This window comes from Procambarus clarkii, chromosome 24, assembly GCF_040958095.1.
Source record: "Procambarus clarkii isolate CNS0578487 chromosome 24, FALCON_Pclarkii_2.0, whole genome shotgun sequence".
Classification (NCBI taxonomy): Eukaryota; Metazoa; Arthropoda; class Malacostraca; order Decapoda; family Cambaridae; genus Procambarus; species Procambarus clarkii.
In genome coordinates, this window is record NC_091173.1 from 35,880,738 (window position 1) to 35,933,308 (window position 52,571).

The 52,571-nt window shown below is 49.4% G+C and overlaps 1 protein-coding gene across 1 annotated transcript; it reads left to right on the top strand.

The window, feature by feature from the left end:
* The first annotated feature begins 30,056 nt into the window (after window positions 1–30,056).
* Window positions 30,057–42,640, top strand: LOC138368249 (uncharacterized). Its single transcript, XM_069330800.1, has 3 exons — window positions 30,057–30,163; window positions 31,947–31,981; window positions 39,403–42,640. The coding sequence occupies exons 2-3, from the start codon at window positions 31,957–31,959 to the stop codon at window positions 42,273–42,275; spliced, it is 2,898 nt and encodes a 965-aa protein (XP_069186901.1). The 5' UTR covers window positions 30,057–30,163; window positions 31,947–31,956; the 3' UTR covers window positions 42,276–42,640.
* Window positions 42,641–52,571: the final 9,931 nt, after the last annotated feature.

Consider the following 52,571-nt stretch of genomic DNA (forward strand, 5'->3'; position numbering starts at 1 on the left):
AGGTTGTTTTTTCGCTTTGATTGCAATATCGTTCTCATAGTCCCTTTCCGATGTTCGTTTTATGTTAACGTAATCGTTCCTAGCTCTGTTGTATCTGATCCTGTTGTCCTCTGCCGTTTGTCTTCTGTATTTCCTCCACTCCCGCCTGCTGGAAATTTTTGCTTCCTGACACTGTCTATTAAACCATGGGTTATTATATTCCTTCTTATTTTTTCCCTTTACTGTTGGTATAAATCTCTCTTCGGCCTCCTGGCATTTCTGTATGACTAGGTCCATCATATCTTGGACTGTTTTTCCTCTAATTTCTTCCTCCCACTGCACTTCACCCAGATAGTCCCTTATCCTCTTATAGTCCCCTTTCCTGTAGTCAACTCTCCTTTCCCAGACCTCTTGTCCCATGGTCATAAGTTTGAATTCCATCATGTAGTCAAAGACTAGGACACAATGATCACTGGCCCCTAGAGGAATTTCATGCTCTAAATTCTTGATAGCTTCTACGTTCTGGGTGAAAATCAGGTCTAATATGCTCGGTGCATCTCCTCCTCTTTCCCTTGTGTCTTCCTTCACATGTTGTGTTAGGAAATTCCTGTCTATAACATCTACTAATTTTGCTCCCCACGTTATGTCCCCTCCATGGGGATTCCTTGATTCCCAATTTATCTCTCCATGATTTAGGTCCCTCATGATCAGCAGCTTTGCTCTCATTCTGTGGGCTAGTGTTGCTGCCTTCTGCAGTTCATCTATACATGCCTTGTTGTTGTCATTATACTCCTGCCTGGGTCTTCTACTGTTGTGGTGGGGGATTGTAGATTACCAAGATCACAATCTTCCTCCCATCTACTGTCAGAGTTCCATGTATGAAGCTTGTGCACTCATTGGTAACTCGATTTCCCAGGTCTTCAAACTTCCATTTCCGCTTTATTAGGAGTGCTACTCCCCCTCCCTGTCTCTGTGTCCTCTCTTTTCGTACCCTGGTACCCTTCAGGAAAGATTGCATATGAGATCATGTCATTAATTTTAGTTTCCACTATTGCAACTATGTAAGGATCTGCTTCACTCACTCTTTCTTTTATCTCTTCTGCTTTATTAGATACCCCATCAGCATTGGTGTACCAAACCTTGAGATTCTTCATGGAAACTCTTGTACCAGAGTTCTCCCTTTCTCTGGGGGTCTGGGGGGATCTGGGTGGTGTCTGGGGAGTGACTGGGGGCAGGGGGGATCTGGGGGATGTCTGGGGGATGATTTGGGGCGGGGAGGATCCGGGGGATGTCCGGGGGGATCCGGGGGGTGTCTGGGGGGGTCCGGGGGTGTATGGGGGGTGAAAGAGGTCAGGAGGGGTGCTTGGGGGGCTGGGCTTCTAGGAAGGTAGGTAGGAGGGTCTGGGGTAGGGCCTGGGTAGGTAGGTCTGGAGTAGGAAGGGCATACTGGGTCTGAAGATTAGGGAGGGTCTGATAGGCAAAGAGGGGTTGGGAGTCAGATAGAGGTTGAGAGGTTGTGAGGGGGAAGGATAGAGGAGGTGGGGGGAACCTCCCACCCCCCTTGCAAGGGTGGGGGGGTCACATGTGTGTGTGTGTGTGTGTGTGTGTGTGTGTGTGTGTGTGTGTGTGTGTGTGTGTGTGTGTGTGTGTGTGTGTGTGTGTGTGTGTGTGTGTGTGTGTGTGTGTGTGTGTGTGTGTGTGTGCGCGTGTGTGTGTGTGTGTGTGTGTGTGTGTGTGTGTGTACTCACCTAGTTGTACTCACCTAGTTGTACTCACCTAGTTGTGCTTGCGGGGGTTGAGCTCTGGCTCTTTGGTCCCGCCTCTCAACTGTCAATCAACAGGTGTAAAGGTTCCTGAGCCTATCGGGCTCTATCATATCTACACTTGAAACTGTGTATGGAGTCAGCCTCCACCACATCACTTCCTAATGCATTCCATTTGTCAACCACCCTGACACTAAAAAAGTTCTTTCTAATATCTCTGTGGCTCATTTGGGCACTCAGTTTCCACCTGTGTCCCCTAGTGCGTGTGCCCCTTGTGTTAAACAGCCTGTCTTTATCAACCCTGTCAATTCCCTTGAGGATCTTGAATGTGGTGATCATGTCCCCCCCTTACTCTTCTGTCTTCCAACGAAGTGAGGTTTAATTCCCGTAGTCTCTCCTCGTAGCTCATACCTCTCAGCTCGGGTACTAGTCTGGTGGCAAACCTTTGAACATTTTTCATTTTAGTCTTATGCTTGACTAGATATGGACTCCATGCTGGTGCCGCATACTCCAGGATTGGTCTGACATATGTGGTATATAATGTTCTGAAAGATTCCTTACACAAGTTTCTAAAGGCCGTTCTTATGTTAGCCAACCTGGCATATGCTGCTGCTGTTATCCTCTTGATGTGAGCATCAGGGGACAGGTCTGGCGTGATATCAACCCCCAGGTCTTTCTCTCTCTCGGACTCTTGAAGTATTTCATCTCCCAAGTGATACCTTGTATCTGGTCTCCTGCTTCCTACCCCTATCTTCAGTACATTACATTTGCTTAGATTAAACTCTAACAGCCATTTGTTCGACCATTCCTGCAGCTTGTCCAGGTCTTCTTGAAGCCTCAAGCTGTCCTCCTCTGTCTTAATCCTTCTCATAATTTTGGCGTCGTCGGCAAACATTGAGAGAAATGAGTCTATACCCTCTGGGAGATCATTTACGTATATCAGAAACAGGATAGGTCCAAGTACAGAGACCTGTGGGACTCCACTGGTGACTTCACGCCAGTCTGAGGTCTCACCCCTCACTGTAACTCTCTGCTTCCTATTGTTTAGGTACTCCCTTATCCACTGGAGCGCCCTACCAGTTACTCCTGCCTGTTTCTCTAGCTTATGCATCAACCTTTTATGGGGTACTGTGTCAAAGGCTTTCCGACAGTCCAAAAAAATGCAGTCCGCCCACCCTTCTCTTTCTTGTTTAATCTTTGTCACCTGATCGTAGAATTCTATCAATCCTGTAAGGCAAGATTTACCCTCCCTGAACCCATGTTCATGGATTGTCACGAAGTCTTTTCTCTCCAGATGTGTTACTAGGTTTTTTCTCACAATCTTCTCCATCACCTTGCATGGTATACAAGTTAAGGACACTGGCCTGTAGTTCAGTGCCTCTTGTCTGTCACCCTTTTTGTATATTGGTACTACATTAGCAGTCTTCCATATTTCTGGTAGGTCCCCCGTTTCCAGTGACCTACTATACACTATGGAGAGTGGTAGGCAAAGTGCTCCTGCACACTCTTTCAATACCCATGGCGAGATTCCATCCGGCCCAACAGCTTTTCTCACATCCAGCTCCAATAGGTGCTTCTTGACCTCATCTCTTGTAATTTCGAACCTTCCAAGGTCACCTGGTTTGCTGCCACCTCTTCTAGCGCCGCGACATCTCCCTGTTCTATTGTAAAGACCTCCTGGAACCTTTTGTTGAGTTCTTCATACACCTCTTTGTCATTCTCTGTGTACCTGTCCTCGCCCACCCTAAGTTTCATCACCTGTTCCTTCACTGTTGTCTTCCTCCTGATGTGACTGTGTAGTTGCTTTGGTTCGGTCTTTACTTTATTAGCTAGTTCATTTTCATACCTTTTCTCAGCTGGTCTTCTCACACTGACATACTCGTTCCTGGTTCTCTGGTATCTCTCTCTACTTTCTGGTGTTCTAATATTACGGAAGTTCCTCCATGCCCTTTTGTTCAGCGCCTTTGCTTTCATTCATTCCTTATTAAACCACGGATTCTTCCTTTGCTTCTCTGTTTTTTCCTGTGGGGCTGGGACAAACCTGCTTACAGCCTCCTGACATTTTTGGGTGACATAGTCCATCATGTCTTGTACGGACTTGGTTCCGAGTTCTGTGTCCCAATGTATATCCCATAGGAATTTATTCATTTCCTCATAGTTTCCCTTTCGGTACGCCAGCCCTTTGGTTCCCAGTTCTTTTTTGGGGGTGATAATTCCCAGCTCAACCAGGTACTCAAAGCTCAATACACTGTGATCACTCATTCCCAAGGGGGCTTCCAACTTAACTTCCCTTATATCCGACTCATTTAGGGTAAATATCAGATCAAGCAAGGCTGGTTCATCCCCTCCTCTCATTCTTGCCGGTCCCTTGACGTGTTGACTTAGAAAGTTTCTTGTTGCCACATCCAGCAGCTTAGCTCTCCATGTGTCTGGGCCTCCATGTGGGTCTCTGTTTCCCCAGAGACCCACATGGGTCTGTTGTGTGTGTGTGTGTGTGTGTGTGTGTGTGTGTGTGTGTGTGTGTGTGTGTGTGTGTGTGTGTGTGTGTGTGTGTGTGTGTGTGTGTGTGTCTGTGTGTGTGTGTGTGTGTACTCACCTAATTGTGATGACAGCCTCTCAACTGTCAATCAACTGGTGTACAGATTCCTGAGCCTACTGGGCTCTATCATATCTACACTTGAAACTGTGTATGGAGTCAGCCTCCACCACATCACTTCCTAGTGCATTCCATTTATTAACTACTCTGACACTGAAAAAATTCTTTCTAACGTCTCTGTGGCTCATCTGGGTACTAAGTTTCCACCTGTGTCCCCTTGTTCGTGTCCCACCCGTGCTGAAGAGTTTGTCTTTGTCCACCCCTGTCAATTCCCCTGAGAATTTTGTAGGTGGTCCCAGTCCTCGACCAGGCCTCTACCACACCTTTTACTACACCTTTTTAGACCTTCACCTACACCTTACACACACCCTACACCTTTTTAAAAGGGAAGGAGCACCTTCCCTTTTCTCCTGCCTTTTGCTCCAACTTTATTAACAGCCTTTTATGGGGTACTGTGTCAAAGGCTTTTTGGCAATTCAGGAAAATGCAGTCGGCCCACCCTTCTCTTTCCTGTCTAATTTTCGTTGCCTGGTCATAAAATTCTATTAAACCTGTGAGGCACGATTTACTATCTCTGAACCCATGTTGGTGGTGCGTTACAAAGTTATTTCCCTCCAGATGCTCTACGAACCTTTTCTTCACGATCTTCTCCATCACCTTGCATGGTATACAAGTTAAGGAAACTAGCCTGTAATTCAGTCCCTCTTGCCTGTCACCCTTTTTGTATATTGGGACCACGTTAGCTGTCTTCCAACTTTCTGGTAAGTCTCCTGTTTCCAGTGACCTGTTATACACCATAGAGAGTGACACACTTAGTGCTTCTGCACCTTCCTTTAGTATCCATGGTGAGATTCTATCTGGCCCAACAGCCTTTGTCACATCCAGCTCCAGCAGACACCTTTTGACCTCATCACTGGTGAGGTCAAATTCCTCCAAGGTTGCTTGGTTTGCCGCCTCCTCATTTAGTGCAGGGGCTTCTCCTTGTTCTATTGTGAAGACCTCCTGGAATCTCTTGTTGAGTTCTTCACACACCTCCTTGTCATTCTCTGTGTATCTGCTCTCCCCTTTCCGCAGCTTCATCACTTGTTCCTTCACTGCTGTTTCCCTCCTGATGTGGCTGTGGAGCAGCTTTGGTTGGGTGTTGGCTTTACTCACGATGTCATTTTCAAACTGTCTCTCTGCTTCTCTCCTCACTCTGAGGTACTCATTTCTGGCCCTCTGGTATCTCTCCCTGCTCTCTGGTGTTCTGTTATTTCTGTAGTTTCTCCATGTTCTTTTACTCAGTTGCTTTGCTACCTTACATTCCTGGTTGAACCATGGGTTTTTCTGTTGTTTTTCGTTTTTCTCCTTTTGGACGGGGATAAACCTGTCTGCAGCTTCCTGGCACTTCTGGGTGACAATATCGATCATGACCTGCACATTCTGGTCTCTAAGTTCTGTTTCTCATGATATTCCTCTGAGGAAGTTCCTCATCTCGTCATATTTTCCTCTTCAGTAATTCAGTCTTTTTCCCTCTGTTCCCATCCTTGGATAGGTTATCCCTACTTCCACCAAGTACTCAAAGGTCAGTACACTGTGATCACTCATTCCTATGGGGGCTTCAACTTTGACTTCCCTTATTTCTGACTCATTTAGGGTGAATATCAAGTCGAGTCTAGCTGGTTCATCATTGCCTCTCACTCTTGTGGGTTCCTTGACATGCTGGCTCAGAAAATTCCTTGTTGCCACTTCCAAGAGTTTAGCTCTCCACGTATCTGCATCACCATGTGGGTCCCCATTTTCCCAGTCAATCGTTCCATGGTTGAAATCGCCCATGATTAAGAGTCTTGAGCCATTCTTGCAGGCAACCGAAGCTGCTCTCTCTATTATATTAATGGTTGCCATGTTGTTCCCTATCAAACTCCTGTCTAGGTCTTCTGTCATTTAGGGGAGGGTTGTAAATGACGGCCACTATTATCTTAGGTCCACCCACTGTTATAGTTCCTGTTATGTAAAACAGGAACAGCCCGGAATTTCCATCTCATCAAAACTCCAGTCCTTCCTTATCAGCAGGGCCACTCCTCCACCTCCTCTCCCTTCCCTCTCTTTCCTTACTATATAGTAGTCCTTTGGAAACACAGCATCTGTTATGACTCCTGACAATTTTGTTTCCGTTAGTCCTATTACATCTGGGTTTTCTTCTTGCACCCTTTCTGCCAGTTCACTTGCTTTATTGGTAATCCCATCAATGTTTGAGTACATTACCTTGAAGCTCACTTTCTTATATCCAATTTCACCCTCACTCCCCACAAGTGTAGGAGGTTGTTCTATGGTCATTGCTACTTGGGTAGGCTCATCCTCCTGTGAGGTAGTTTCCAGGGGTTCAGGGGGAGGTGGAGTGGGGGATGGAAGGCTTAGGTCTTCCTCAGGCCTGCTTGGGGCAAGAAGAAGTCCTGGGGGTGAGGGGGCAGGTATTGCTTGGGGAAAGGGCACGCCCTCCTGCGGTGTAGTTGACAGGGGTATGGAGGGAGGTGGAGTGGGGGATAGAGGGCTTTGGTCTTGCTCAGGCCTTGCTGTGTGTGTGTGTGTGTGTGTGTGTGTGTGTGTGTGTGTTTACTAGTTGTGTATTTGCGGGGGTTGAGCTTTGCTCTTTCGGCCCGCCTCTCAACTGTCAATCAACTGTTTACTAACTACTATTTTTTTTCCCCACACCACACACACACACACCCCAGGAAGCAGCCCGTGACAGCTGACTAACTCCCAGGTACCTATTTACTGCTAGGTAACAGGGGCACTTAGGGTGAAAGAAACTTTGCCCATTTGTTTTTGCCTAGTGCGGGAATCGAACCCGCGCCACAGAATTACGAGTCCTGCGCGCTATCCACCAGGCTACGAGGCCCCTCCACCAGGCTACGAGGCCCCTGGTGTGTGTGTGTGTGTGTGTGTGTGTGTGTGTGTGTGTGTGTGTGTGTGTGTACAAGTGTTCATAGCCTAGTCTAATGCAGTCACCTTTTGTTTTAAAAACAAAGGTAATTTATAATTCATTAGCATGTTTCAGTTTATTATATTAGAATTTTTTTAATAGGGTATGGGATTAGGATAAGGATTATATACTTAATTTAAAGACCGTTATCTTTTCCACTTTATTATCAGATAATGTTCTGCAAAGGCAATAAATCACCATCCATCCATTCATCCACCTTAAACATATCTACTTTGACAAACATAACTTATAATTTATCAGAGATTGTTCTGCACACATCGTACATAGAATGACAGGACCAGACAAACATAACTTATAATTAACATAGATTAGTCTGCACACAGCATACATAGAATGACAGGAGCAGTGGAACAGTCAATCTCGGATCATTCTCCTCCTCCTATTCCTCTCCATAGTCACAGATTCCCGTTATATGCAATAGAAGCTTACATTTCGCTCTTCTTCTTCCTCTTCCTGTTATTACCAATAGCATTCCCGCTGCAATTACCAACAGCGTTGTCGTTACAATTACTATTTTTTTTTTTACTGTCTGGAATGGAAACACAATAGTCTGGCAATTTCCATTTTAAAGGTTTTTACATTCTACCACTACCTTCTCCTTCTATAAACCCGCTTTCACTGCTAATGGACTTAATCACTGTCCCCGTGGCGCAGTGGTAAGACACTCTACCCGCGCTTCGAGAGTGATTTGGCCTGGATTCGTATCCCAGCCCGTCCTCCTAAGGAATCCTAACGTCAAGAAACTACCGTACTAAAGTGCCCTTACCCTAACCAATCAGAGGACACAAAACAAAAAACTGAACAGTATGTCAATTTCGCGAGCCGCTACTATTTTCCAGTAAGACAATTTTTGTCCTTAGGTAGAGTATACGTCAAAATGCTTCGTTGTATTAGAAGGATTGGTTGAGGAGGATTGACTAGCCGTCAAACCTTAACTGTAAGTGCCTGTTCACCCGTCAGTGAATGAGTACCTGTTTGGTAAACGATTTGGCCGGTCGTATTCCAGGGAAAATTAAGATTAAGGACCCGTCCGAAACTCTATGCGTGTAAGTGGCTTTACAAAATTGTAAGAACTTTTGTATATATAAACAAAAAGCCAACTCTGTGTGCCACTCAATTTCTCACATATCACTTTCACAACATATTTTTCCTCCTACAAACTATTTCTGTCAAGCGTTGAGAAATTTAGTTATAACATGTCACAGTTGTGTATCTAGTCCGCGACCACCACACATAGCTATTAAGTCCATTAACAAATGTTTGTAAAGGAATTCATATCTCCATTGAATATTACATTTAAACCTGAAGGTCGTGAAGTATGAATATCATGACGGGAACGTTTTCTTACATGAAAGATGACGTAGTAGAGAAAAGATAAGATGACAAGTAGAAGATGACATGATATGGAGAAGATAAGATGTCACCGAGAAGATGACATGATAGAGACGACATATTTTCCGAACAGTGCAAAGGAGAGGTCAAGGCTGGCTGAGCCATTGGTCACCTCCAGGTGATATCATTATGGGGGAAATCAAGGATCTTAAGTTCTCTACAGTGAAAATTAATAAAACTCAGGTCCGAGATGTATTTAGCTTCCCATCAATTATTGCTTTCCAACACAATTATGTATCATTACAGACAAACACACAAGGTCCCTCCCTGCTCTGCTTCCCCTGACACCATTATAATCTTAGTTTTGCTTTTATTGTTCACAATCAACATCGTCAACTTCACCATAAACAACATCAACTTCACCATCAATAACATAAACTTCATCACAAACAACACCAACTTAATCATAAACAACATTAACTTCACCATAAACACATCAACTTCACTATCAACAACATCAACTTAACTATCAACATAAACTTCACTATCAACTTCACCATCAACAACATAAACTTCACCTTCAACGAATTCAAATTCAGCATCAACAACATAAACTTCAGCATCACTATCAACATCACCATCAATAACATGAAGTTCACCATCAATAGCATCAACTTCACCATCATCATTATCAACTTCACCATCAACAACATCAACAACACCATCAACTTAACTATCAACAACATCAACTTCATCATCAACTTAACCATCAACTTCACCATAAACAACATCAACATCACAATCAACAACATGAACTTCACCATTAACTTAACTATCAACACCATCAACTTCACAATCAACAACACAAACTTCACCATCAATTTCACAATGAACAATATCAACTTCACCATCAACAACATCAACTTCATCATCAACAACATCAAATTCACTATCAACTTCACTATCAACAACACCAACTTCACCACACCAACTTCACCATGAACTTCACAACACCAACTTCACCATCAACAACATTGTTACAGACTCGTCACCCTTGTCAGAGGGTAGAGTGGCAGTTCCAGCGTCATCTACGAGTCCGCACCCAAACTACCCAGGAATCCTACGTAATATGGACGATGCCATCTGGTGGTGGTTATCTAAAACTTGCAAGTGGCTAAAGATTCCTGCCTTGGTCAGCCAGAGGGAGCGTTGTGAGTGACCTCTGGTGAGGTGACGCATCATGACCAGCGCTACCTAGTGTGTGCTACAGAGCACAGTGCCAACTTCCCAGTGGGTTAGTGGTATTTCCTAGTTTCGCCAGTACCGACTAGGTCATTGATGACGTTTTTGTGTCCACAGAGGTGACGTCTGGAGGCGGCGGTACTGGAGGCGGCAGTTCATCTCAGGCAATCCAGAGTCTCTCTACATGGTCCTGGAAACGATCAAGTAAGACGCCGCCGATGAAGCAGTGTGGTAGCTGCTAATGCTTTAGTGTTGAAAAGGTCGGAGTACCTTTAGGACTGGCTTATGGGAGACTGACAACAGGGAGGTGCCTGTTGAGTAATGCTGCTAGCTGGTCGCTAGAGACTGCTGCCTGGGGATCGCTACCCCTGTATTGGTTTGTGACCCCGATCAGCGTGTGGCTGAAGTACTCTGCCAGCAAGTAGCTGGAGAGCGGTCATTGGGGTACAGGCACCTCATGACACTGTCAGTGGGCTGGCCCACGTATAGGTGAACTCGCCGGTGTTCTTCCCAGTAAGGTTGGATACACTACTGGACAGTGAAGAAATACTGTGGATTAATGAACTCTGCACATGAGCACGTTTGATATCCTGAGCAAAAGGTTTGTACATCTTGGTCCTGTTAGACGGTGAGGTGGTTTATGGGATATTCACGCCCGTGCTACCTCTTGGTCCTGTTAGACGGTGAGGTGGTTTATGGGATATTCACGCCCGTGCTACCTCTTGGGTGGGTTAATCTTCATCAATCGGTAGAGTGATATTATATAGTTTTCCGCCATAGTTGATGGGATTCTCTTCTCCAGCAACATTATCATAAGATATCTTAGTAGGGGATCTTAAGGCAAGAATATCACTGAACAGATGATATATATGTGTAAAGTAGAGGTCTGTGATTCATGTCAGGCTTTTAGGATAATGTATCATCTAATGTTAATATTCTGCCTTTTTGTTTTGCCTTTGTTAGTCCCCATTTCACTTATGGAGTTGCGATATGGGAACAATTTTATAGGAAGAACATAAATTCCCTAAATGGGGGCAGATATTGAAGACTGATAACTCCAGGCATGAGGAACATTTGTAATGAAGAGATAAAAAAATCCAAATTTATTATATTATCTTCAAAACTTAACAGTAAAGGAGAAGCTGGCTGCAATATACATATTGATCAATGGCAACAGGCTGCACATATATTTGAGTAGTTGTGTTTATATGTAAACGTGACCAACCCGCAGGGACCAATATGTATTCTCTTGTTATACAATTCTTATGTTCTTGTGTCTCAAATTAAGTGGAGTTGAAGTTTACTAGACAAACTGCATCAAATTGGCTTTTGGAGTAGTTTGTGATATCTATGTTGGTGGTGATAAAGACAGGTTTACTGTTTAGTGGCTACCAGGATTAAGCCTCTAAACAATTTATGTGGATAAGCACCTCTATAGACTGGTTTGAGCCATTATTCTGTTGTATTGGGCTCGCTGATGCCTGATCTTCCTGTTCCTGTGCACTGCTTTTATTGTTTTCTGCTTGACTTGGGTTGTCGGAAATTCCGACTCGAAACTACGAACCCTTAACATTCCAATGCAAAATGGTTATGTTAGGAACATACTATTTATACTAACTCACTAATAATCATAAGATAATCATTAAACGAACATTGTTTAGTGGCTTTTCAGAGAAAATGGGATGTTGCCACTTAAGCAACTCCGCTATTTATGCACAATATATATGTTGTGAACATATAAAACTTACAGTCTAAAGGTTTTATATATATGTTAAAAAGTTCTCTTTAGAATTGGACATAACTAAATAACAAATTTAAGGTCTCCTTCTCTAAATCGATAATGACGAAATGTGAACCATGCTGATGGTTGCACCCGCAGCAGAGTCGGTGGAGGCAGACGCCATACGACGCCATTGTGTGCATGGACGTCCAGGCGCTAACACGTACCAGCTTGGGAAGTAGTGTACCCGGTCTACTAGTATAATATAACAATTATCTTGGCCAAGTATTTTTGTGTATTTTGTAGTCCAGTTATAATATGTGCAAACCACCCGGAATGGGTAAGCTCTTGTTCCCTAATATGTATTTCTTCCCTTGATAAATGCTGTGTGTAGTCCGTGTGTAGTAACTCGGCAGATGGAGTTCGAGGGAGGAAGTAGTAACATCGACTCTACCTATGGCAACACGAGACATTCATGGTGGCCATTAGGGGCCCATCTTAACGAGGTTCCATCTACGTGACTTACTGATGCCTTATCAACTCCTTAGATAAGAAATTATATTTAACTAACTCATTTAACGATGGAATTAATATCCAGTAGTTTATTACCACTTCCCTCTGACGGTGTGATAGACCACATACATATATCCCCCAAACTTGTGAGTAGGATAACACCAAGCAGGATCATCTTTAATTACACTCCAATTTGCAAAATCCAGTCCACTCTTAAATATACAGTCCATTCTAATTAATAACAATAAGTTAAATAAATTAATAATTTAATTGTAAATTAATAAATTCCTGCGGGGGAAAATTCCCCACACATGTGTTGCTTTCTGGTCTCCTTGAAGCATTTTCTTGTTTTGCTTTGCTCATTTTCTTTACTTCGTCTTTATCCTTCTTTGACATGTAATTACTAATGAATACCATATGGTAAGTCCCTCGGTCCAACCAGTATACACTTCACTCATGCATTATTCTGAAAGACTGCTTTCACTGGTCGATTGCTTCCTTTTCGGAACCTACCAAGCCTATAGTAATGCTCTATTTCCTTCCTTGCTCTCTAGCCTGATTCTCGAGAGGATTCTTGTAATTTCGTTCTGGTTACCTCTTCTCCTTTGCCATATGTCCCACTGTAGCTTTGTCAGTATATTGATTATCACTGACTTCTCCCTCTCCAGCTCCTGTCTTGCACTTCTTGCAACATTTTACAGTATCTATTACTGTTGCTTTAATGGTATGTTTACCCTTCTGATTCCTTAGCTCCCTCAACAAATGTTTTGTCAGGTCTCATTCCCCATTTATCTGTTATATTCACAATGTTCTTTATTCGTTGTTCTGTTTCCCCTCTTGCCTTCTCTGCTGCCTTCCTCCCCTTTTCCACTGACTTTATTCAAGCCTGAAGCCCACTTGCACATTTTCCTCTCTTTTGAGGTTTATTTCCCTCATCTCCTCTAAATCCTTTAAGGTAACAACTCTGAGTTCCGCACTCATGTTAAGGTCTTCAATAAGGTCCACAATGACCTTCTCCTGCCCCTATGCCTTCTCTCTCTCGATCCCTTAATGGGATTTCCTGTGACTGTTCTCCAAGTGAAGCTGTCCATAATTGTAGCTCTCCTCTCACCATCTCACTTGACTTTCTCTCCTCCTCCACAGCATCGTGGGTACACAATTGGCCCCGAGGGACGACATCCCCGAGGGTACACTATTGACCCCGAGGGACGCCATCCCCGAGGGTACACTCTTGGCCCCGAGGGACGACATCCCCGAGGGTACAGTATTGGCCCCGAGGGTACACTATAGGCCCCGAGGGACGACATCCCCGGGGGAACACTATTGGCCCCGAGGGACGACATCCCCGAGGGTACACTATTGACCCCGAGGGACAACATCCCCGAGGGTACACTATTGGCCCCGAGGGACGACATCCCCGAGGGTACACTATTGGCCCTGAAGGACAACATTCTTGAGGGTACAGAAGGTTACAGAGCTGAAGATGATCATATATAATTCAACAAACATATTATAATGTACCGAGCAAAACCTTTGTGACCAGTTGAGTGGGAGGTTTCTGGGGCGTGTTGAGGCAGGTCAGACATGATATAATTGAAGGAAATTCTTGCGTGTGGTCACTTTCTTTTGTCGTGTATTACAGTAAATGGTTTGTTTGCTTCTTCATATTGTTGCGGGCAGTAACACCTAGTTCACTCTCAGAGTGATCCGAGGTAATAAATACCTGAGTTGTGATTGTTTCATATGCATATTATTTTGATATATTTATATCTCAAACTTCTAATTGTACTGCATTCATATTAATTGTAATTGGAGTAGTTTTGCTTAATGACATCAACCATTTTCCAGTTATACCACTGTTGAAGTCAGCAGTGTGTGTGCTGGAGCAGTGTGTGTGCTGGAGCAGTGTGTGTGCTGGAGCAGTGTGTGTGCTGGAGCAGTGGGTGTGCTGGAGCAGTGGGTGTGCTGGAGCAGTGGGTGTGCTGGAGCAGTGGGTGTGCTGGAGCAGTGGGTGTGCTGGAGCAGTGGGTGTGTTGTAGCAGTGGGTGTGCTGGAGCAGTGGGTGTGCTGGAACAGAGAGTGTGCTGGTGCAGTGGGTGTGCTAGAACAGTGTGTGCTGGAGCAGTGGGTGTGCTGGAACAGAGAGTGTGCTGGAGCAGTGGGTGTGCTGGAACAGAGAGTGTGCTGGAGCAGTGGGTGTGCTGGAGCAGTGAGTGTGTTGTAGCAGTGGGTGTGCTGGAGCAGTGGGTGTGCTGGAACAGAGAGTGTGCTGGTGCAGTGGGTGTGCTAGAACAGTGTGTGCTGGAGCAGTGGGTGTGCTGGAACAGAGAGTGTGCTGGAGCAGTGGGTGTGCTGGAACAGAGAGTGTGCTGGAGCAGTGGGTGTGCTGGAACAGAGAGTGTGCTGGAGCAGTGGGTGTGCTGGAACAGAGAGTGTGCTGGAGCAGTGGGTGTGCTGGAGCAGTGAGTGTGCTAGAACAGAGAGTGTGCTGGAGCAGTGGGTGTGCTGGAACAGAGAGTGTGCTGGAGCAGTGGGTGTGCTGGAGCAGTGGGTGTGCTGGTGCAGTGGGTGTGCTGGAACAGAGAGTGTGCTGGAGCAGTGGGTGTGCTGGAGCAGTGAGTGTGCTAGAACATAGAGTGTGCTGGAGCAGAGGGTGTGCTGGAACAGAGAGTGTGCTGGAGCAGAGAGTGTGCTGGAGCAGTGGGTGTGCTGGAGCAGTGGGTGTGCTGGAGCAGTGGGTGTGCTGGAGCAGTGGGTGTGCTGGAGCAGTGGGTGTGCTGGAGCAGTGGGTGTGCTGGAGCAGTGGGTGTGCTGGAGCAGTGGGTGTGCTGGAGCAGTGGGTGTGCTGGAGCAGTGGGTGTGCTGGAGCAGTGGGTTTGCTGGAGCAGTGGGTGTACTGGTGCAGTGAGTGTGCTGGAGCAGTGGGTGTGCTGGAGCATTGGGTGTGCTGGAGCAGTGTGTGTGCTGGAGCAGTGGGTGTGCTGGAACAGAGAGTGTGCTGGAGCAGTGGGTGTGCTGGAACAGAGAGTGTGCTGGAGCAGTGGGTGTGCTGGAACAGAGAGTGTGCTGGAGCAGTGGGTGTGCTGGAACAGAGAGTGTGCTGGAGCAGTGGGTGTGCTGGAGCAGTGGGTGTGCTGGAACAGAGAGTGTGCTGGAGCAGTGGGTGTGCTGGAGCAGTGGGTGTGCTGGAGCAGTGGGTGTGCTAGAACAGAGAGTGTGCTGGAGCAGTGGGTGTGCTGGAACAGAGAGTGTGCTGGAACAGAGAGTGTGCTGGAGCAGTGGGTGTGCTGGAACAGTGGGTGTGCTGGAGCAGTGGGTGTGCTGGAGCAGTGGGTGTGCTGGAGCAGTGGGTGTGCTGGAGCAGTGGGTGTGCTAGAACAGAGAGTGTGCTGGAGCAGTGGGTGTGCTGGAGCAGTGAGTGTGCTGGAACAGAGAGTGTGCTGGAGCAGTGTGTGTGCTGGAGCATTGTGTGTGCTGGAGCAGTGTGTGTGCTGGAGCAGTGTGTGTGCTGGAGCAGTGTGTGTGCTGGAGCAGTGGGTGTGCTGGAGCAGTGTGTGTGCTGGAGCAGTGTGTGTGCTGGAGCAGTGTGTGTGCTGGAGCAGTGGGTGTGCTGGAGCAGTGGGTGTGCTGGAGCAGTGTGTGTGCTGGAGCAGTGTGTGTGCTGGAGCAGTGTGTGTGCTGGAGCAGTGTGTGTGCTGGAGCAGTGTGTGTGCTGGAGCAGTGTGTGTGCTGGAGCAGTGTGTGTGCTGGAGCAGTGGGTGTGCTGGAGCAGTGGGTGTGCTGGAGCAGTGGGTGTGCTGGAACAGTGGGTGTGCTGGAGCAGTGGGTGTACTGGAGCAGTGATTGTGCTGGAGCAGTGGGTGTGCTGGAACAGAGAGTGTGCTGGAGCAGTGGGTGTGCTGGAGCAGTGAGTGTGCTGGAGCAGTGGGTGTGCTGGAGCAGTGGGTGTGCTGGAGCAGTGGGTGTGCTGGAGCAGTGGGTGTGCTGGAGCAGAGTGTGTGCAGGAGCAGTGGGTGTGCTGGAGCAGTGGGTGTGCTGGAGCAGAGAGTGTGCAGGAGCAGTGGGTGTGCTGGAGCAGTGGGTGTGCTGGAGGAGTGGGTGTGCTGGAACATAGTGTGTGCTGGAGCAGTATGTGTGCTGGAGCAGTGGGTGTGCTGGAGCAGTGGGTGTGCTGTAGCAGTGGGTGTGCTGGAGCAGTGGGTGTGCTGGAACATAGAGTGTGCTGGAGCAGTGGGTGTGCTGGAGCAGTGGGTGTGCTGGAGCAGTGGGTGTGCTGGAGCAGTGGGTGTGCAGAAGCAGTGGGTGTGCTGGAGCAGAGAGTGTGCTGGAGCAGTGGGTGTGCTGGAGCAGAGAGTGTGCTGGAGCAGTGGGTGTGCTGGAGCAGAGAGTGTGCTGGAGCAGTGGGTGTGCTGGAACAGTGGGTGTGCTGGAGCAGTGAGTGTGCTGGTGCAGAGAGTGTGCTGGAGCAGTGGGTGTGCTGGAGCAGTGGGTGTGCTGGAGCAGTGGGTGTGCTGGTGCAGAGAGTGTGCTGGAGAAGTGGGTGTGCTGGAGCAGTGGGTGTGCTGGAGCAGTGAGTGTGCTGGTGCAGAGACTGTGCAAGAGCAGTGGGTGTACTGGATCAGTGGGTGTGCTGGAGCAGAGAGTGTGCTGGAGCAGTGGGTGTGCTGGAGCAGAGAGTGTGCTGGAGCAGAGAGTGTGCTGGAGCAGAGAGTGTGCTGGAGCAGTGGGTGTGCTGGAGCAGTGAGTCTGCTGGATCAGTGGGTGTGCTGGAGCAGTGGGTGTGCTGGAGCAGTGGGTGTGCTGGAGCAGAGAGTGTGCTGGAGCAGTATGTGTGCTGGAGCAGTGGGTGTGCTGGAGCAGTGGGTGTGCTGGAGCAGTGGGTGTGCTGAAGCAGTGGGAGTGCTGGAGCAGTGGGTGTGCTGGAGCAGTGGGTGTGCTGTAGCAGTGGGTGTGCTGAAGCAGTGGGTGTGCTGGAGCAGAGAGTGTGCTGGAGCAGTATGTGTGCTGGAGCAGTGGGTGTGCTGGAGCAGTGGGTGTGCTGGAGCAGTGGGTGTGTTGGAGCAGTGGGTGTGCTGGAACAGTGGGTGTGCTGGAGCAGTGGGTGTGCTGGTGCAGAGAGCGTGCTGGAGCAGTGGGTGTGCTGGAGCAGTGGGTGTGCTGGAGCAGTGGGTGTGCTGGTGCAGAGAGTGTGCTGGAGCAGTGGGTGTGCTGGAGCAGTGGGTGTGCTGGAGCAGTGAGTGTGCTGGTGCAGAGACTGTGCAAGAGCAGTGGGTGTACTGGATCAGTGGGTGTGCTGGAGCAGAGAGTGTGCTGGAGCAGTGGGTGTGCTGGTGCAGAGAGTGTGCTGGAGCAGTGGGTGTGCTGGAGCAGTGAGTGTGCTGGATCAGTGGGTGTGCTGGAGCAGAGAGTGTGCTGGAGCAGAGAGTGTGCTGGAGCAGTGAGTGTGCTGGATCAGTGGGTGTGCTGGAGCAAAGAGTGTGCTGGAGCAGTGGGTGTGCTGGAGCAGTGGGTGTGCTGGAGCAGTGGGTGTGCTGGAGCAGTGTGTGTGCTGGATCAGTGGGTGTGCTGGAGCAGAGAGTGTGCTGGAGCAGAGAGTGTGCTGGAGCAGTGGGTGTGCTGGAGCAGTGGGTGTGCTGGTGCAGAGAGTGTGCTGGAGCAGAGGGTGTGCTGGAGCAGTGGGTGTGCTGGAGCAGTGGGTGTGCTGGAGCAGTGGGTGTGCTGGAACAGTGGGTGTGCTGGTGCAGAGAGTGTGCTGGAGCAGAGAGTGTGCTGGAGCAGAGAGTGTGCTGGAGCAGTGGGTGTGCTGGAGCAGTGGGTGTGCTGGAGCAGTGGGTGTGCTGGATCAGTGGGTGTGCTGGAGCAGTGGGTGTGCTGGAGCAGTGGGTGTGCTGGAGCAGTGTGTGTGCTGGAGCAGTGTGTGTGCTGGAGCAGAGAGTGTGCTGGAGCAGAGAGTGTGCTGGAGCAGTGGGTGTGCTGGAGCAGTGGGTGTGCTGGAGCAGTGGGTATGCTGGAGCAGTGGGTGTGCTGGAGCAGTGGGTGTGCTGGAGCAGTGGGTGTGCTGGAGCAGTGGGTGTGCTGGAGCAGTGGGTGTGCTGGATCAGTGGGTGTGCTGTAGCAGTGGGTGTGCTGGTGCAGAGAGTGTGCTGGAGCAGTGGGTGTGCAGGAGCAGTGGGTGTGCAGGAGCAGTGGGTGTGCTGGAGCAGAGAGTGTGCTGGAGCAGTGGGTGTGCTGGAGCAGTGGGTGTGCTGGTGCAGAGAGTGTGCTGGAGCAGAGGGTGTGCTGGAGCAGTGGGTGTGCTGGAGCAGTGGGTGTGCTGGAGCAGTGGGTGTGCTGGAGCAGTGGGTGTGCTGGAACAGTGGGTGTGCTGGTGCAGAGAGTGTGCTGGAGCAGAGAGTGTGCTGGAGAAGAGAGTGTGCTGGAGCAGAGAGTGTGCTGGAGCAGTGGGTGTGCTGGAGCAGTGGGTGTGCTGGAGCAGTGGGTGTGCTGGAGCAGTGGGTGTGCTGGAGCAGTGGGTGTGCTGGATCAGTGGGTGTGCTGGATCAGTGGGTGTGCTGTTGCAGTGGGTGTGCTGGTGCAGAGAGTGTGCTGGAGCAGTGGGTGTGCAGGAGCAGTGGGTGTGCAGGAGCAGTGGGTGTGCTGGAGCAGTGGGTGTGCTGGAGCAGTGGGTGTGCTGGAGCAGTGGGTGTGCTGGTGCAGAGAGTGTGCTGGAGCAGAGAGTGTGCTGGAGCAGTGGGTGTGCTGGAGCAGAGAGCGTGCTGGAGCAGTGAGTGTGCTGGAGCAGTGGGTGTGCTGGAGCAGAGAGTGTGCTGGAGCAGAGAGTGTGCTGGAGCAGTGGATGTGCTGGAGCAGTGAGTGTGCTGGATCAGTGGGTGTGCTGGAGCAGAGATTGTGCTGGAGCAGTGGGTGTGCTGGAGCAGTGGGTGTGCTGGAGCAGTGTGTGTGCTGGATCAGTGGGTGTGCTGGAGCAGAGATTGTGCTGGAGCAGTGGGTGTGCTGGAGCAGTGGGTGTGCTGGAACATAGAGTGTGCTGGAGCAGTGGGTGTGCTGGAGCAGAGAGTGTGCTGGAACATAGAGTGTGCTGGAGCAGTATGTGTGCTGGAGCAGTGGGTGTGCTGGAGCAGTGGGTGTGCTGGAGCAGTGGGTGTGCTGGAGCAGTGGGTGTGCTGGAGCAGTGGGTGTGCTGGAGCAGTGGGTGTGCTGGAGCAGTGGGTGTGCTGGAGCAGTGGGTGTGCTGGAGCAGTGGGTGTGCTGGAGCAGTGGGTGTGCTGGAGCAGTGGGTGTGCTGGAGCAGTGGGTGTGCTGGAGCAGTGGGTGTGCTGGAGCAGTGGGTGTGCTGGTGCAGAGAGTGTGCTGGAGCAGAGAGTGTGCTGGAGCAGTGGGTGTGCTGGAGCAGTGGGTGTGCTGGAGCAGTGGGTGTGCTGGAGCAGTGGGAGTGCTGGAGCAGTGGGTGTGCTGTAGCAGTGGGTGTGCTGAAGCAGTGGATGTGCTGGAGCAGTGGGTGTGCTGGAGCAGTGGGTGTGCTGGAGCAGTGGGTGTGCTGAAGCAGTGGGTGTGCTGGAGCAGTGGGTGTGCTGGAGCAGTGGGTGTGCTGGATCAGTGGGTGTGCTGGAGCAGTGAGTGTGCTGGTGCAGAGACTGTGCAAGAGCAGTGGGTGTGCTGGATCAGTGGGTGTGCTGGAGCAGAGAGTGTGCAGGAGCAGTGGGTGTGCTGGAGCAGTGGGTGTGCTGGAGGAGTGGGTGTGCTGGAACATAGTGTGTGCTGGAGCAGTATGTGTGCTGGAGCAGTGGGTGTGCTGGAGCAGTGGGTGTGCTGGAGCAGTGGGTGTGCTGGAGCAGTGGGTGTGCTGGAGCAGTGGGTGTGCTGGAGCAGAGTGTGCTGGAGCAGTGGGTGTGCTGGAGCAGTGGGTGTGCTGGAGCAGTGGGTGTGCTGGAGCAGTGGGTGTGCTGGAGCAGTGGGTGTGCTGGAGCAGTGGGTGTGCTGGAGCAGTGGGTGTGCTGGAGCAGTGGGTGTGCTGGAGCAGTGGGTGTGCTGGAGCAGTGGGTGTGCTGGAGCAGTGGGTGTGCTGGAACATAGAGTGTGCTGGAGCAGTGGGTGTGCTGGAGCAGTGGGTGTGCTGGAGCAGAGAGTGTGCTGGAACATAGAGTGTGCTGGAGCAGTGGGTGTGCTGGAGCAGTGGGTGTGCTGGAGCAGTGGGTGTGCTGGAGCAGTGGGTGTGCTGGAGCAGTGGGTGTGCTGGAGCAGTGGGTGTGCTGGAGCAGTGGGTGTGCTGGAGCAGTGGGTGTGCTGGAGCAGTGGGTGTGCTGGAGCAGAGAGTGTGCTGGAGCAGTGGGTGTGCTGGAGCAGTGGGTGTGCTGGAGCAGTGGGTGTGCTGGAGCAGTGGGTGTGCTGGAGCAGTGGGTGTGCTGGAGCAGTGGGTGTGCTGGTGCAGAGAGTGTGCTGGAGCAGAGAGTGTGCTGGAGCAGTGGGTGTGCTGGAGCAGTGGGTGTGCTGGAGCAGTGGGTGTGCTGGAGCAGTGGGAGTGCTGGAGCAGTGGGAGTGCTGGAGCAGTGGGTGTGCTGTAGCAGTGAGTGTGCTGGAGCAGTGGGCGTGCTGGAGCAGTGGGTGTGCTGGAGCAGTGGGTGTGCTGGAGCAGTGGGTGTGCTGAAGCAGTGGGTGTGCTGGAGCAGTGGGTGTGCTGGATCAGTGGGTGTGCTGGATCAGTGGGTGTGCTGGAGCAGTGAGTGTGCTGGTGCAGAGACTGTGCAAGAGCAGTGGGTGTGCTGGATCAGTGGGTGTGCTGGAGCAGAGAGTGTGCAGGAGCAGTGGGTGTGCTGGAGCAGTGGGTGTGCTGGAGCAGTGGGTGTGCTGGAGCAGTGGGTGTGCTGGAACATAGAGTGTGCTGGAGCAGTGGGTGTGCTGGAGCAGTGGGTGTGCTGGTGCAGAGAGTGTGCTGGAGCAGTGGGTGTGCTGGAGCAGTGGGTGTGCTGGAGCAGTGGGTGTGCTGGAGCAGTGGGTGTGCTGGTGCAGAGAGTGTGCTGGAGCAGAGAGTGTGCTGGAGCAGTGGGTGTGCTGGAGCAGTGGGTGTGCTGGAGCAGTGGGTGTGCTGGTGCAGAGAGTGTGCTGGAGCAGAGAGTGTGCTGGAGCAGTGGGTGTGCTGGAGCAGTGGGTGTGCTGGAGCAGTGGGTGTGCTGGAGCAGTGGGTGTGCTGGAGCAGTGGGTGTGCCCTAGCAGTGGGTGTGCTGGAGCAGTGGGTGTGCTGTAGCAGTGGGTGTGCTGAAGCAGTGGGTGTGCTGGAGCAGAGAGTGTGCTGGAGCAGTGGGTGTGCTGGAGCAGAGAGTGTGCTGGAGCAGTGGGTGTGTTGGAGCAGTGGGTGTGCTGGAACAGTGGGTGTGCTGGAGCAGTGGGTGTGCTGGTGCAGAGAGTGTGCTGGAGCAGTGGGTGTGCTGGAGCAGTGGGTGTGCTGGAGCAGTGGGTGTGCTGGAGCAGTGGGTGTGCTGGTGCAGAGAGTGTGCTGGAGGAGTGGGTGTGCTGGAGCAGTGGGTGTGCTGGAGCAGTGAGTGTGCTGGTGCAGAGACTGTGCAAGAGCAGTGGGTGTACTGGATCAGTGGGTGTGCTGGAGCAGAGAGTGTGCTGGAGCAGTGGGTGTGCTGGAGCAGTGAGTGTGCTGGAGCAGAGAGTGTGCTGGTGCAGAGAGTGTGCTGGAGCAGTGGGTGTGCTGGAGCAGTGGGTGTGCTGGAGCAGTGGGTGTGCTGGAGCAGTGGGTGTGCTGGAGCAGTGGGTGTGCTGGAACATAGTGTGCTGGAGCAGTGGGTGTGCTGGAGCAGTGGGTGTGCTGGAGCAGTAGGTGTGCTGGAACATAGAGTGTGCTGGAGCAGTGGGTGTGCTGGAGCAGTGGGTGTGCTGGAACATAGAGTGTGCTGGAGCAGTGGGTGTGCTGGAGCAGTGGGTGTGCTGGTGCAGAGTGTGCTGGTGCAGAGAGTGTGCTGGAGCAGAGAGTGTGCTGGAGCAGTGGGTGTGCTGGAGCAGTGGGTGTGCTGGAGCAGTGGGTGTGCTGGAGCAGTGGGTGTGCTGGAGCAGTGGGTGTGCTGGAGCAGTGGGTGTGCTGGAGCAGTGGGTGTGCTGGAGCAGTGGGTGTGCTGGAGCAGTGGGTGTGCTGGTGCAGAGAGTGTGCTGAAGCAGAGAGTGTGCTGGAGCAGTGGGTGTGCTGGAGCAGTGGGTGTGCTGGAGCAGTGGGTGTGCTGGAGCAGTGGGTGTGCTGGAGCAGTGGGTGTGCTGGAGCAGTGGGTGTGCTGAAGCAGTGGGTGTGCTGGAGCAGTGGGTGTGCTGTAGCAGTGGGTGTGCTGTAGCAGTGGGTGTGCTGAAGCAGTGGGTGTGCTGGAGCAGAGAGTGTGCTGGAGCAGTGGGTGTGCTGGAGCAGAGAGTGTGCTGGAGCAGAGAGTGTGCTGGAGCAGTGGGTGTGCTGGAGCAGAGAGTGTGCTGGAGCAGAGAGTGTGCTGGAGCAGTGAGTGTGCTGGAGCAGTGGGTGTGCTGGAGCAGTGGGTGTGCTGGAGCAGAGAGTGTGCTGGAGCAGTGAGTGTGCTGAAGCAGTGGGTGTGCTGGAGCAGAGAGTGTGCTGGAGCAGTGGGTGTGCTGGAGCAGAGAGTGTGCTGGAGCAGTGAGTGTGCTGGAGCAGTGGGTGTGCTGGAGCAGAGAGTGTGCTGGAGCAGTGGGTGTGCTGGAGCAGTGGGTGTGCTGGAGCAGTGAGTGTGCTGGATCAGTGGGTGTGCTGGAGCAGAGATTGTGCTGGAGCAGTGGGTGTGCTGGAGCAGTGTGTGTGCTGGATCAGTGGGTGTGCTGGAGCAGAGAGTGTGTTGGAGCAGAGAGTGTGCTGGAGCAGTGGGTGTGCTGGAGCAGTGAGTGTGCTGGATCAATGGGTGTGCTGGAGCAGAGAGTGTGCTGGAGCAGTGGGTGTGCTGGAGCAGTGGGTGTGCTGGAGCAGTGAGTGTGCTGGAGCAGAGAGTGTGCTGGAGCAGTGGGTGTGCTGGAGCAGAGAGTGTGCTGGAGCAGTGGGTGTGCTGGAGCAGAGAGTGTGCTGGAGCAGTGGGTGTGTTGGAGCAGTGGGTGTGCTGGAACAGTGGGTGTGCTGGAACAGTGGGTGTGCTGGAGCAGTGGGTGTGCTGGTGCAGTGGGTGTGCTGGAGCAGTGGGTGTGCTGGAGCAGTGGGTGTGCTGGAGCAGTGAGTGTGCTGGTGCAGAGACTGTGCAAGAGCAGTGGGTGTACTGGATCAGTGGGTGTGCTGGAGCAGAGAGTGTGCTAGAGCAGTGGGTGTGCTGGAACAGAGAGTGTGCTGGAGCAGTGGGTGTGTTGGAGCAGTGGGAGTGATGGAGCAGTGGGTGTGCTGGAGCAGTGGGTGTGCTGGAGCAGTGGGTGTGCTGGTGCAGAGAGTGTGCTGGAGCAGAGAGTGTGCTGGAGCAGTGGGTGTGCTGGAGCAGTGAGTGTGCTGGATCAGTGGGTGTGCTGGAGCAAAGAGTGTGCTGGAGCAGAGAGTGTGCTGGAGCAGTGAGAGTGCTGGAGCAGTGAGTGTGCTGGAGCAGTGAGTGTGCTGGATCAGTGGGTGTGCTGGAGCAAAGAGTGTGCTGGAGCAGTGGGTGTGCTGGAGCAGTGGGTGTGCTGGTGCAGTGGGTGTGCTGGAGCAGTGTGTGTGCTGGATCAGTGGGTGTGCTGGTGCAGAGAGTGTGCTGGAGCAGAGGGTGTGCTGGAGCAGTGGGTGTGCTGGAGCAGTGGGTGTGCTGGAGCAGTGGGTGTGCTGGAACAGTGGGTGTGCTGGAGCAGAGAGTGTGCTGGAGCAGAGAGTGTGCCGGAGCAAAGAGTGTGCTGGAGCAGTGGGTGTGCTGGAGCAGTGGGTGTGCTGGAACAGAGAGTGTGCTGGAGCAGTGGGTGTGCTGGAGCAGTGGGTGTGCTGGAGCAGTGAGTGTGCTGGTGCAGAGACTGTGCAAGAGCAGTGGGTGTGCTGGATCAGTGGGTGTGCTGGAGCAGAGTGTGTGCTGCAGCAGTGGGTGTGCTGCAGCAGTGGGTGTGTTGGAGCAGTGGGTGTGCTGGAGCAGTGGGTGTGCTGGAGCAGTGGGTGTGCTGGAGCAGTGGGTGTGCTGGAGCAGTGGGTGTGCTGGAGCAGTGGGTGTGCTGGAGCAGAGTGTGTGCTGGAGCAGTGGGTGTGCTGGAGCAGTGGGTGTGCTGGAGCAGTGGGTGTGCTGGAGCAGTGGGTGTGCTGGAGCAGTGGGTGTGCTGGAGCAGAGATTGTGCTGGAGCAGTGGGTGTGCTGGAGCAGTGGGTGTGCTGGAGCAGTGTGTGTGTGCTGGATCAGTGGGTGTGCTGGAGCAGAGAGTGTGCTGGAGCAGAGAGTGTGCTGGAGCAGTGGGTGTGCTGGAGCAGAGAGTGTGCTGGAGCAGTGGGTGTGCTGGAGCAGTGGGTGTGCTGGAGCAGTGGGTGTGCTGGAGCAGTGAGTGTGCTGGAGCAGTGGGTGTGCTGGAGCAGAGAGTGTGCTGGAGCAGTGGGTGTGCTGGAGCAGTGGGTGTGCTGGAGCAGTGAGTGTGCTGGAGCAGTGGGTGTGCTGGAGCAGTGGGTGTGCTGGAGCAGTGGGGGTGCTGGAGCAGTGGGTGTGCTGGAGCAGAGATTGTGCTGGAGCAGTGGGTGTGCTGGAGCAGTGGGTGTGCTGGAGCAGTGTGTGTGTGTGCTGGATCAGTGGGTGTGCTGGAGCAGAGAGTGTGCTGGAGCAGAGAGTGTGCTGGAGCAGTGGGTGTGCTGGAGCAGTGGGTGTGCTGGAGCAGTGGGTGTGCTGGAGCAGTGGGTGTGCTGGAGCAGTGGGTGTGCTGGAGCAGTGAGTGTGCTGGAGCAGTGGGTGTGCTGGAGCAGAGAGTGTGCTGGAGCAGTGGGTGTGCTGGAGCAGTGGGTGTGCTGGAGCAGTGAGTGTGCTGGAGCAGTGGGTGTGCTGGAGCAGTGGGTGTGCTGGAGCAGTGGGGGTGCTGGAGCAGTGGGTGTGCTGGAGCAGTGGGTGTGCTGGAACATAGTGTGCTGCAGCAGTGGGTGTGCTGGAGCAGTGGGTGTGCTGGAGGAGTGGGGGTGCTGGAGCAGTGGGTGTGCTGGAGCAGTGGGTGTGCTGGAACATAGTGTGCTGCAGCAGTGGGTGTGCTGGAGCAGTATGTGTGCTGGAGCAGTGGGTGTGCTGGAGCAGTGGGTGTGCTGGAGCAGTGGGTGTGCTGGAGCAGTGGGTGTGCTGGAACAGTGGGTGTGCTGGTGCAGAGAGTGTGTTGGAGCAGAGTGTGCAGGAGCAGTGGGTGTGCTGGAGCAGTGGGTGTGCTGGAGGAGTGGGTGTGCTGGAACATAGTGTGTGCTGGAGCAGTATGTGTGCTGGAGCAGTGGGTGTGCTGGAGCAGTGGGTGTGCTGGAGCAGTGGGTGTGCTGGAACATAGAGTGTGCTGGAGCAGTGGGTGTGCTGGAGCGTGTGCTGGAGCAGTGGGTGTGCTGGAGCAGTGGGTGTGCTGGAGCAGTGGGTGTGCTGGAGCAGTGGGTGTGCTGGAGCAGTGGGTGTGCTGGAGCAGTGGGTGTGCTGGAGCAGTGGGTGTGCTGGAGCAGTGGGAGTGCTGGAGCAGTGGGTGTGCTGGAGCAGTGGGTGTGCTGTAGCAGTGGGTGTGCTGAAGCAGTGGGTGTGCTGGAGCAGAGAGTGTGCTGGAGCAGTGGGTGTGCTGGAGCAGAGAGTGTGCTGGAGAAGTGGGTGTGTTGGAGCAGTGGGTGTGCTGGAACAGTGGGTGTGCTGGAGCAGTGGGTGTGCTGGTGCAGAGAGTGTGCTGGAGCAGTGGGTGTGCTGGAGCAGTGGATGTGCTGGAGCAGTGGGTGTGCTGGTGCAGAGAGTGTGCTGGAGCAGTGGGTGTGCTGGAGCAGTGGGTGTGCTGGAGCAGTGGGTGTGCTGGAGCAGTGGGTGTGCTGGAGCAGTGAGTGTGCTGGTGCAGAGACTGTGCAAGAGCAGTGGGTGTACTGGATCAGTGGGTGTGCTGGAGCAGAGAGTCTGCTGGAGCAGTGGGTGTGCTGGAACAGAGAGTGTGCTGGAGCAGTGGGTGTGTTGGAGCACTGGGAGTGATGGAGCAGTGGGTGTGCTGGAGCAGTGGGTGTGCTGGAGCAGTGGGTGTGCTGGTGCAGAGAGTGTGCTGGAGCAGAGAGTGTGCTGGAGCAGTGGGTGTGCTGGAGCAGTGAGTGTGCTGGATCAGTGGGTGTGCTGGAGCAGAGAGTGTGCTGGAGCAGTGGGTATGCTGGAGCAGTGAGTGTGCTGGATCAGTGGGTGTGCTGGAGCAAAGAGTGTGCTGGAGCAGTGGGTGTGCTGGAGCAGTGGGTGTGCTGGAGCAGTGTGTGTGCTGGAGCAGTGTGTGTGCTGGATCAGTGGGTGTGCTGGAGCAGAGAGTGTGCTGGAGCAGAGAGTGTGCTGGAGCAGTGGGTGTGCTGGAGCAGTGGGTGTGCTGGTGCAGAGAGTGTGCTGGAGCAGAGGGTGTGCTGGAGCAGAGGGTGAGCTGGAGCAGAGGGTGTGCTGGAGCAGTGGGTGTGCTGGAGCAGTGGGTGTGCTGGAGAAGTGGGTGTGCTGGAACAGTGGGTGTGCTGGAGCAGTGAGTGTGCTGGATCAGTGGCTGTGCTGGAGCAGAGAGTGTGCTGGAGCAGTGGGTGTGCTGGAGCAGTGTGTGTGCTGGATCAGTGGGTGTGCTGGAGCAGAGAGTGTGCTGGAGCAGTGGGTGTGCTGGAGCAGTGAGTGTGCTGGAGCAGTGAGTGTGCTGGAGCAGTGGGTGTGCTGGAGCAGTGGGTGTGCTGGAGCAGTGTGTGTGCTGGAGGAGTGGGTGTGCTGGAGGAGTGGGTGTGCTGGAGCAGTGGGTGTGCTGGAGCAGTGGGTGTGCTGGAGGAGTGGGTGTGCTGGAACATAGAGTGTGCTGGAGCAATATGTGTGCTGGAGCAGTGGGTGTGCTGGAGCAGTGGGTGTGCTGGAGCAGTGGGTGTGCTGGAACATAGTGTGCTGGAGCAGTGGGTGTGCTGGTGCAGTGGGTGTGCTGGAGCAGTGGGTGTGCTGGAGCAGTGGGTGTGCTGGAGCAGTGGGTGTGCTGGAACATAGAGTGTGCTGGAGCAGTGGGTGTGCTGGAGCAGTGGGTGTGCTGGAGCAGTGGGTGTGCTGGAGCAGTGGGTGTGCTGGAACATAGAGTGTGCTGGAGCAGTGGGTGTGCTGGAGCAGTGGGTGTGCTGGTGCAGAGAGTGTGCTGGAGCAGAGAGTGTGCAGGAGCAGTGGGTGTGCTGGAGCAGTGGGTGTGCTGGAACAGTGGGTGTGCTGGAGCAGTGGGTGTGCTGGAGCAGTGGGTGTACTGGAACAGAGTGTGTGCTGGAGCAGTGGGTGTGCTGGAACAGAGAGTGTGATGGAGCAGTGTGTGTGCTGGAGCAGTGGGTTTGCTGGAGCAGTGGGTGTGCTGAAGCAGTGGGAGTGCTGGAGCAGTGAGTGTGCTGGAACAGTGGGTTTGCTGGAGCAGAGGGTGTGCTGGAGCAGTGGGTGTGCTGTAGCATTGGGTGTGCTGGAGCAGAGAGTGTGCTGGAACAGTGGGTGTGCTGGAACAGTGGGTGTGCTGGAGCAGTGGGTGTACTGGAACAGAGAGTGTGCTGGAGCAGTGGGTGTGATAGAGCAGTGGGTGTGCTGTAGGGTGTGCTAGAGCAGAGAGTGTGCTGGAGCAGTGGGTGTGCTGGAGCAGTGGGTGTGCTGGAGCAGTGGGTGTGCTGGAGCAGTGGGTGTGCTGGAGCAGTGGGTGTGCTGGAGCAGTGAGTGTGCTGGAGCAGTGGGTGTGCTGGAGCTGGTGGTGTACAATTTAGTGACAAAATTGTTCAATATTGTTCATTTTGGGGTAACGTCTGGCTAGTTCTTGTGTAACAGGTAGGCGGCGGGGAATGGATGGTCACTGTTGTGTTATGGGGGGGGGAGTTGCCAGGGGTCACTATTGTGTTATGGGGGGGGGTTGCCAGGGGTCACTGTTGTGTTATGGGTGGGGAGTTGCCAGGGGTCACTATTGTGTTATGGGGGGGGGGGGTTGCCAGGGGTCACTGTTGTGTTATGGGTGGGGGGTTGCCAGGGGTCACTGTGTTGTGTTATGGGAAGGGGGTTGCCAGGGGTCACTGTTGTGTTATGGGTGGGGGTTGCCGGGGGTCACTGTTGTGTTATGGGTGGGGGGTTGCCAGGGGTCACTGTGTTGTGTTGTGGGTGGGGGGTTGCCAGGGGTCACTGTTGTGTTATGGGTGGGGGGTTGCCAGGGGTCACTGTTGTGTTATGGGTGGGGGGTTGCCAGGGGTCACTGTGTTGTGTTATGGGTGGGGGGTTGCCAGGGGTCACTGTGTTGTGTTATGGGTGGTGGGTTGCCTGGGGTCACTGTGTTGTGTTATGGGTGGGGGGTTGCCAGGGGTCACTGTTGTGTTATGGGTGGGGGGTTGCCAGGGGTCACTGTTGTGTTATGGGTGGGGGGTTGCCAGGGGTCACTGTGTAGTGTTATGGGTGGGGGGTTGCCAGGGGTCACTGTGTTGTGTTATGGGTGGGGGGTTGCCTGGGGTCACTGTTGTGTTATGGGTGGGGGTTGCCAGGGGGTCACTGTTGTGTTATGGGAGGGGGGTTGCCAGGGGTCACTGTTATGTTATGGATGGAGGGTTGCCAAGAGTCAGTCTTGTGTTATGGGTGGTGGTGGCCAGGTGTTACTGTTGTTATGGGTGGGGGTTGCCAGGGGTCACTGTTGTGTTATGGGTGGGGGGTTGTCAGGGGTCACTGTTGTCTTATTGGTGGGGGTTGTCAGGGGTCACTGTTGTGTTATTGGTGGGGGTTGCCAGGGGTCACTGTTGTGTTATGGGTGGGGGTTGCCAGGGGTCACTGTTGTGTTATGGGTGGGGGGTTGTCAGGGGTCACTGTTGTGTTATTGGTGGGGGTTGTCAGGGGTCACTGTTGTGTTATTGGTTGGGGTTGCCAGGGGTCACTGTTGTGTTATGGGTGGGGGTTGCCAGGGGTCACTGTTGTGTTATGGGTGGGGGTTGCCAGCGGTCACTGTTGTGTTATGGGTGGGGGTTGCCAGCAGTCACTGTTGTGTTATTGGTGGGGGTTGTCAGGGGTCACTGTTGTGTTATTGGTGGAGGGTTGCCAGGGGTCACTGTTGTGTTATTGGTGGGGGTTGTCAGGGGTCACTGTTGTGTTATGGGTGGAGGGTTGCCAGGGGTCACTGTTGTGTTATGGGTGGGGGTTGCCAGGGGTCACTGTTGTGTTATGGGTGGAGGGTTGCCAGGGGTCACTGTTGTGGTATGGGTGGAGGGTTGCCAGGGGTCACTGTTGTGTTATGGGTGGGGGGTTGCCAGGGGTCACTGTTGTGTTATGGGTGGAGGGTTGCCAGCTGTCACCGTTCTGTTATGGGTGGGGGTTGCCAGGGGTCACTGTTGTGTTATGGGTGGAGGGTTGCCAGCTGTCACCGTTGTGTTATGGGTGGGGGTTGCCAGGGGTCACTGTTGTGTTATGGGTGGGGGTTGCCAGGAGTCACTGTTGTGTTATGTGAGGGGGGGGGAGGGTTGCCAAGGTTCACCAGTGACTCCCGAGCTATATAAGTGGCAGCAGGAGCTACCTTCCTCAGTCCATGCTGGACTCTCGCCGAGGTCACAGCTCCACCGTCTCCCTCCCTGGTTCGTTGTACCCCCCAAGTGTGCTATCTCTATCACATTTATCATAGCTCCTGATGCTATTACTTCCCCTTAGTATTTATATAGTGAGTCAATGACATTATTCATGGTAATCAGTATAAATATTTGGTACAATATTAATATTTATTCAAGAATTCATTTCTGACACAATAGCAAGCGGTAATTATGTGGAGTTGGCTCGATGTTAAATGATTCAGTTTGCACAGTTGACAGAGTAATATAGAGATGAAACCCTTGCAGAAGTGCGGGGGCCGAGCGGTTACCTTGCCGAGTGTGGAGTGGAGGTCTTGAGAGCCAGGAGCGGAAGTTGCGTGGCAATATTTCAACAAGATCAACCAAGAGAGGTGTGTTGCTTGGGCCTAGTGAAGGCTGGCGGTGGGGTGGGTGGTGTATGGTGAGGGCGGCTCACAGCCTCCTTGTACTCTCCTTCTTGCTGGGTGGGTGTTTGGGGGTGAGGGGAGGAGGGAGGGGTATCGCTGAACCCTGAACATCGACACAACAGAATGACGACAGATATTGGTAGAAATATCTGGGCCGAACAGTTTTTATTGCTAAATTTTGTAGAATAAACGGTTCAGAACAAAGAACAGTGTAACATGATTTTATTGAACTATTTTTTTAATGCTTCGCTAAACAGCATATGATGATACCAGACATTAACACAAAGGTTAAGTTCCACAATTGTGTAGGTTCTTAATACCAGACATTAACACAAAGGCTAAGTTTCACAGTGGTGTAGGTTCTTAATACCAGCTAGTAATACAGGGTTAAGTTCCACAGTGGTGTAGGTTCTTAATACCAGCTAGTAACACAGGGTTAAGTTCCACAGTGGTGTAGGTTCTTAATACCAGCTAGTAACACAGGGTTAAGTTCCACAGTGGTGTAGGTTCTTAATACCAGCTAGTAACACAGGGTTAAGTTCCACAGTGGTGTAGGTTCTTAATACCAGCTAGTAACACAGGGTTAAGTTCCACAGTGGTGTAGGTTCTTAATACCAGCTAGTAACACAGGGTTAAGTTCCACAGTGGTGTAGGTTCTTAATACCAGCTAGTAACACAGGGTTAAGTTCCACAGTGGTGTAGGTTCTTAATACCTACTAGTAATACCCCCTGGCAAGTACTCTTACTTGCCAGGGGCCCTCCATGTACCTTTACTTGCCAGGGGCCCTCCATGTACCTTTACTTGCCAGGGGCCCTCCATGTACCTTTACTTGCCAGGGGCCCTCCATGTACCTTTACTTGCCAGGGGGGCCTCAATGTACTCTAAATTGCCAGGGGCCCTCCATCTACTCATAATTGCCAGGGGCCCTCCATGTACTCTTACTTGCCAGGGGCCCTCCATGTACTCTTAATTTGCCAGGGGCCCTCCATGTACTCTTAATTGCCAGGGGTCCTCCATGTACTCTTACTTGTCAGGGGGCCCTCCATGTACTCTTACTTGCCAGGGGCACTCCACGTACTCTTACTTGCCAGGGGCCCTCCATGTACTCTTACTTGCCAGGGGCCCTCCATGTACTCTTACTTGCCAGGGGCCCTCCATGTACTCTTACTTGCCAGGGGCCCTCCATGTACTCTAACTTGCCAGGGGGCCCCCTCCATGTACTCTTTTTTGTTAGGGGGCCCTCCATGTACTCCTACTTGCCAGGGGCCCTCCATGTACTCTAACTTGCCAGGGGGCCCCCTCCATGTACTCTTTTTTGTTAGGGGGCCCTCCATGTACTCCTACTTGCCAGGGGGACCCTCCGTGTACTCTTCCTTGCCAGGGGGGCCCTCCGTGTACTCTTCCTTGCCAGGGGACCCTCCATGTACTCTTCCTTGCCAGGGGACCCTCCATATACTCTTCCTTGCCAGGGGACCCTCCGTGTACTCTTCCTTGCCAGGGGGCCCTCCATGTACTCTTCCTTGCCAGGGGACCCTCCGTGTACTCTTCCTTGCCAGGGGGCCCTCCATATACTCTTCCTTGCCAGGGGGCCCTCCGTGTACTCTTCCTTGCCAGGGGGGCCCTCCATATACAGGGGGCCCTCCGTGTACTCTTCTCAGTGTACATGGACCCTATAAATCCTGAATGTTAATAATTGTATATTTGGTAAATAAATTATGAAAATTTGATTGGTTAATTGTCTTTCAGATCGCTGACAATGGCCGTCCTCGGGGTGGTGATAGGTAAGGATTATTTCGTTAAACATAACGAGGCTTCGTTGCCCAAATATATTTTCCGTAACTCCACAAGTTTCCTTAAAAAAATCCGGTTTAAATAGTTGTTCATTGGTAAATATTCAATTAATTTTAAACTGTGACACTTTACAATTATATACCAGATATAATAGATGCAACAACTTCATTAATTTAAATAGATTAAATTGATGCTAAATATTTTATTATTTTATCTTTTTAGTTAGTTTTCTTCATTAATATAAGTATTTGTTGGTTAATGCTGAACATTTGGGGACTTATGCCTGGACAGTTGCTGTCTGTAGACGGTCAATATTTCATGTGTGCTCGGCAGATGCTTACATGACCTCATAATGGTCATCACTGGGGTGGGACTGCCTCTCCTAGTGGCATGGCCCATGGTTTGAACATGTCCACGCTGATATGTGACGCCTTATGCTTCTTTATGCCAGGCTCAGACCAAGGGCGAGGCTTGTATTAGTCACTATGATCAGTATCATTCACCTGACGCCTTATGCTTCTTTATGCCAGGCTCAGACCAAGGGCGAGGCTTGTATTAGTCACTATGATCAGTATCATTCACCTGACGCCTTATGCTTCTTTATGCCAGGCTCAGACCAAGGGCGAGGCTTGTATTAGTCACTATGATCAGTATCATTCACCTGACGCCTTATGCTTCTTTATGCCAGGCTCAGACCAAGGGCGAGGCTTGTATTAGTCACTATGATCAGTATCATTCACCTGACGCCTTATGCTTCTTTATGCCAGGCTCAGACCAAGGGCGTGGCTTGTATTAGTCACTATGATCAGTATCATTCACCTGACGCCTTATGCTTCTTTATGCCAGGCTCAGACCAAGGGCGAGGCTTGTATTAGTCACTATGATCAGTATCATTCACCTGACGCCTTATGCTTCTTTATGCCAGGCTCAGACCAAGGGCGTGGCTTGTATTAGTCACTATGATCTGTATCATTCACCTGACGCCTTATGCTTCTTTATGCCAGGCTCAGACCAAGGGCGTGGCTTGTATTAGTCACTATGATCAGTATCATTCACCTGACGCCTTATGCTTCTTTATGCCAGGCTCAGACCAAGGGCGAGGCTTGTATTAGTCACTATGATCAGTATCATTCACCTGACGCCTTATGCTTCTTTATGCCAGGCTCAGACCAAGGGCGAGGCTTGTATTAGTCACTATGATCAGTATCATTCACCTGACGCCTTATGCTTCTTTATGCCAGGCTCAGACCAAGGGCGTGGCTTGTATTAGTCACTATGATCAGTATCATTCACCTGACGCCTTATGCTTCTTTATGCCAGGCTCAGACCAAGGGCGTGGCTTGTATTAGTCACTATGATCTGTATCATTCACCTGACGCCTTATGCTTCTTTATGCCAGGCTCAGACCAAGGGCGTGGCTTGTATTAGTCACTATGATCAGTATCATTCACCTGACGCCTTATGCTTCTTTATGCCAGGCTCAGACCAAGGGCGAGGCTTGTATTAGTCACTATGATCAGTATCATTCACCTGACGCCTTATGCTTCTTTATGCCAGGCTCAGACCAAGGGCGAGGCTTGTATTAGTCACTATGATCAGTATCATTCACCTGACGCCTTATGCTTCTTTATGCCAGGCTCAGACCAAGGGCGAGGCTTGTATTAGTCACTATGATCAGTATCATTCACCTGACGCCTTATGCTTCTTTATGCCAGGCTCAGACCAAGGGCGTGGCTTGTATTAGTCACTATGATCAGTATCATTCACCTGACGCCTTATGCTTCTTTATGCCAGGCTCAGACCAAGGGCGAGGCTTGTATTAGTCACTATGATCAGTATCATTCACCTGACGCCTTATGCTTCTTTATGCCAGGCTCAGACCAAGGGCGAGGCTTGTATTAGTCACTATGATCAGTATCATTCACCTGACGCCTTATGCTTCTTTATGCCAGGCTCAGACCAAGGGCGTGGCTTGTATTAGTCACTATGATCAGTATCATTCAACTGACGCCTTATGCTTCTTTATGCCAGGCTCAGACCAAGGGCGTGGCTTGTATTAGTCACTATGATCAGTATCATTCACTTGTCATTTTACTTTACTTCTCAAAACAACTGACAGAAGGATTGAATACTGTAGCAGCGTCAGGGGCTCATTTGTGAATGTAGTTAGTACGTAACTGTAGCGAAGCAGACGTGAACGAGTGCAGTGAAGCAGACGGGAGCGAGTGCAGTGACGCAGACGTGTTCGAGTGCAGTGACGCAGACGTGAGCGAGTGCAGTGACGCAGACATGTGCGAGTGCAGTGACGCAGACGTGTGTGAATGCAGTGACGCATACGTGAGCGAGTGCAGTGACGCAGACGTGAGCGAGTGCAGTGACGCAGACATGTGTGAGTGCAGTGACGCAGACGTGAGCGAGTGCAGTGACGAAGACGTTGCGATTGTAATGAAGGATTCACTACCATGGAAGGATGGATATGCACTAATGAATCACTACCATGGAGGGATGGATATGCACTAATGGATCACTACCATGGAAGGATGGATATGCACTAATGGATCACTACCATGGAGGGATGGATATACACTAATGGATCATTACTATGGAGGGATGGATATGCACTAATGGTTCACTACCATGGAAGGATGGATATGCACTAATGGATCACTACCATGGAGGGATGGATATGCATTAATGGATCATTACCATGGAGGGATGGATATGCACTAATGGATCACTACTATGAAAGGATGGTACTGATATCGTAACATAATATCGACGTCTTGCCTCATTTATATAAGATGTTCGTCTTCTTCTTGCATCTTTTCAGTCATAATTTACTGACGTCTGCTTAGTTTAATTCCTTCCCCTGACTCCTGCCTCCAGTCAGGTGGTGAATAATTCTCACAAGGCAGACCTCCCTCACTAGGCTACCTGGGGTTCATAACAGTGGATAGCGCTGAGTGGTCATAGTCCTAATGGCTCGGGTTCGATTCCCGGCAGAATCAGAAACAAATGGCCAGAGTTTCTTTCAACCTGCTGCACCTGATACCTAGCAGTAAATTGGTACCTTGGAGTTAGACAGTTCTTACCGGCTGCTTCCTGGGTGTTTGTGTGTGGAAAATTATTTTTTTATTGATTGACAGTTGAGAAGCGGGCCGAAAGAGTCAGAGCTCAACACCCACCAAGTACAACTAGGTGAATACTTAGTTAATGATACTTAGTAGCCAAATGAGCCTCAGGGACGTTTGAAAGAACTTTTTCAGCGTCAGGTTAGTTAACTGAAGGAATGCATTAGGCACCGATTTGGTGGAGGCAGACTCCATACAAAGTTATAAATGTGGATGATAGAACCCAATAGGCTCGGGAATCTGTACACCGGTTGATTGACTGTTGAAAGGCCGGACCAAAGAGCCGAAGCTCAACCCCCTCGAGCACAATTTGGTGAGTACACACACACACACACACACACACACACACACACACACACACACACATGAATGTGAAGAGTGACAGGCAAGTGTAGACATCTTAATGACGATAATACGACTTGAAAACTTAAAGTATTGTGCGTTGTACAATCTCAGTAGTAAGCTGTGAGGCTGTTAGAGAGTGGCAGCATATAGCAACAGTCTAACTGTGCTACTGGCAGCTAAAGTTCAGTAACTAAGTAGCTGCAACAGATTCCCATGCAGCGAGGCGGTCTAACTTTCTGGTTCTTAACAATCAGTGTTATTCTGCTTGTAAAACTGGTTGTCTAAGCGAGTGTGAATCAGTTCGGTGCAGCTGTGCCTTCGTCTGAACTAGTCTTTAGCGCTTAGTTAAAGATATAATATCTCTAAGCAGTGGTTGTGAGATTTTTTCTACGCCTACCTCCCCTAGGAGGTGGACCTCAAGCACACCGCAGATATTTCTACTCTAAGCAGGAGGACAATAGAAAAAGGAAAAGCGGGAGCAAACCGCCAGGCTTCCACCACAAGGGTGAAAACCTGTCCACTTAGGTCGCTGGTTCCTCCTAGTTAAAAAGAACGTTAAAACCATTAAAGGTTAACCGACGTTTTCTCACAACCAAATATTTGTATTTGATGTGGTGCTATGAATTGGAATTCGAGTTTCCCAAGAACAGCCGTCATTTGAAAAAAAGACAACATTGCAACAATCGTATAAAGCAGAACATGGCTGGAAAAGAATGGTTGAAGGGTTGACATCATAGATCGTTTTCTATAACAAAATAATTTATTTACATGGGACTAAACTACTACAACATCTAGTTTACGTTACGTTAATGTCCATCAAGTGGCACTATAACAACAGCTAAATAGCAACAACTCTGGTCCATTGCTGTGCGGCTGCATACTGAACTAACCTGAACACAGGTGTGCCCACTGACGACGCAATATTGCAAACAAATAATTCACAAGCCTAGTTTACACCACAGTGAGTGATTCGTTACGTTAATGTCTGTCCAGTGGCACTTGCAACACAGCTATACAACAGCCCCTCAAGAAATGACAGCAGTCTCTATCTTGCTGACACTTCGGGCTGACTAAATGAACTAACTGAACAATGATGCCCACTGGTGACGCAAGCTTGCAATCACTATTGTCACGGCTTCACAGTGAACAGATACTATAATCACAATCATACGGGTCCTCCAGCCCTCCAGGCGAGATACCCACGTAACTAGGCGGGTAGTCCCACACTGACTCCCCCTATCACAACCTAATGTGAACACTCTTTGCAACTGCCTGCAAGAAGTTGCAACTGTAAACAGTAAACAAAGTCAGGCAAGGTGTGATTCTGAGACACTTCTCCAGTAATCCCCAAGTTACTTTACTCCCGTCACCAAACGATAAACAAAAGAAATTACCTTAATCAATTACAAAATTGATTATGTGATTAATTACGTTAATTAACTGTCTACAACAGTCAGCAACAAAGTACTTTACGTTAATCACAAACACTTGTCCCTCTTAACATAAGTCATCTTGTTAACAATAACTCAAAGTCTATTAAATTACATCACACTTGAATTCTTTCAAGTATTCAGTGAGTAATTCGTAATTATTGTCAAATGGACAACTAATTAAATCCCAGTCGAGTTACGTTAACTAAGCTTACCACTATCTTGGTAGCGTCTCAACAGTCTATGTCAAACTTTTACGTTAATGAGCGTTAATTACCCTAATTAACCCCGAGCAATTAATTAATTGTCACCAGGACCGATAATTAATTATACATAAATACGTCTCACTCCGCACTGCCTAAGCAAGTCTCATCAAACACTGTGAATTCACAGACGAGGTGTTAATTACCTCACTAATTAACATAAGTGCATCTTAAGCCACTGTCACCAGACAGGATATGATTAAAATAACAGAGTTATGCTAGCTCAATGACCTCGCTTTACCGAGTCAACAAGACCTTTGACGTTAATTACTCCACTAATTATCATGAACTACTAATTCCTATACCCCAGAAAGGTAATTAGTCTCGAGTAAATTACGTTACCACAAATACTGTCAGACTCTGACAGTTCCTCCCCACTATGTGAATTCATGATGAGAATGCTAATTACACAATTAGCTAGAGTAGTCAATAAGTTTTCCCACAGACAATTAATTGTACCTGAAACGTATCTCAACAAGCTCAGCACTGTTTCCCTTAACAGCTCTCTCACTCATTAAGTAATGTGCAACCCCTTATAAAGTTAATTCCCCTTAACTCTCACTGAATCCTTAAGTCTTCAACACAACTTAAAGAAGCACAAAGTAATCCCAGGTTACATAGGTCACACATTAATGCACAGCCCACATACGGTTGCAGCTTCTGCAACACGGTAATTACTGTACCCTCACAGTAATGACACACGGTTTGGCAACAACAAAAGTATACCACATTACTGCCCCCTCTAATCTTGCAACAGTTGCAAGAGACTACTGTGAGCAATCACTACTTCAGCAAAACAATTTACGTTAATATAAGTAATTTACAAAACGTTAATTTACGTTAATTTACGTTACCCCAGCTATCACTACGCTGACAGCTGGCACTAATTCTCATAATTAGGCAGATTAACCAATCAATTGCTTGCTCTCTCATCAAGTACTGTGAATTTCCCTGAATAATGTCTAGAATACTGATGGCAGGAGTCATGGAAGAGAGTCTGAAAATGCTGTGTGTTAGGTTGTTGCACTCACACAAACTACCACCTCCACCTGCAGTGTCTTAGGTTGATGCACTCACACAAACTACCACCTCCACCTGCAGTGTCTTAGGTTGTTGCACTCACACAAACTACCTCCTCCACCTGCAGTGTCTTAGGTTGTTGCACTCACACAAACTACCACCTCCACCTGCAGTGTCTTAGGTTGTTGCACTCACACAAACTACCACCTCCACCTGCAGTGTCTTAGGTTGTTGCACTCACACAAACTACCACCTCCACCTGCAGTGTCTTAGGTTGATGCACTCACACAAACTACCTCCTCCACCTGCAGTGTCTTAGGTTGTTGCACTCACGCAAACTACCTCCTCTACCTGCAGTGTCTTAGGTTGTTGCACTCACACAAACTACCTCCTCCACCTGCAGTGTCTTAGGTTGTTGCACTCACACAAACTACCTCCTCCACCTGCAGTGTCTTAGGTTGTTGCACTCACACAAACTACCTCCTCCACCGGCAGTCTTAGGTTGTTGCACTCACACAAACTACCTCCTCCACCTGCAGTGTCTTAGGTTGTTGCACTCACACAAACTACCTCCTCCACCTGCAGTGTCTTAGGTTGTTGCACTCACACAAACTACCTCCTCCACCTGCAGTGTCTTAGGTTGTTGCACTCACACAAACTACCACCTCCACCTGCAGTGTCTTAGGTTGTTGCACTCACACAAACTACCACCTCCACCTGCAGTGTCTTAGGTTGTTGCACTCACACAAACTACCTCCTCCACCTGCAGTGTCTTAGGTTGTTGCACTCACACAAACTACCACCTCCACCTGCAGTGTCTTAGGTTGTTGCACTCACACAAACTACCTCCTCCACCTGCAGTGTCTTAGGTTGTTGCACTCACACAAACTACCTCCACCTGCAGTGTCTTAGGTTGTTGCACTCACACAAACTACCACCTCCACCTGCAGTGTCTTAGGTTGTTGCACTCACACAAACTACCTCCTCCACCTGCAGTGTCTTAGGTTGTTGCACTCACACAAACTACCACCTCCACCTGCAGTGTCTTAGGTTGTTGCACTCACGCAAACTACCACCTCCACCTGCAGTGTCTTAGGTTGATGCACTCACACAAACTACCACCTCCACCTGCAGTGTCTTAGGTTGTTGCACTCACACAAACTACCTCCTCCACCTGCAGTGTCTTAGGTTGTTGCACTCACACAAACTACCTCCTCCACAGGGCTAGTCCTGCTTGTCTTAAGGCCGGCAGAGAGCGAGCTCCCTCAAGGACCACCCACCACAACACCCTTCATCAGGATTAAATCCCGCAACACCACTCCACCCAGCACAGCCCTTACTGGCTCTTTCTTCAGTCGTAGCGGTGTGGGGCCACCAGGTGTGGGGCCACCAGGTGTGGGGCCACCAGGTGTGGGGCCACCAGGTGTGGGGCCACCAGCTGTGGGGCCACCAGCTGTGGGGCCACCAGCTGTGGGGCCACCAGCTGTGGGGCCACCAGCTGTGGGGCCACCAGGTGTGGGGCCACCAGCTGTGGGGCCACCAGGTGTGGGGCCACCAGCTGTGGGGCCACCAGGTGTGGAGCCACCAGCTGTGGAGCCACCAAGGAGGACAAGGACTCCACAAGGCGTCGGGTCATCACCTGCTCATGATAGTCTCTTCCCTCAAGTAACTGCTCAAAAATATATTGCCCGGCATACACACACCTCGTATCATAAACATACCCCGTATCATACACACACTCCTTATCATACACAAATCCCAAATCATACTCACACTCCTTATTATAAACACCCCCAGAATCAAACAAATAGTTCGTATCATACACAGACTCCGTATCATAAACACTCCCCATATCATACACGCACTCTGTATAATACCCACACCCCATATCATACACATACCCTGTATCATACAAACACCCAGAATCATACATATAGTTCATATCACTCATACACTCCTTATCATACACACACTCCGTATCATACACACACTCCGTATCTTACACATACCCCATATCATACACACACCCAGAATCATACCTATAGTTCATATCACTCATACACTCCGCATCATACACACACTCCGTATCATACACACACTCCGTATCATCCACACACTCTGTATCATACGCACACTCCGTATCATACACACACTCCGTATCATACACACACTCCGTATCATACACACACTCTGTATCATCCACACACTCCGTATCATCCACATACTCCATACCATACCCACACTCCATATCATCCACACACTCCATATCATACACACACTCCGTATCATACACACACTCCATATCATACACACACTCCGTATCATACACACACTTCACATGTCACGTACAACCCACATAAAACATACAACTCACATGACACATACAACTTGCATGACACATACAAACCGGATGACACATACAAACCGGATGACACATACAACCCAAAAGATACATATGAATTACGTCATACTGATCAGCAACCATATCGTTCACAAAATCCTTATCATACATACCAGTACAAAGATCATGTATACAATAATACACATGATAGTTACAGACCAAATCATCCATACAAACTACCACATGATCTATACAATCACCCACATGATTCATACAATCACTCGCATGATCCATACAATCACCCGCATGATCCATACAAATACCCACATGATCTATACAATCACCCACATGATCCATACAATCATCCATTCAAACACCCACATGATCCATACAATCATCCATACAAACACCCACATGATCCATACAATCATCCAAATTTCCCATATAATCCCCCACATGATCCATACAAATACCCACATGATCCATACAATCACCCACAAGATCCATACAAACTACCATGTGATCCATACAATCCCCCACATGATCCATACAATCACCCACATGATCCATACAATCACCCACAAGATCCATACAAACTACCATGTGATCCATACAATCACACACATGGTCCATACAATCACCCTCATGATCCATACAATCACCACCATGCAGTATACACACCACAACATGATGAAGATCGTCAGCAAACATCACACTCTCATGATAAACATTATAATACTTACGATACAGTGAACAATGTATATCAATATACGAATAAATCATACCAGCCACCACATGGTACCCACCACTTGAACGATATATACAATCTTCCGCATGATTCATACACTCTGAATGATATACAGAAGCATCCAAACACACATCCATATAACATATACAATCCACATGACATATATAAACCTACATATGATATATGCAAATGTCCACATGACACATACAAACATCCACATGACATATATAAACATCCACATGACATATACAAACATCCACATGACACATACAAACATCCACATGACACATACAAACAACCCCATGACACATACAAACATCCACATGACACATACAAACATCCACATGACACATACAAACATCCACATGACACATACAAACATCCACATGACACATACAAATATCCACATGACAGATACAAACATCCACATGACACATACAAACATCCCCATGACACATACAAACATCCACATGACACATACAAACATCCACATGACACATACAAACATCCACATGACACATACAAACATTCACATGACACATACAAACATCCCCATGACACATACAAACATCCACATGACACATACAAATATCCACATGACAGATACAAACATCCACATGACACATACAAACATCCACATGACACATACAAACATCCACATGACACATACAAACATCCACATGACACATACAAACATCCACATGACACATACAAACATCCCCATGACACATACAAACATCCACATGACACATACAAACATCCACATGACACATACAAACATCCACATGACACATACAAACAACCCCATGACACATACAAACATCCACATGACACATACAAACATCCATATGACACATACAAACAATCATATGACACATACAAACATCCACATGACACATACAAACAACCCCATGACACATACAAACATCCACATGACACATACAAACATCCACATGACACATACAAACATCCACATGACACATACAAACATCCACATGAAGCATAAAAACATCCACATGACACAAACAAACATCCACATGACACAAACAAACATCCACATGACACATACAAACATCCACATGAAGCATAAAAACAAAAAACTAAAATTTTGTTTATATAGCTCCCAAAAACAGTGAACATCTACACTGTCACCATCTTCCTGGGACAACAGTGTGTACATCTACACTGTCACCATCTTCCTGGGACAACAGTGTGAACATCTACACTGTCACCATCTTCCTGGGACAACAGTGTGTACATCTACACTGTCACCATCTTCCTGGGACCACAGTGTGTACATCTACACTGTCACCATCTTCCTGGGACAACAGTGTGTACATCTACACTGTCACCATCTTCCTGGGACAACAGTGTGTACATCTACACTGTCACCATCTTCCTGGGACAACAGTGTGTACATCTACACTGTCACCATCTTCCTGGGACAACAGTGTGTACATCTACACTGTCACCATCTTCCTGGGACAACAGTGTGTACATCGACACTGTCACCATCTTCCTGGGACAACAGTGTGTACATCTACACTGTCACCATCTTCCTGGGACAACAGTGTGTACATCTACACTGTCACCATCTTCCTGGGACAACAGTGTGTACATCGACACTGTCACCATCTTCCTGGGACAACAGTGTGTACATCTACACTGTCACCATCTTCCTGGGACAACAGTGTGTACATCTACACTGTCACCATCTTCCTGGGACAACAGTGTGTACATCTACACTGTCATCATCTTCCTGGGACAACAGTGTGTACATCTACACTGTCACCATCTTCCTGGGACAACAGTGTGTACATCTACACTGTCACCATCTTCCTCGGACAATAGTGTGTACATCAACACTGTCACCATCTTCCTGGGACCACAGTGTGTACATCAACACTGTCATCATCTTCCTGGGACAACAGTGTGTACATCTACACTGTCACCATCTTCCTGGGACAACAGTGTGTACATCTACACTGTCACCATCTTCCTCGGACAATAGTGTGTACATCTACACTGTCATCATCTTCCTGGGACAACAGTGTGTACATCTACACTGTCACCATCTTCCTGGGACAACAGTGTGTACATCTACACTGTCATGATCTTCCTGGGACAACAGTGTGAACATCTACACTGTCATCATCTTCCTGGGACAACAGTGTGTACATCAACACTGTCAGGATCTTCCTGGGACAACAGTGTGAACATCTACACTGTCATCATCTTCCTGGGACCACAGTGTGTACATCTACACTGTCATCATCTTCCTGGGACAACAGTGTGTACATCTACACTGTCATGATCTTCCTGGGACAACAGTGTGTACATCTACACTGTCATGATCTTCTTGGGACAATAGTGTGTACATCTACACTGTCATCATCTTCCTGGGACAACAGTGTGAACATCTACACTGTCATCATCTTCCTGGGACAACAGTGTGAACATCTACACTGTCATCATCTTCCTGGGACAACAGTGTGTACATCTACACTGTCATGATCTTATTATTGTAATTGAGTAAATCCTTAGGAGCCGTGATGAGGAATGGAACCTGTGCGCTAGATGTTCCCAGACACACGCACTAGACCACTGGGGCACGACATGGTCAAAAAGATTACAACTTGAAGTCCTACTGCACCCTCGAGTACTCCTGAGGCTTCCCCTGAAGCAGACCCAGATTTTCATACCCCCCGCCCCCCCTCATGGGCACTTTGGCACTGTCGTCTATGTCTTTGTCACCGTGTAATGGTCTAGTTGCTAGAACATGTGCCTGGGAACACTCAGGTTCGAACCCTCTTCACGGCTCCAATGGATTTTCTTATTGATGCATTACGATAGTATGATTAATCTCTTTGTATTATTTTTTTTCTCCTAAATCTCTACAATATTTATATATATCATTTATACATATATATTGTACATTGTGCAATTATAGAGGTCAGTGGGAAGGTCATGTGTTAATTATACATTGAATATTTCTATTTGTAATAGAAAACAAGTTTAGATTATAAATGGTTCAGTTGCTAATTGGTTTAATATTTATTTGGTTATATTTCTAGTTGGTTGAGTGTCTAATTGGTTGAGTATGTAGGGGATAAGTGTGTAGTGTGTTAAGTGTGTAGCTGGTTGAGTGTGTAGTAGGTAAGTCTGTAGTAGGCTCTTACCATGGGGTGAACAGTGATTTTACAGGTGTTGACTGCTGCAAACCCAGTGTGTTCGCTCAATATTTTATGCACAGAAGTACACAATATTTATATCACCCTTGAATATAATCTGTATGTTATGCACTTCAATCACCCCCTGAATATGATCTATCTATTATGCACTTCTATCACTCACTGAATATGATTTATCTATTATGCACTTCTATCACTCCCTGAATATGATCTATCTAATAAACACTTCTGTCACCTCTGAATATGATTGTCTATTATGTATCGTAAATAAATTTTATATATGAGGGATTACTTTAATTGCATTTAATGTCCATTATATTGCAAGTGTCTATAGTCATAAGACTAGAATCTACATCTTGTGGACTAAGGAATTTCTTCAGCTGAATAGACTTTTTTCAGCCCATATATTCAAAAGAACAATATTTGCAAATAGTTAAGAAACACCAAACAATTGCAGATACACAAATCTTATAATGAAACCAGAAACCCCAACGTAAACCAATAAACATTAAAAATACTTGAGGAACATAAATAGTAAACAAGTACTTGCGACGTATAAGACATATTATTAGGGATGGCTGGGGATTGGGGGTTGTTATACAATGAAACTTTATTATTTGAATCGACGTTATACTTACTTACCGTCGAACTGAGACCCCAACCACTCCCTGACAGAACGAACAGCCGACCTCAGTAGACACACTTCCGCTTCCGTCGATCGACCAGCAATGGACACTGGAGTGCTTGCCATTATTTGAGGGATCACCCTGGTAAGCATCTGATTCTGGGAGAGGAGTTCAGGGTCACCTTTATTTCGGGAGTACGACTCATATTGCTTAGTTGTCATGACTACACACCTGCTCTTAATCTGCCGTGACTCCCGGGCACTCTCCTAACTGTGGGATGATCTCTCAATCCCCCTTAGTTATAGTCCACTATTACCCAAGTTATATCCGTATCTCTCTCTCTCTCTCTCTCTCTCTCTCTCTCTCTCTCTCTCTCTCTCTCTCTCTCTCTCTCTCTCTCTCTCTCTCTCTCTCTCTCTCTCTCTCTCTCTTTGCATTGAGAACGTTGCAGTTTTCCCACAAAAACGTTGCAGTTCTCCACACAAACGTTGCAGTTCTCCAACACAAACGTTGCAGTTCTCCAACACAAACGTTGCAGTTCTCCAACACAAACGTTGCAATCTCCCACACAAACTACAGAATTCGAAGCTCGAGGGCGTTCAACTCCGGCCGTCCAGGATAGTGTTCTCTAAGACGTCCAACAAATTTTCTTTAAGACTGGCTCACAGCCTTTCTTCTCCTGACTTGATTACACGGAAACGGCCAGCAGACTCCACAACAGTAACGCCTGCTTGCTTCCTTCCTATTAATGAAGCAACACAATTACAGTTCCACAAAGGCGCGACTGACACACACTTCCAGGTCACCTTTAATTTATGAAAATCACAGAGAAATGGTGTACGAAATGCCCTTACAGCTTCCTCACACTTGACATCAACTAGCCTTCACTTAAGCACTAACACAGGGCGCTATACCCTTCCTTCTTCTAGGAGATAACTACTTACAAACCATCTCTGACGACTGCTGTAGCCCAAGTGAGGTCATGGCGTCCTGCTAGCGTTACTTCACGTCTCCAAAGTATCTACATCTCATTTCATGTCACTTATTTAAATGCTCATCCTCTGTACATATTTTTTAATTATTTACTGACAATTATTATACATCTAATATATACATTTTCCTCTGGCCTCTCAGTCAGGTCCTGAAGGCAGAATAACTCGCACTACGATACACTCGTTCCACCAAGGCTACATGGGGTAATAACAGTATATGCTTATACTTGCGACTTATAAGCTATATAATGGAGATGTTGTGCTCTGGAATGTGCAAGAACCTTGTGCTTACCAAAGCGCAACTCAATAGTCTATTGAAACTCATGGATGCCTACTACGTTACATGGAATAAGAAAACCAGTAGTTAAACGCATACAATAATTACAAAAGAGTCTTTTATAATATCCAATATTCAAACACGACACCAGTGTAGCAAAAAACCAAACACTCATCACAAACCAATATAGAGGCCAATGAAAAGAAAGACCCTACAAAACACCCTGGCCAAGCAAGCAGTGCTTGGCACAAAACAGTTTTTCTTCATTCTATAAAACAGAGAGTATATACATATAAAAGAAAAGTACACCTTAACAACATAACTGAACATATTATCACAAAACAAAGAACTAAGACAAAAAGTAAATCAAGGAACATGCTTTTCCACATAAGTATTGGCCGGAGGCAATGTCCACACATTAGGGAGCGGGTCCCGCCTCAGCCTGGGAACGAAGGAACGATGAAGCAGAAGGCGCACGAGGAGAGGTCACAGCCCCCCTTCTTCAGCACAACAAAATCGTATCTCTCACGACCACCAATATCAGGGTGAACGACCTCCCACTGCGTTTCACGATCACAGCCCGATACCAGTAACAGTGCCACCGTATTCCTCCTCGGCATATACTTAAGCACTGCCTCAGCCACCTCCTCTTCATCATCCATCGATTCCACCGTTTCTACACCTGCAAGAGACCACGATCTGGTAGTGCCCTTCCTACGCTTCATCTGAGGAACCGACTCAACAGCACACAACGGGTTCTGAAGTCGGCAAGACAGCCGCACACCTCCCACCAGAGAGATAGCCGGAACCGATACTGGAAACTGGGAGGAAACACACAAGTCCAGAAGCATCAGAAACGACACATGAGCCCCAAGAACGCACACCAACTGCGACAGACACGGTTCCTGGTGCTCCGGAACCACCACCACCAGGCAGCACATCATGGACCCCAACCAGTATCTCCGTTACTACAGAAATCCCAGGACCCATAACATCTGCACACACCAGCAGGCCGACGAGCTCCAGCATCCTAGAGCGATCCAACCAATCCTCACTTCAATCCGGAATCACTACACACACAATGATTCAACAACCAGTACGCTGAGAGACGATGTAACATCCCCAACCGCCACGGCCTGGGATGGCACGTCCTGTGTCGGAAGAGCAGGTAAGTCATTTTCCTGAAAGATATTCACACGATCGGCAGCGTCCACATCACTCGCAGCTGCCAGGTGACCACTGCAAAAACACGTACATGACTGCTTTATATACATTTACCGCAACATAAACCCTAATACAGTCAAGGAAGACGGAACACTATGTTCCATGACCATCGTGAGAGTCCTGGTACCTTTCAGCAGACCGGTACATTTGCCAACATCGACCTCATTCCATCTCACACTGAGCACCTTCCCAAACCGACGAAACAGCCTTGTTAAATGCTTATCCAGAAATTTGAATGGCGCGCCCCTCACCGCTACATAGATCAGAGCCACACTCAGGTTCAGCACCCAAATGGAGCCCGCACCATCAGGATGAGGGAAGGAACGCTCTTCATACCGATGGAGAAATTCTTGAAAATCAGCCTCACTTCGAAACTTTACCACCACCCGACGATCCTGGAGCAGCTGAACTCCCATCAGAGCTGTCAACCTGACCTGGAGTACATCCTCCAAGACAATTCCAACAAAGGTGTTGTCCAAAGGCACGGGAAACTCCAACCCAGCTGAGGTGGTTCTCTTCAAGAGTGTCAAGGAAGAGCCCATCCTGACTCAAAAACTCAGCACCGAGTTCACAATATACAAAGCGTGTGGTACCGTGTGGTACCAGCAGGGTACCACACGGGCCACAGCAGCAACCCCCAACCCCCACTTCCACGCACTAGCCGTCAACTGGAACGCAACACCAGGGGAAGTCCACCCCCACTAACGGCCAGAGAGCAAATCCCCAGAAGGATAGACTGGACAGAGGTAAACATGTGGGTGGGTTCTGGTCGGTTTGGAGTACGATGTTTACCTAATGATGTGTGACCTAACAAGGGATTGCCTGTAGATTCAATTTATGAAATTATGAAATATTCTAGACAAAGCCCATGAACATTATATACTTTATAATTTGAGGCTACAAGATGACCAGGACTAACTGAATGAATGGTCCAACAAATGGCTATTAAAGTTCAACCCGAGTAAATGTTAGGTAATGAAACTAACAGGTGGAAACAGGAGGTCAGACACAGGATATAGAATGGGAGATGAAATACTTCATGAAACGGACAGAGAGAAAGATTTAGGAGTTAATATCGCATGAAACCTGTCTCATGAACCCCTCATAAGAATAATTACATCTGTGACATACGCGAGGCTGGCTAACATCAGAACAGCCTTCAGGAACCTGTGCAAGGAATCATTCAGAATCGTGTATACTGCATATGTAAGACCAATCCTGGGGTATATGGGCCCAGCATGGAGCCCGTACCTTGTGAAGCACAAGACAAAGCTTGAAAAAGTTCAGTGGTATGCCACTAAGCTAGTCCCAGAACTAAGAGGTATGAGTTACGAGGAAAGGCACCTCACGACACTGGAAGACAGCGGAGTAAGGGATGACATGATCACTACCTCCAAAATTCTCAGAGGAATTGATAAGGCAGATAAAAATAAGCTGTTTAACATGGGTGGTATGCAAACTAGGGGACACAGCTTGAGACTGAGTATCCAAATGAACCACGGGGACGTTAGAAAGAACTTTTTCAGTGTCAAGAGTAGTTAACAGATGGAATGCATTAGGCAGTGATGTGGTGGAGGCTTACTCCATACACAGTTTTAAATGTAGATATGATAGAGCCCAGTGGGCTCAGGAATTTGTACACCAGTTGATTGACAGTTGTGAGGCGGGACCAAAGAGCCAAAGCTCAACCCCCGCAAGCACAACTGGGTGAGTACACACACACACGCACATGAATGTGAAGAGTGACAGGCAAGTGTAGTCATCTTAATGACGATGATATACGACTTGGAAACGTAAAGTTTTGCGCGTTGTACAATCTAAGCATGATGCTGTGAGGCGGTTAGAGAGTGGCAGCATATAACAACAGTCTAACTGTGCTACTGGCAGCTGAAGTTCAGTACCTAAGTAGCTGTAACAGATTCCCATGCAGCGAGGGAATCTAGTCTAAATTTCTGGTTCTAAATAATTAGTGTCATTCTGCTTGTCAAATTGGCTGTCTTAGCGAGTATGAATCAGTTTGGTGAAGCTGTGCCATGCCCTGAACTGGTCTGTAGCGCTTAGTTGAAGATATAATGTCTCTAAGCAGCGGTCAGCAAGAGAATGGTTCCCTCGATTGAGTGCCAGGATCTTGCGCTCGTGCCTGTTACTGTAGAGCCCTGTCAGTACGGTCCATAGGCCTGTCCGGACGGTCCATAGGCCTCTCAGACCGGTCCATAGGCCTCTCAGACCGGTCCATAGGCCAGTCAGAACGGTCCATAGTCTTGTCCGGACGGTCCATAGGCCTCTCAAACCGGTCCATAGGCCTCTCAGACCGGTCCATAGGCCTCTCAGACCGGTCCATAGGCCAGTCAGAACGGTCCATAGTCTTGTCCGGACGGCCCATAGGCCTCTCAGACCGGTCCATAGGCCTCTCAGACCGGTCCATAGGCCTCTCAAACCGGTCCATAGGCCAGTCAGAACGGTCCATAATCCTGTCAGACCGGTCCATAGGCCTGTCAGTACGGTCCATAGTCCTGTCAGAACGGTCCATAGGCCTCTCAGTACGGTCCATAGTCCTGTCAGAACGATTCATAGGCCTGTCCGAACGGTCCATAGGCCTATCAGACCGGTTCATGGGCCTATCAGAACGGTCCATAGGCCAGTCAGGACTTTCCATAGGCCTGTCAGAAGAACGGTTAATAGGCCTGTTTCTAAAGATTGGCTGATGATGAGAGGTTCACTGCATTAGATTGGAATCAACAGTTTATTCTCCCTTAACTCCTAATAGTAACATTTACTAATTACACTAACACGTAGAATAAATATCGGTGGTGTTTCTATAGTAAGGAATAATTTGCCAAGAAAATTCCCAGCCCTCATGACGCCGAGCGTCGATAGCATGATGAAACATGAAATCTTCCACGTTTGTTGGAAATTTATAGAGTTCAGTTAATAGTCCTTTCTTTCTAAAATATTGTTCATTATGGAGGAAATAATAGTTTTGCATCCTTATGCGTACCGAACTCGACCATTTAACCAAATTAATTATAAAAGTAAATATTACTGTGACGTAAAATTAAATACACGTCGACCCTTCTCGTTTAATTTGCGCAGTGTTAATTAAATCGATTGCCTTGCGAGAAGAGGTATTATGATTCAATGTATTTATTCTTGACGTTAGTTTAAGACGTAATTTCTTATTTCTCTAAATAATTACTAGTAAATCCAATTAGTTTAAGCTCGAGATCGCTATGAGCGTCTCTGCGCATTCGTGTCCGAGCAGGAAGGAGAGAGGAAGGCGACTTTCTCCCACACGACTCCGCCACGAGCACGTGCAGATTTGCAAGTGGCAGCCATTGCAGATAGAAGACATGGTCAAACATTGTTAATAATACTGTTAATTCTCACGTCTGAGAATACAATTACGTCCTGAAATTATACCTTCAAACAGCAGTGAACGTCAGGGACTAACAGATGTGATATCAGTGAGCTTAAATGTTTCAACAGGCCTACGTTAAATATTTTGTATATAGAGTGCACTTTATCATAAATTATTACTGTAGGTTGCTCACCGTTATGTCATCTGCCGACAACAAAACTCAGGTTAGTTTCTTTTCATGTTGTTCCCGATTTCTCAGTGAATCTATATAAATAAAAATGTACATGTTCGTTTGTTCAAAATCGCTAATCTCCGAAAGTTCATAACCGATTTCTTTGAAATTTTAACACAATGTTCCATTCGTATCAGAGCGGGTTTTTATATACATACTATATAGATGTCACGACTGTGACGGGAAAAAAAAACATGTTATTTTTTTAAACTGTATTTTTCATGTGACAAAAATCTTCGCAACCTCTTTACCGATTGCTTTGAAAGTTTGACATAAAATTGCATTCGAAGAGGCGCGTGTTTTCATACACCTACTATTTACATGCCTCACCTGAGACAGAAAGGAAACATGCTTCTTTTTTTTTTTAAACAGCGCTCTTTGTTGGACGTAAGAGCAACACACACACACTGTAATCTCTGAAAGTTCTTTACCGATTGCTTTAAAATTTTGACACAATGTTACATTCAAATAGAAACGTGTTTTTATATACCCTCATTTGGGGCAGGAGGAAGAAGAGGGGGAGCTGCACCAGCAGCAGGAGCAAGGAAGGAGGAGGAGGAGCTGCACCAACAGCAGGAGCAAGGAAGCAGGAGGAGGAGCTGCACCAGCAGCAGGAGCAAGGAAGGAGGAGGAGGAGGGTGAGCTGCACCAGCAGCAGGAGCAAGGAAGCAGCAGGAGGAGCTGCACCAGCAGCAGGAGCAAGGAAGCAGGAGGAGGGGGAGGAGCTGCACCAGCAGCAGGAGCAAGGAAGGAGGAGGAGGAGCTGCACCAGCAGCAGGAGCAAGGAAGCAGGAGGAGGAGGAGCTGCACCAGCAGCAGGAGCAAGGAAGCAGGAGGAGGAGCTGCACCAGCAGCAGAAGCAAGGAAGGAGGAGGGTGAGCTGCACCAGCAGCAGGAGCAAGGAAGGAGGAGGAGGAGCTGCACCAACAGCAGGAGCAAGGAAGCAGGAGGAGGAGGGGGAGCTGCACCAACAGCAGGAGCAAGGAAGCAGGAGGAGGAGGGTGAGCTGCACCAACAGCAGGAGCAAGGAAGCAGGAGGAGGAGGGTGAGCTGCACCAGCAGCAGGAGCAAGGAAGCAGGAGGAGGAGCTGCACCAGCAGCAGGAGCAAGGAAGCAGGAGGAGGAGGGTGAGCTGCACCAGCAGCAGGAGCAAGGAAGCAGGAGGAGGAGGGGGAGCTGCACCAGCAGCAGAAGCAAGGAAGGAGGAGGAGGAGCTGCACCAGCAGCAGGAGCAAGGAAGCAGGAGGAGGAGGGGGAGCTGCACCAACAGCAGGAGCAAGGAAGCAGGAGGAGGAGGAGAAGCTGCACCAGCAGCTGGAGGAGGAGGAGGAGGAGCTGCACCAGCAGCTGGAGGAGGAGGAGCTGCACCAGCTGCAGGAGCAAGGAAGCAGGAGAAGGAGGG

Coding starts and splice junctions, on each gene's coding strand:
- LOC138368249 (XM_069330800.1), top strand. CDS start 31,957: ATGGCCGTCCTCGGGGTGGTGATAG. Junction 31,982..39,402: donor CGTCCTCGGGGTGGTGATAG/GTAAGGATTATT, acceptor CCTCCTCCACAG/GGCTAGTCCTGCTTGTCTTA.